This window comes from Perca flavescens, chromosome 8 (genome assembly GCF_004354835.1).
Source record: "Perca flavescens isolate YP-PL-M2 chromosome 8, PFLA_1.0, whole genome shotgun sequence".
Taxonomy (NCBI): domain Eukaryota; kingdom Metazoa; phylum Chordata; class Actinopteri; order Perciformes; family Percidae; genus Perca; species Perca flavescens.
This window is the reverse complement of record NC_041338.1, coordinates 6,838,794-6,910,882: the sequence shown is the minus strand read 5'-3', so window position 1 is coordinate 6,910,882 and position 72,089 is coordinate 6,838,794. Positions and strand designations below refer to the sequence as shown.

The 72,089-nt window shown below is 40.3% G+C and overlaps 3 protein-coding genes, 1 long non-coding RNA gene and 1 pseudogene across 7 annotated transcripts in view; 3 read left to right on the top strand and 2 right to left on the bottom strand.

Annotated features, from left to right (window-relative positions):
- Positions 1-28,811, top strand: part of cpne2 (copine II) — a 61,705-nt gene extending 32,894 nt beyond the window's left edge. For 3 of the 4 annotated variants that reach the window (XM_028584614.1, XM_028584613.1, XM_028584615.1), the window contains exons 11-16: positions 10,523-10,656; positions 11,617-11,671; positions 12,147-12,198; positions 15,165-15,298; positions 21,654-21,890; positions 27,432-28,811. In XM_028584614.1, coding sequence (XP_028440415.1) covers positions 10,523-10,656; positions 11,617-11,671; positions 12,147-12,198; positions 15,165-15,298; positions 21,654-21,890; positions 27,432-27,539 — 720 coding nt within the window. In that variant the 3' untranslated portion in view covers positions 27,540-28,811. Of the gene's footprint in view, positions 1-10,522; positions 10,657-11,616; positions 11,672-12,146; positions 12,199-15,164; positions 15,299-18,698; positions 18,818-21,653; positions 21,891-27,431 lie in introns of those variants that run through there. The other variant, XM_028584616.1, reaches the window with a different exon arrangement.
- A 2,313-nt stretch (positions 28,812-31,124) lies between these two features.
- psme3ip1 (proteasome activator subunit 3 interacting protein 1) lies at positions 31,125-51,755 on the bottom strand. The gene is made up of 8 exons (XM_028584617.1): positions 51,657-51,755; positions 49,289-49,425; positions 49,089-49,187; positions 42,958-43,079; positions 37,022-37,161; positions 36,176-36,255; positions 32,512-32,718; positions 31,125-31,804 (listed from the first exon to the last, which is right to left on the bottom strand). The coding sequence occupies exons 2-8, from the start codon at positions 49,413-49,415 to the stop codon at positions 31,800-31,802; spliced, it is 780 nt and encodes a 259-aa protein (XP_028440418.1). The 5' UTR covers positions 49,416-49,425; positions 51,657-51,755; the 3' UTR covers positions 31,125-31,799.
- Positions 51,756-59,897: 8,142 nt separating this feature from the next.
- Positions 59,898-64,223, top strand: LOC114559649 (lathosterol oxidase-like). The gene is made up of 7 exons (XM_028584429.1): positions 59,898-60,112; positions 60,477-60,489; positions 60,779-60,881; positions 61,706-61,735; positions 61,984-62,084; positions 63,166-63,294; positions 64,074-64,223. The coding sequence occupies exons 1-7, from the start codon at positions 59,898-59,900 to the stop codon at positions 64,221-64,223; spliced, it is 741 nt and encodes a 246-aa protein (XP_028440230.1).
- Positions 64,224-64,798: 575 nt separating this feature from the next.
- On the bottom strand, positions 64,799-66,315 carry LOC114560701 (uncharacterized). Its single transcript, XR_003693217.1, has 2 exons — positions 65,910-66,315; positions 64,799-65,105 (listed from the first exon to the last, which is right to left on the bottom strand). It is a non-coding gene; the product is annotated as an uncharacterized LOC114560701 (long non-coding RNA).
- A 5,313-nt stretch (positions 66,316-71,628) lies between these two features.
- Positions 71,629-72,089, top strand: part of LOC114559646 (protein-glutamine gamma-glutamyltransferase 2-like) — a 10,018-nt pseudogene continuing 9,557 nt past the window's right edge.

The following is a 72,089-nucleotide window of genomic DNA, read 5'->3' as shown; positions in this document are numbered from 1 at the left end:
AGTGCAGTATAAGAATAAAAGTTACAGTGCAGTATAAGAAATTAAAGTTAATAAAAAAGATTATTTAAAGAAAAGCAACATCAAAAAGATAGGTCTTTAGCTTAGATTTAAAAGAACTGAGAGTTGCAGCGGACCTACAGATTTTTTAATTATGTTAATGTGGCTTTTAAAATTCAGGTCTGAGTCCATGACTACACCAAGATTTCTGGCTTTGTCTGTTGTTTTTAACATTGTTGTTTGAAGCTGAGCGCTGACTTTCAATCGTTCCTCTTTTGCTCCAAAAACAACCACCTCCGTTTTTTCTTCATTTAATTTAAGAAAGTTCTGGCACATCCAATCATTAATCTGTTCAATGCACATATTTAATTGTTGTATTGGGCTATAGTTCCCTGGCGATAAGGTTATGTAAATTTGTGTGTCATCCGCATAACTATGGTAACTTATTTTGTTGTTTTCCATAATCTGAGCCAGTGGAAGCATGTAGATGTTGAACAGAAGAGGCCCCAGAACTGAGCGTTGGGGAACTCCGCACGTCTTTGTATGCTCAGATGTATAATTACCTATAGACACAAAGTAGTCCCTATTCTTTAAATAGGATTCAAACCACTTTAGTACTGAGCCAGAAAGACCAACCCAGTTTTCCAATCGGTCAAGCAATATGTCATGGTCTACCGTATCAAATAAATTACCATTTAAAGCAATGGAAATCAGAAACATAGGGTATTGGAAGTTTAATTCCAGAATGCTACAAAATAAAGAATATTGCATGAAGGATAATAAATAATTATGATGCAATTGAAAGTGATATTAGTAAATGGGAATTTACTAAATTTAAGATAAGATAATTCACCATACATTTTTGCCATGAAATTAACAGGAAAAAATGGATTGAGGCAGGAGAAAATAACCCTTTGTATTTTAGTTGTTTAGAAAAACATAGACATCAATGAAACTCAATCACAAGCCAATGATAAATGGTCTAGAAAGCAAAAAAGGTATAAAAAAGGAAGTGTTTTCATTTTACTTTAAATTGTACGTAAATCAGATCTTAGAATTGAGGTGTTGGATTCAGTTATTCTGAAGGTAATGTTTTTAACAAATCTCCAGGGTCAGATGGGCTTACGACCAATTTCTATGAGTTCTTTTGGAAAGATGTAAGAAATATGTTATTCAAAGTTTTAAAGTAATTTGCATAACATTAGTATTTTTGTGATTTGTAATATGTGCATTTCACTTATACACCACTGAATTATACATCACTACACTTTGCTAACACAGCCAAACATCAAGCATGTGCAACAACACAAGACATAGCAAGCCAGCTAATATTACTTAGTAGTCCAACAGCACAATGGCCAGCTCGTCATCTTGCAGCCTTTTATTTCGCAAAGCTCGCGCCAACGACCAATCAGTGATTTACTCTTGTCCGATGGCCTCTTGCTCGGCCACTCTCTCCTTTACTCTTCTTAGCTTTCTCCGTCAACATCGTCTTCGTTGTCTTGGACTCTGCCATGATGTCCGTATAGGCTGCTGAACCCCATTCTGTTGCCGGTTCTGGCACGACAACGGCACTGCTTCCTGCCACCATTCCCCAATTTTTGGGGCTAAAGTCAAGTACAAGAGAGTTTTTGCGTGGAGGTGAATTTACTTGTGTTGTTGTGCAGACATGCTGTCAGTGTCAGAGGATTTGTTCTGTTACTCCTGGGGGCATAAAGCTGCTAGATCTTCTCTTAAATGTAGGGCATTGTTAAGGAGCACACCTTAGTTATTTTCACCTTATCTTATTGTTGTAAATGACGCTATAAAGCAAAGAGCACAGGATATTGCCATAGTGACACGTTGAGCTGTTGATGACAATGTTTGCACCATTATGAATGTGATTGAGGTAAATATGTAGTGTGAGCATGAAAAAAGAGCATTTCTCTGAATGTCGCGTTTTTTGTAGAGATGTTCCGATACCGATAACAGTATCGGTATCGGCTCCGATACTGCCTAAAACGCTGGTATCGGTATCGGGAAGTACTGGAGTTTATGCAGCGATCTGATACCACGTAATAAAGCCCTAAAGAAAATCTACATTAAAGTAGTTTATTTATGTTCTTTTTCCGTTATAACTGACTGTCAAACTGGAGAATAAAAGAAAGTTCTGGGGCATTCATTGTTTGTGGTTGTTCATGTTTCTGAGCCAGACAGACAACAAAGATAGAATTTATATCACATCCATACAGGGATAGTAGTATACAGCTGTTAAAACATAATAAAAGATATGACACACTGGTATCGGATCGGTACTCGGTATCGGCGGATACGCAAGTTCAGGTATCGGAATCGGTATCGGGAAGCAAAAAAGTGGTATCGGGCCATCTCTAGTTTTTTGTCTGTGAAGACAACCGACTATATAGTGACTATTATGCAACGTTATTTTTGGATATTCAAATTTGTAATGCAAACAAAAAAATAATTGACCAGTTAAATAGTCAATGTGGATTTACAGCTTAGCAACTGGCAGGCCAGTCAAGCTTTGGATTTCTCCCAATGTTGAAGCAGTGTACATGGTGGTGTAGTAAGAGCGATAGACAACATTTAAAGAGGAGGTGGGTGTCTCTATGTGTTCAAAAACCTGAAAAGCACCATTGTTACTCTCTGCTCCTCACCATGGGGCTTCTCAGGTGCTGCGAGCAAATCACTCCGCCCAATAGGGGTGGGCGATATATATCGTTTACGATAATATCGTCATTGTTGTGTTAACGATGTGCAAATTGACATTATCGAGTATTTAAATTACTTAGAAAAAAACACTTCAAAACTTGTTATTTGTACTCGCTGTGACTATGCAAATCACAACATGTAAATAGGAACATGTTGGCGTTATTTTGTCACTTATTGGGAGCAGTAGGCTAGATGGAGCCGGTTACCTCCAGGATCTGTGCTAAGCTAGGCTAGCGGTGGGTGGGTCAGACAGAGTTATGACACGCACGGAGATGAGAAGGGTATGTATGGACTTATCTAACTCTGGGGGATATGGTGAATAAGACAAAGTCCCAATAAATCAGCATGTTCCTTTAAAGAAACAACTTGTTCACGACTAACACATCCACTGTGTAGTATCCCCACTGTATCGAAGCCGGTTCTGGCTGCTCTGAGTTCAGAGTAACATTTACGCTCTAGTAACCCAAGACAATGTTACCTGGTTAGCATTACATTCACCAAACTCATCAGATAGTCCTCATCCTTAAAGCTTTTTCTCCTTTACCGTTAAAGCGGCTGAACATTAAAATATGACCTGAAGACAGTATTTTTAACAATCAAATATTCATCAAGTATTGGAGCTAACGTTAGCTTTATTAGCTAGTTAGTTAGTTAGCTGATTAAGTTATTTTAGCCAGGAAAATAGTTGGTTGCAAGCGAGTTCGCTTCTAGTCTACCTCATTTTGAAATCATTGACCCACAGAATTTTAAATGGTAAATCTGCCCCGTAAATTTTTGTAAACTGCCTATCTGCCAATTGCATCCAAATTTTAGCTGGACATGATTTAGTATCCCACCAAATTGCTGAATATCTGATGTAGATATGCTCTAATCAGCTCTTGATGGTCAGTTAAAAACCAGAGTGGGAAGTTTTGACTTGTCCAGATGTGCTTTGAATTTTATGGGCATTAGGACTCAGACTATATCCAGCCTGCTCTCTTTTGGATGACTGAGGTGAATGAGAAACACTACCTTCGAGTGCCTCAGTAAAAGGTTGTACAGTGTTGCACAGCTCTCAGCCATGGACATAGTTCAGTGCTCTGTGTGTATCAGTGCTCTGTGTGTATCAGGATGTTGCTAAATAGGCAAACATGCAACATACTGTGGTAAAATAGAAATATTAAACATTTTGATTTTGCAAATGGGTGCTGGTAGTTATTGACTGATGTAAGTGTTTTAATAATTTCCTCACTCAGGCCCTTGCTAGTTTGTAATGAGCATAATTTAACTGCAATGGGAACATTTGCCTTATCTAGTGGTGGTTAGATGAGCAAATTTAAGGTGGAATGGGAACTCTTAAATCCTCCCTGCTCCCTCCTAATCTTTTGCCTTTTGTCACAGACCTGCAGCACTTTCACTGATGCACACACACACACACACACACACACACCTAATTCTGTCTTAACACAGATACTTCCTCTCTCCTGCTTACAAACTCATTTACATACATACATGTGAGCACAAATATATAATATCCTCCTCACACTCCTGCTTTCATACTTACACACTATGACCAATTTACATGTAAACTCCCAAACCATGACACACACACACACACACACACACACACACACACACACACACACACACACACACTCTTCAAACGTGCACTGTCCCTGCTTATGCACACTGACTGATTTAGACATGCACAAGCACACATAATCTCACGTAGACGCTCACATTTTACATACACACACATACAGTGAGTAGCAGCCGTTTGCAAACACACACACGCAAGCAGGCAAGAGCTGTTTTGCAGTGTTCAATCAGACTTAGTATGGCTCTAATCCTAATCTCTAGGAAGGGAAAGTCTCTCCTCACGGCTGTGGGAGCAGGAGGAGAGAGCAACTTTCTCTGTTACACACTTCAACACAAAGAGAGCCTGCTACTGCTGATGGGCTGTTTGTGTAAAGTCTAATTTCAACTGAATTACGCTATTATTCATTTCTTTTGTTTGATATCATTCAGGGCCGTGTAGTGCCCCTTTCCGAGGGGATTCATGTAGAAAACAAACTTTTCATGAATGAGAGCACAGACAAGCATCTTCACAGCTCAAGATGTTGACAGATGATATCAGTTCAGACCGGTACGTAAGAAGTAATTCCACTACTTTTGGCAGTAACTAATAATGTAACTAATTACTTTCTTAAATTAAATAAATGGGCTCAGTATTTGTTACTTTTGTTGTGATCATGAAGCAGACGAACAAAGCCTATTCCCCAAATTGTTTCCAGGTTATGAGCTAACGTCACATGACCTTACGACAAAGTAATGACATGAATCAATCAGCATTAGACTGTCACTGCACACAATGGCCGACTGTGAGAAATTGTGATATGTTTTTAAAATTACAAAATTGCATTATAAAGATATGGGCATTTAGAGGGTCTAATGAAAGATGGTATTGAGTTGCATTATGGGAAATGTAGGATCCATTTCTTTTTTTTACTTGACCCATATCAGAAAATAAAAGTCTGGATATTTCAGCCTCAGATGAATGATTGATTCTTTTTTAATCTGTCTGTTGTGAGTAGCTGGTTTTCACTTATTATTTGATTGCAGTCACTTCTACTTTATTTTTTTGATCAGTGTTAAGCTACTGTCAATCTACTAATTTCTAGCAAATGTTTCACATTAAAAGCCTACCACATAAGGGAGAGATTATGCCTTTTGAGCTACTGTAAGACTGTTAATGTAACCTGTGTATGTAACCATGTAATCTGTTCAGGAAGTGTTGAGTTTCATTAACAGTAAAACACCAATGAAAAACAGAAAGTAGAATTGACTCCAACTAACTAGTGAGTGAGTGAAAAGAACTATGTAAGTATTTCTATTATGGAATGACTATGTTGTTGTACTGACGGAAGTAGTGCTGTGGAAATGTACAATAAATAGCTCGTACCATACTGTTTTTTGAGATAGATACAGACGTCGACAGCAGTGGCTGTTATGTGTTTTCCTTAGAACTTGTCATGAAGGACACAATACACAATTAGGGCTATGTCGTTTTGTTTTAATTGTCATCGCAACATCAAATTGCGCAATAGAGATATCCCATAAGACACTGAGAGATTTTTTTGTGTTAGTTTCAAGAAAATAATAAAATATCAGCAGAATACTGCACTTTAAAATGTAACGGTCATTCTTTATTTTTTAGTGGTGCCTTTTTTTTTTTTCAATTCAATGTTCAGTTTGTTGAATAAAAGAATGTTAGAGATGATTTCCTTTCATTTATTTTAAATTCATGTTGCATTTTAGCAGAATACTAAAAGCAGCAGAACTGAGTACATTTTAATATCTGTTTATTTATCACAAGGAATATCATTATCGCAATATTCAACAACACTATCGCATATTTTCCTCATCGTGCAGCCCTACTATAAATAGACTTTCCTACAGTTAAAGTATGGCAGTGGACAGCAGGTCCTAGTTGTCAGTGGGCAGAGTGAGACATAGTAACTCCAATAGATGCTCACACAGGCTCTCACGCACTCATCCATCCACACTCCCCTCCATCCATCACTCTCTCTCTTAACTGCAAATAAGTCTGTGAGGTCCTGGTGGGAGAATTGGCTGAGAAAACTCCAATGTAAATGTCACTATGTCAATTATTTGACAATAAGTTGCCAGTAGTGGAATCCCATTAATTTTCACAGACGTTTTCTGCCACATTGCTACATGCTGCTCTGTTGCCCCCCTGTTCATCTTAAATCTGTGCTCTTGCTTGTTAAAACTGTGTGTTTGTCATGTTGAGTTTAGTCTACTTGTGTGTTAGCAATTACTAATAGCTTGGGGCAAGGCATAAGTTAGAAACAGAATGGTGTCATCTCCCACTGTCATCAAATTCACAGCCATCAAACTAATAGTGTGTGTCACCTGGAAAGGGCACTGGAGGAAAAATGCTTTAATAGTTTGGGTGCCATCGACTGTCAGTTTGGGCATATATATTTATAGGTTCATAATAAGACAAAATGAATGGATACCAGGGCTGGAAAATGAACATTACTGATATAAACAACCTCCTCTTTAGCAGTGTACAGATTCATGGATTGTATACTATAGGGCTGCAGCTATCGATTATATAGTAATCGAGTAGGCTATTCTACCGATTATTCCACCGATTAATCGAGTAATCGGATAAGAAATACTTTTGTTTTATTGAAGAGCAATAATATGCAATAGTTTGGTTTAATTTTTGGAAAAAGCTAATTTTTTATTGCCTACATGCTTACAATATCATCTCTCAAAAAACTAAACATATTAAGTGCATTTAAGTGCCATATTACATTGTTTTTAAAGAAAACATTTTCTGAAATGCAACAACCTCAAACTAAGTCAAACATTAGATATACCAATTAGAGCCACGATTTACTTAAAATTGTAATGGGTTATAATTACATTTTATTCCCGAAAAGTCGAATTCAGCATGCATGCCCGGTACATTTACAAAGGCAGGCCGTGACATGTGATCCCTGGCTCCTCCTGTCCGCATGTCAAAGTGTCCTTGAGCAAGACACTGAAGCCCAAGTTGCTCCTGATGGGCAGGCCAGCGCCTTGCATGGCAGCTCCGCCATCATCGGTGAATGAATGTATGTGTGAACGGGTGAAAGGAACGGCAAAATTGTAAAGCATTTTGTCCGGTAAGGTAGAAAGGCGCTTTATAAATGTAGTCCATTTACCAATTACACAAAATACACAAAAACTCCTGATTCTGTCACCCTGCATTTCTCTGTGTCCCTCACTCCTGCTGCTCTTTATGCTCGGTCCTCTCTCTACTCACATTCTTTACCTCATTCGCCCAATTTCATTTGCTTTTGCTCGCTCTTCCTGCTTCTCCACTGTCTCTTTCCTCGGTCACTGTCCCCATTGAACCAGAACAATGTTGTTTTATAACACTCCAAACAAAGAGAGAAAGAAGTAGATGCATTAGACTATCTTTAAGCCGATAGGAGGGAGGCGGAGTTTCTGGGTCGGGTTCTTGTCAGCACACAACTGTTATTCACTGCCTGAGGAAAAGCTTGTCACTATTAATTAAAGTGTGTGTGTATGTGTGTGTGTGTGTGTGTGTGTGTGTGTGTGTGTGTGTGTGTGTGTGTGTGTGTGTGTGTGTGTGTAGTTTGGGTACATGTGTTTAAAGCATCTGTGTGTTCATATTTGTATATACTGTATGACAGCGCAGTGTCACTCTGTGGTCTTCTGTGTTAAAAATATGCCTCTGTGTTTTCAGGGACACTCTCATTTAATACACTGATGCATGATGGAGTATATTTCTTAATCTGTCCTCAGATGACAATAATTCCTTGCTTGGTGACCTTAACGTTTTGAAATTACAATGGTTTTAATATGTTGGAAGGTATAAACCCTGTAAATACATTTGTAGAGTAAAGGTCTAAGCTTGTATCACAGAAACATACTGAAGGCCACTAATAATTCATATTTATATGGCATTTGTAAGATTCTTTTCTCTCAACAATTTAAAATGTGATGAAAATAACTGTAGGGCAAAAATACATTATGTTAGATTATTTGTGTCCTGCCCTTCAGGGGGAAAAAAAGATGCATCTTCTTTTAGTGAGAGGCCATTTTTTAGTAGGCCTATCGCTTTATTTTTCTGTTCATATCATGGCACAATATTTTGTGATACAAAAAAACCAACAACATGCATTGTGGAGTTGAAAAGTGAATCACAATATCAACTAAATCATAGCAATTGGCTCTTGAACAAGGTATATGAGAGGTGCATATTTCTCACCTATGTCAATGTTCTCTTACTCTAAGATAACATGTTCCAGCTCAGACACAGGTTTTAAAGTGTAAAGTGCAGGTTAACCACCACAACCAATTAATATGCAAATAAAGTGCTCAATATGTATATATTTAAACATTTCTGTCTTAAAATGCTTTAAAATAACATTTATTGGGGTTAGCATAAGCATTAGCAAAGGTAGCATGTTTTTTACAGTAACTGGGTGATGACGTCATAAGAGGGAGTAGCAACTCATAGCAGGTACATAGACAGGCCAACAACGGGACAATTTTATCAATTTTCGCCATCTTATTCATCACTAAATTCACTTCTGACAACGTTTTAGGCGAGAAATTAACTGTTTAGATTTCGGATATAGGTAGTCTTGCGAAAATCGTTGCTAAATTGACAATTTGCAAGTTTTCGGAGTTGAGAAGCTCTGTAAAGTAACGCGACAACCAGCAGTGCCTGCCCCGGCCGCTGGCTCGTCGCTCGGACAGTCTCGCTCGGACACAACGCTGTAAACCGGAGGTCTCTCAGACCGCTCTCGTAAATAAGATGCTTTTATTTCGCCGTTGATGGATCGTTTGTTTAAATATCACAACGCATGTCCATCATAAGATTAACGGTCAAACCTGTGGTCTTTTCGGAGTTAAACTCAACAAGCACCTGACAATCTCGCTGGCCAGCCGTCTCTCACACACACACACGGCCACACACTCACACACACCGAGCCACAGCCGCAGCAGGCAGAGGAGAGAGTGGGTCACAGAGGCAGCAGTAAAATCAGCCCACTTCGTAGCCACAAACCTCACCCAGGCACGAATCAGCCGTTTGTCCTGGTGGACCCTCTGCCCTGTTTCTGATGTACTCGTACATCCCGCACAAACACAATAGTTTACCATTTTTGTTAGCTAGCTAGGTCTTCAATATAACTGCTAGCATACTAGCCGTTAGACTCTTGGAGTCCCTCTTATGACGTCACACCCCGCCTAGTGGACGGGAGGGGGAGTGCTTAAAACCACTGTAAAAAGTACCAACTTTTCATATTATATTCAGCATTTTGTTATAAAAAAAAATGGTGGGCGGCTCTAATCTTTATATTTAATAAACACATTGCTTAAATTCATGAAAAATTTAACCTGCAATTTACACTTTAACACTTACAGTACCAGCAACTCCAGTTTCTCTTTGTTTCCTTCAGACCTTCACTTAACGTATAATGCCACTAAAAGGCAGAAATAAATACTGTCATTGTTTGCTTTCAGTCAGATTGTTACAAATAGTAAGTGTAAACATTGTATTGTGTTTTATTATGGACCCTCAACAGACATTTGATGTTTTCAGCGACATCTGAGTTATCAAGGTGTTGTTTTTCAAAACTTTGAACATATATCATGTAACCACTTCAACATTCTAAAACCAGAGTTTAGTAAGGCAAAGAGGGCAAATCTGCAGTTTGTGATTGCGAAGGGTTAAAACAGTTAGTTGTAGTTATGTAGTTTAACATAATCATGGTAAGTGACCTTTTAGTAGAGAAACAAAGCTAAACCACCAATGGCTCCAGCCAAGTAATTTTGAGCACCAATGAGAGCGGCATGTGTCACATGAAGAGCTAACATTAAATTCCAAATTCCACATTAAGCGGATGCACAGTAGAGTTAAATAGAATAACATATCAAAAACTCACAGCTTGTGTAGTTGCCAGATGAATCATTTTGCCTTTTAGATTTCTATCCGAGTAACCCGCACCGAAGAAAAACAATAAAACGGGGCTCCTCCTGGGATATTTTTTATTTAATGTCAAAAGAGAGTCAACCATTCCTGTTTGTTCGACTGCTGCTGCTGTCTATATTCACTTTTTTTTTTATTGTAGGTGATTCTGCTGTGTTATACTCAGTGGAGAAGGAATGAAAGGAAACAGCTAACGACCCACAGCAATTACAGTATCTCAGAATATCACTAATGTAAAAGCGCTGCAGGTTTCTAAGATGGCCTCTAATCTGTCACTTCTCTTTATTTCCATAGGTTGGTATAGACTTCACAGCATCTAATGGGAACCCTCGAGAGCCGTCCTCCCTCCACTACATTAACCCACTGGGCAGCAACGAGTATCTCGCTGCCATTTTAGCTGTGGGACAAATCATACAGGACTATGATACGTGAGTATCCTCATGGCTGTTGCACTTGTTTTTAATCAATTAGGACTACAGTTATCTTTAAATAGTTGACTTCACTTTAACGGTCCAATGGTTTTAAACTGCATTTCCTGGGGAAGGGGCAGATTAAATACAAGCATTAGACCACTTATACCCCGTTTACACGTACATGGTTATTTTGAAAAACTGAGACATTTCCCTTCGTTTGTGCCCTTCGTTTACACGCAATCGGAGAATTTGCCTCTGAAAACGATTCTTTCTAAAAACTCCGGCCAGAGTGGAGATTTTGGAAAACTTAATTTGCATGTTTGCATGTAAACTGAGGTTTAGGCAGCCGAGTAAATGAGAAAGAGAAGAGAGCGGAAGTGATTTGTTGCTGTTGTTGCTATTTTCGGGATTCTGATTGGCTAACGTGGGCTTGAGCTTCGCGTTACACTGCCACCTACAGGTTTGGTATGCTCTTGATGGCATATATACACAGGTACGTGTAAACGAACACTTTTCTGAAAACTGACAGCTGTGCACAATGTTATTTTTGAAAACGGATAGGTTGAAATGTCGGTTTATGAAAACAGCCGGCCACGTATAAACGTAGGATTAAAGACTGATAGCATAGGGTGAGCTGGACTTGAAACCATATGAGAAACAGTGTGGATGCAGAGTTTCTCTACAAACAGTTACTATAACGTGTGATGAAAATCACTGTAGGTCAAAAAGACTACGTCAGATTGTTTGTGTATCCTGGTGCTTCTTCTCTTAGTGAGAAGGCATTTTACAATATTGCTTACGTCATTTTTCTGCCAGCTCTCTGCTAGTATCTCTACAAGTCTTTGAATGTGTTTCTTTGTTAAAAGGTAACAGGATTTCCTCTGCTGTCTAAATCCAGCTTGTTGAATTTGATTGAAAAAAAATTGAAAAAGGCTTAACTAACGTTCCAATGTGTTGTCATGGTTTCCTCCTCAGCGACAAAATGTTTCCTGCTCTGGGATTTGGAGCCCAACTCCCACCAGACTGGAAGGTATGTGTTTGTTGGTGGTGGTGTTGTTGTTGTCGTTGTTTTTGTTGTTGTTTGTTTTTGTGTGTGTATGTACGTGTGTGTGTGTGTGTGTGTGTGTGTGTGTGTGTGTGTGTGTGTGTGTGTGTGTGTGTGTGTGTGTGTGACAGAAGGAGGAGGGCGGGTTCTCATATGCAAACTTACAGTTAAAGCGAGCCTATATCAGACACACACACACACACACACACAGATTAAACTGTAAGCATTATACATGCATATTCACATGATTACGCAACTGTCAACCCGTCTGTGTTGCCATGGCACTGAGCTGATGAAAAGGACAGAGGAGAGAGAGCGGTACACAGAGGGAGAGAGAGAGAGAGAGGGTGGGAGGGAGGGAGAAAGTGTGGGAGAAATGGACAGTATTTTTTCAACAATATTTTACAGTGTAGTGAACGAAGAATATTAAGTTTATTGTCTTTGTTTCTTATCTGCTCAGGTGTCACACGAATTTGCAATCAACTTTAACCCCACCAACCCATTCTGTTCAGGTGAGTTACTGTGCAGCAGTCCCAGATGCCATCGGTGACCCTGCTTGTACCTTTAATAAATATTCATGATATATTCACATTTTTAAATCATGCCTCAAATTAGTTTTTATTTTATGGGACTAATCTGTGTAGCCCGACCGATACTGTATATTTGAGGCAAATACAAAAAACAATCTGATCGGGATCTCCGTCATATTTGACCAACAAATGGGACATTTTACATTTGAAACAAACTGTAGTTTATATTAGTGCTGTGCAATTAATCAAATTTAATCGTGATTATAATGTCAGCTACTAACGATCACAAAAACAGAGTAATTCCAGATTTTTTTTATTATTTGCACATTATGTTAAGTAAACATTTTTTTTTGTCTTGTGTTCTGAATGAAAAAAAAAGTTCCAACAGGAAAAGTATTAAGGGGAATTCAACAGTTCAAGCTGCTTTGTTTAACTGTTAAATTCAATAATTGCAACATCTTTCCAAAAGTCTTAGTCTAAGTATTTGTGTTAAATAGTAGATGGATAGATTTTTAACCTGACAAGCCAGACCCACATTAAGATGTTGGGTCTGGGAACTCACCATTGGCAGGGCTCAATCCGAGGGGCGGGATAAACGGTTGTCTTTCAAATTCCTTCTGCACTCATAGCCAACCAGAGCAACGCTCGTTGATAGATTAAACTTTTGCCGTATCCGGTCGGCAAAACTCCAAACACATCTTCCTTTTTAAGAATGACTTCAGTGCTTAACTCCAAGTCTTCCAGAGAAAGCTGAGTCCAAAGACTGCTTTTCGCCAGCAGCAGCAGCCATCTTCTTTGTTTTCAAGTAGCAGGGAATTCACGCGGAACCATCGCAACTCTGCCGTCCTTATGTTAAGCCCACCCACCGACTCTATACACAATGTGATTGGCCTGACCAGAATTTGGTTTTTCCAGCTCGCAAGCCAACAGAGAGTTGCTAGACTGACCCTGGCTGCAAATTACATTTGCTGCCACTAGGGTGCGTCTAGATCTCTAGGCTACGGGATTTTAATATTGACCAAAATAAATAAAGTGATGATAGATTTTTCCGAGCAGCTCTAGTTTGTAGTGTACATAAACGTAGAGTATGTAGTGGTCTCACTGATCTTAAAATACCTAAAAAATAATCTTTGGCATTTCTGAACTGCAATATCATTATAATTATTGGCTAATATGCGGATCCGAAAAAGGTATTATTGTACAATATATCTGTCTTGATAGAAACTTGGGCTGGGGCAGTGAAGCCCATTGCAACACTGTATGGGATATTGTTACAAACAAACTTTACTTAACTATTAACAAGAACCATCTGAACCTTTGCCTGGTCTTGATGCCTCATCAACATACAGACTTGTTTTCTGTTTACAACACTATTCCATTTATAATAACATCAGCTGAAAACACTGTTGCTTATTTATATTTATGTTTTTGGCTATTTTGTGGCCTGGGCCCACATCCTCTGCCAACAAGCAGTATTAACAGATAGGAATTACTAAGCATTTTCTTTCCGTATGAAGATGAGAAATATTGTCTTATTTGTTTATAGATATCTTGTCAGGCCCCTATTAAATATGACTACACTAGTGTTGCAACAGCAAAAAGGTTGCCACCACTGTGTGAGAAACTGAAACAGAATTAAAGTTCAATTAAAAGGATAGAAGAATATAGTCCCATTTTCTCTACAATGCCATTGTGACTTTGTGGAAATACATTTAACACTACAGAGAAAGAGCTAAAACACCAGTGCAATAGAAACTGGAGTATTCTTTATTTTTAACAAGAATGCAGGACACCCTGAAAAAAAAGACATGTCATCTCCAGATCATGTGACAGCAGCAGGTTCTGTACTCCTCTATAAGTGTCTGAGTAAATAACACCTTCACACTTCACCTACACTTTTTACGATGTTTGTGTAAATTGGTCGTATAAATAGCAGTGCACACTATGATACCAAACAGTTGCTCCTGACAATTCAGACCAGTGAAAGATCCAGAAAAGTTATTTATTGATTGTGTGTAATAATTAATTAATAAGTATAACTCTTAAGAGGTTAAATTATGGAGATAGATAAATCTCAATATAATTTGTGTGAGCAGATAGACAATCCCTATGTAAATGTGTAATCTGTGGATATCAAAAACCTTCCACAAATACAAAAAAGATTTCAAAACTCCTAAAAATATTTTTGCAAATATGAAATGGATCTGCAGGGGGTAATATTTTGAGATTAAAGTCTTAAATTTACCACATAAACACTTACATATTTTCTGAGATTAAAGTCATAAATTTACAAGAAATAAACTCACAAATTTACGACTAAAGTCGGAAACGGAACCACATTGCTTCAGAATCACCACAGACCGTATACCGTATATTAATAGTATATTGCAATCGGATTTAGCAATAACGAAATACTTGTGATTTTAGCCCCAAATCACTATATTATCATAAGCATCCGGACTTTAAAGAGACATTGTCATGAATTGTGCTCCAACCAAGTTTGGGCGGTTTTTGGTAATTTTTGCTATAATAGTTTGCAGGTGCTGGAAAGGTTTCTTTTCAACATGTAAATTGGAGGGGGGGGGGGCAAAACTAACTATTTTAAAAGAGAAGACATTTTGGGGACTGAGCCAAGCGTTCAGCAAATAAACTCATTCACACATTTAATTGTCTGGTTGTATTTAGCTGATTGGAGTCTGAAATAGCACTGCTGATGAGAAACAATAGTTTTCATGAGCTTCTGGCCCTGAGTTGAAAATGTGTCACTTCAGCTGGGAGATATGCGTAAAAGACACATCATATACGTGGCCCATCGTTATTTTCCCCCTATTATAAACCTCTTTTCCTCCTCTTTTCGCTGTCTCTCTCCTGCTCTCACCACCTCTTACCCATCTTTCAATTTAAGGTTTGTTGGAATTTGAATTCTTTCTTTCTCTCTCTCTGTCTAGGTGTGGAGGGTATTGCCCAGGCCTACTCTGCCTGTCTCCCTCACATTCGTTTCTACGGCCCAACTAACTTTGCTCCAATCATCAGCCATGTAGCACGTTTTGCTGCCCAGGCGCTTCAACAAGAGAATGCAGCGGTAGGTGGCAACATCTTACTTATCTGACTTTCCATGTTTTAATTATTCTTCAGTTGAATCTGTACATTGCAGACAAGAATGATGAGAAACAGGGGATAATACAGTATGTAATACATTTGCAAATATGCAGACTGTATTGCAGTTTCCATTACAAACAGTAACCACTACAACTCCCATGCCTCAACCCAGCCAGCCATCAATTGAAATCCGTCAGAACACACCTGCCCGTAACGGCCCACATGTCCATCTTTCAGACATAGACTGTAAACTTATATACATGTAGCATCTGCGATAGATTTCTTAAAGAGACCCTATTGTGCTCTTTGGAGTTTCCCCCTTTCTTTAGTGTGTTGTATAGTAAAACACTAGTATGTGTTTCAAGAGATAATATAATCCATACCTTTTTTCAGCCAGGAGGTGATTATAAAATGCAGCTACATTTTAGCAAAATGGTTACAGTAAACATGGCAGCTAAGAATGTAGTAGTACTTTTTATGAATTTGTTTCTGTATAATAAAAAAAATCTGTACTCCATCAATCTGCTGTGGTAAAATTATGTAAATATTTATCAAAACCCATTTGGTTTTTCACAGGAAACATGTTAGTAGATACATTTATAATTAGATTAACTTTAGTATTATTTTGCAACACAAGCAATGTTAGTCTAATTCTTAGATACTTAGATAAAAACAAAGAGTGAGGTGAATGCTACTTTCCATGTAGTGAGTTACATAATTTAATAATTGATTATACTGATAGCAATCTTTTGGATTGGATTGGCCAGCTGACCAATCATAGCAGACTGGGCTTTTCAGACAGAGGCGTTGTAGCAATGGTCAGTATGAGAAATATAATGTGTTTTTTGAACATCAAAGCATGTAAACCTATTGTAGAAGATCCCAAAAATGCAAATATGATGCTGAAACGGAGCATGATAGGACCTCTTTGAGGGAATTAAGTCAAATTAAAGTATTGTCTATTCGACAATGAAGTTGGCTTCATTGTCTGGGGAAATTGATTTTTGACTACACGTCATGCCAATCCTGCCATGTATGCACAGGTCATGATCGCAATGCAGACAAGTCCTGTCGAGAGAAGGGCTTTGAAACTGAACTTGCCATTAAAAAGACCCTTTCCTTTATCCAATTCTGCTCAAGGAAGTTTGTTTAACCACCAAAGCTGTACAGGGTGCGGCACATTACATTACATGTCATTTAGTTGACACTTTTATCCAAAGCAAATTACAATAATGTATATGTCAGAGGCCGCACGACTCTGAAAAAAATAGGGGTTAAGTGTCTTGCTCAGGGACACATTGGTTGATGTATCGCAGTGGGAATTGAACCCAGATCTCCCACACCAAAGGAATGTGTCATATCCACTGCGCCATCACCACCCACACATCCTCTTGGCATGTTCGGTGTTAGGTACATACCTGCAAACTAGTCGCTTTTCGGCGAAAATCGCGTTTTAAATGGGAAAATGTTATCCACGTGAATCGTGTCGATCCAAAGAGTTTTAATTTTTTTTGGGGGGGGGGGGGTCGTCCGAGACCCGGTGCTAATACAGCACCAGTGCCTTAACGACCGTTATCTACCAGACCAAATAGCAACGCAGATTTCGGTGCCTTATTTAGGTGCCACTTAAATGCCTGCACTTCTCTCTGATGCTCCGAAAACGGACGTTAGAGGCAACTGTAAAATCGCCGCACGGGACGCTAGTTAACACTACACTGGACAGCAGGTAACGTTAGCCTACTGTTAGCTAGCAGCTGGGGTAAATACGGTTAAAAGGCTGACAGCTAAACGGTGTAAAAGTGTGTCTGTATTTCACTGTAGAGGATTTCAACAGTCTGCTGCTGCTGTTGTCTGAAAAACAACACAGATGTTGCGTTCACTTGAAATTCGGCTCCCCAGCCTCGTGCTGCATTCAAAGTTGTTGTAAAATACCCTTTTCCCATCCAGTGGTTGTTTTTGTCGTTTAACAGGAATTTACTGGTGAAACAAGTTACTGTTATAAGTTATTGTTATTACATTTTAATAAATCATTTCATTTTGACCCTGTGGCCTTAGCAATAAACAAGCCGTTCTTTAATTTCGGCGACTGTCGTTTTGGGCTTTTTTTTTTTTTTTTTAAGATCAACTTTTTATTGTTTTATATTTTGAACATAATGGCATCCCAGATCACGTTCCTCAGAACACCTTCAGCACACCGCGGGTCACCTCGTAGAACATACCGGAGATGCGCTTCACTCTGCCGCGGCGAGCCAGACGGATGGCGGGTTTGGTCATCTCCTGGATGTTCTTACGGAGCACTTTGGTTTCTGCTAGCCATCCACAACGTTACTGCCATCGATGTATTATAAGGTTACTGCTGCATCGCTTCCTGTTTTTCCCAACTACGTAGCACCGGAGGCCTGAATCATACAATGTGCGTGCGTCGATCACCCGTCAAAATAAATTATGCCGTTAAAAGGAATTTGCGTAAACTTGTTATTATCACATTTATTTTGACAGCCCTACTGATAACCCTACTTTGTTATCAGAGCCCTCTGCACAGCACTACTGTTCCTATGTAGTGCTCTCGTTGAAATGAAGTCTCAAATGAGCAGTATTTCTCTTGGCTGCCTAGAGACTATTCAAACCACTGATGCTGCTCTAGCACAGCTTCTAAATCTGTCACTTGGGGACCCAAATAAGGATTAAGTAATAAGTTATACTTATACATAAGTATTTGCATTTGAGCCACAGACTTGTTTAGTGGGTCCTGGGTTTTAACTCCAGTAAGGCCCACAGGTGCAGCAGCAGAATCATGTCAAGCCAGTTAATCTATTTTAATTTCCAATTGCATGTTTCTAATTCAGAGCTAGCGAGGCAAAAAGTAATTTTCTAACAAAAACAAACAATCCTTTAAAAAAAAAAAAAAAAAAAACAGGCTGTGCAGATGGAAGACGTTTATCCCCGTCCATGGTTCAGTCTGTTTCAATGTATTTTTTCATGTTGGACTGCGTGACTACACTGCATTTTCAACTAGATGAGTTTGAAGCACAAAATCAGAGGTCTCGCACATGTCGGGTTACATTACCCGTGAAAAAAATTACATGTGTGACACCTCACAGGAGTTTCAGATTTACAAACGTTCAACAAATGGTAGGTAGATGTCCCTGTCTTTTATGTATCCAGTGGCATGTTGCCTGCCTAAATCTGGAGAGAGTGCAGTAGCTGGGTATCATTATGCTCCCATGGTGCTTTTTGTCCCTAATTGTATCTTGTCACCCTCTGGAGAACAAATACACGAGCAAAATACACAAAGGATTGTACTCGTCTGTGTGTTGTGTGCCAGAATCCTTTTGTTTCTGTAAGGATGTGGTTGCAGGCCATTTTCTTGTTTTATATTACAGGGAGTTCAAACAGGGGTGGAACATAGGAAGGAGTGACAGACAATGAGATGTGACAGCTGCAGCAGAAGTGTGGACCACATACTGGGGTAGTAGACTGGTGTGTGGTATGTGTATGTGTGCGTGTGTGTGTGCGTGTGCGTGTGTGTAGGTTGTAGGTGCACAGATCGGCTGTTGCTCTGCCTCAGTGTTCCTGTTCCTTTAGATAATAAGAGAACCTGCAGTCTGCAGACTGTGTAAGAACACACTCCTGTTATACTTACACACACACACACACACACACACACACGCACACACAGGCTGCAGGCCAGTGCAGTTTGTGTGTGTCCCAGGGTGTAAGCGACCCTGTCTGTATGTGTGATAATGATTCTCTAATGAGCGCTGCTGTTAGCACATTAAAGAGATAGGCTTCAGAGCCCTCCCTGTGTGTGTGTGTGTGTGTGTGTGTGTGTGTGTGTGGGGGGGTTTGTAGGCTGTACAGATCGGCTGTTGCTCTGCCTCAGTGTTCCTGTTCCTTTAGATATCAAGAGAACCTGCAACTGCAGACTGTGTAAGAACACACTCCTGTTACCGACATACTTACACACACACACACGCACAGGCTGCAGGCCAGTGCAGTTTGTGCGTGTCCCAGTGTGTAAGCGACCCTGTCTGTATGTGTGATAATGATTCTCTAATGAGCGCTGTGTGTGTGTGTGTGTGCCTCTGTGCCTTTGCTATAAATGGTCAGTTCCTTGGCATAAGTGAAGTCGCAGTTGTATTGGACGATCAATATCAATATGTTTTACAATGATTGGCTTATTTACACTTACAGACATGTGGCTAGTAACGTTCAATCATATTCATGGAGGTTTATAGCGCAGTAATTATAACCCAACACTTTCACGGTTTACTCTATAGATCCCGCTCATGCCTAGGCCGTTTGCCGCTGCAGCTCCCATCACCACCCCAATCTCCTTAAGTGGTAGTTCATGTTGTTGATTTATTGTTTTTATTTATTGTTCATGTATTGTATGCGTTGGGGGATTAGCTCTCTTTTTTGCCTTTTCCACCAAATCTAACTGTACAACCATTTTGCTATAAATGGTCAATTCCTTGGCGTAAGTGTCTGACTGAACTATGAAACCAACCAATTTTTAAGTTTTTGAGGTGATTCCCAGCTCATATCAGTCTATGAAAACTATTTTCCCCTTACACTTACTCATCATTTTTTTGCAAACTCAAGATTGTTGTATGTCAGAATCCATTGTGTGATGTGATTGGTCTGTAGGCAGGTTTTTGACATGTTTTGATCTGAACATCTGAAGTTAACTTAAGTCAGGACAGCATATATTACCATGGTGATTTCCCCAGGATAGAAGAGTATGTTTCGTGATACTGGAAAGCCCAAGCTAAGCCCAAAAAATAGCTGGCTAACCCACTAATCTCATCCCGTGGTACAGGCCTCTGGTGTTTCCCCAGTTTGTTTTGACTGTTTGCATTGAATGGAACCTGATTTGTTTCATCATTGTGTTAATGCTCAAAAAATTGGCGCAATAGTGTGTCTGTGTGTGTGTGTGTGTGTGTGTGTGCGTGCGTGTGTGTCTGTTTGTCTGTGCGTGTTTGTATTTATTTGTGTATGCGCAGTAAGATGGTAGGATGTATTTTATGCATTACGACTAGATTTCACAGCTTTGTAGAATTTTCATCTCAAATTGGTTGATGTGTTTGTCATTAAGATTGTTAGATGTTTCATATCTGATTATAATAAAAAATAAAACAAAAACAAAGTAGCTTGTCTAAACATGTACCTCACTGAAAATGTTTCATGTCTAATGATTGTCCTCCTCAGCTGCTGCAGTTTGAGGAGTTTCTTGTGTGAGTTTGGATGGTTTTGTCACCTAAATGTCTTTGGTGTGTGTATATATACACAGCAAAGACATTTAGGTGACAAAACCTAGCCTATATATATAAATAATGTACTGTATAAACAATGTACAGTTTACTCATAATTTGCTAATTTAACCTTTAGGGTGATGGTCTTTTACATATTTCTGTGGCATATATGTTGTGCTTTACATCTTCACCCTAATGCTTTGCTAATACCACTTGCAAAGCACTGGGTTTACAGTTTTACAGTATTTGTCTCTTTTCTATCACCATAGCTTATTTGCTTTTTTTTTTAAACATTTGTGAATGTTTTTTTTTGTAAATAAGAATAAGAAGAGACAGGATGAGTGCCATTTGTCTGCACAGTCCATCTCCAGACCTGGCCGTTAAACGTATTTTCCACTTTATACAGACACATTTCTGTGTGCCCTTTATGCATTCAATATGGTTACATTTGCAGAAAAAAAATCCAACAAGAAACTTCAACACGTATGGATTCCAACTGCTACAGGACCTGATGCTTTTCTTTCTGATTCTCTACAAATTATTCACCATTTGTTCTTCCTTTCGTTTTTCATCTATTCCCCTTGTTCATCTGTGGATTCTTTTTATTCTTCTTGTTTTCTTCCACCATTTTTTTTTTCCAGGTACAGATGGTGTGCTCCGTTATATGAATGGAGCCCAACTTGCTGCGATGCGGAAAAGTTTTCATTCTGTTTTCCGTTTTGTCGTCCAGCTCTCTGTCTCCCTCTTCTTAAATTATTTCCTGTCTTCTTTTCACTGTCACACCTAACACTCTCTGAAATGTCCTTTTTTTTTTTTTTTCATTTCTCCCTGGTCTCGGTCTTTGTTCTAGCCCTCCTTGTCCGCCTCCACAACATTATGTCACTTTGCTTAGCATTATTGACAGCATAATCATAATGATTATAACTGATTGTCTCAGTCTTCTTTCTTGATGCAGATTTCTGTTCAAGTGACTTTGGAAGAGATTCAAGATTTAGCAGTGACATCACATGAAAATGGGCTTTCTCATTTCCATCATTTCTCTCTCTATAACTTCCCTTCCACCATCCCTTTTCCCCTCTGCAGCAGTACTTCACTCTCCTCATTATAACGGACGGTGTCATCAGCGATATGGACGAGACGCGTGATGCCATCGTACAGGCGTCTAAGCTACCCATGTCTATCATCATTATTGGCGTGGGCAACGCAGACTTCGCTGCCATGGAGTTCTTAGATGGAGACGCCAGCGTTTTAAGGTCCAACACAGGAGAGGAGGCTGTTCGAGACATTGTGCAGTTCGTCCCTTTCAGGGATTTCCGAAATGTGAGTATTGGTCTCGGAAATGACACGGAACCTGCATGCACTCAAAGAAAAGAAATAGAGATCTGCTTCAAGTTGTACGTTGACTGTAACAGGACAATTAAGAATGTAGATTGGTGTCAAGTACGTTAAGTCGTTGACTTCCAAATGCTGTTTATAAAAACTAGCAGTTACAAAAATCCGATGAGTAAACTAAAGTATGAGTGTGGCAAATAAAAAAATAAAATAAAGTAGAAATGGCAACACCGCCACCTAGAGTAAAAGAGCCTAGCACTGTAAAAAGGCTGCACAGGTTCTTAAAATCAGGGGTGAGCGGAGTTATAAAACACAAACCAAGGTTAGAACTTTACAGTAAATGTATTCATATACGGTATATTTATCAGTCCTTCCAGAAAATCTGGAATCTTGTAAAGTAAGTAAGTAAAGTTTATTTCTAGAGCACATTTAAACACAGTTTAAGCTGACCAAAATGCTGTACAAACAAGCACTAAGGTGCTGTATTAACCCTTGTGTGGTCCTTTGGGTCACCAAGACCCGAAGGACCACACAAGGGTTAAAAAATGCGATGGAATATGCGGGATATTTATGCAATTTTATGCGATGAAATTGCGGGAACTTGCAAATATTGCGGGAACTTGCAAAAACTGCGGTTTTAAAGAAAAAAAAAGGGATTTTCCCCAACAACCTGCCTTTTCGATGATGTTCACGTTGCATAATTACGTCACTTCATAATGTTCCCATGGCAACAGGGGAAAGTAGCTGCTCTTGTGTGAAGTAAACGCAACATTTTTCAACTTTCTGCTAAGATATATGTGACTTTTTTGCAACGAAAATGCGGGGATTATGAAATAATGCAAGCCCCGCATATTTTGCGCAGAAATTGCCAATTTATGCGGCGAACATGCGGCGTATCTGAAAAACTGCAGCCGCCGCATAAATATGTGGACTTTGGCTGATCATGCATTGAATTATGCGATCGCATAATCGCGTTTTTCTGGAGGGACTGATTTATAGTTCTGGCGACATCCCATGTCCTGCCAGCGGCTGCAGCCTGGGATTAAGAGACAAGGACATTGCTTCAGTTATAAAATCGCTATGACACCCCTCTGCTGTTCCATGTCTCTTCCCTTACTCTTGCCTGCGGCGATCCTTCCGATGCTGCTACACTCTTCCCAGCTTGTCCGATTGTCCTCAAAGCACTCGCACAGGGAACTCCACCAGCCGGCAATCTCAGATGCTGACTGCCACGAGTCGAGGAGCTGGGGATGCAATTTAAGGAAAGTGAGATGCACCATGTGTCTCTGTGCTTTTCCTCCTACCACCGAGGTGTCACTTCTGGCTGGCCTTCCCCATAGGAATATTTCAGGTGGAAAAGCCAGCGCTGACCAAACGCACCTTAGTCTATATTAAGGAAGTTTAATTTCCGGGATTGTTCAGATGCCACCGGACATTCCGCCGGATGTCCGTCAGCTTTCTTTGTGTTTTGTCATTTGTCATTTTAAACTCCGGTGGATTTATGGTTAGCTGCTCCTCAGATCTCTGCAGGGTAAATCCAGACAGCTGCCCAATCTGAGTTTTCTTGTTGCATGACTAAAACAACCTTTGTACACGTTCCACCGAAAGAAGTTCCTTCCAGAGGCTATTTTGCAGCGGCACTGTTGCTCAGTCCTGCGCTTAGCACCGCCCATGACGATTGTGATTGGCGTAAAGAAATGCCAATAAACCAGAGCACGTTTCTCTTCCATCCCGGAATGCTGTGTAGACTCGCCAGACCCTCCTCCGCTGCGCCGTGTAGGAAGGTCTAGCAATGCGAGACTACACGCACCTGGTCCTCACCTCGGACCACGGGCAGGCGTGGTGCTGCTTCTGACGGGGTCCCCTCGTCCCCCGTCAGAGCTCCACGCCACCGAGTTCTTCTCCATCTGTTTCTCCTGTTGTCTCTCTCCTCGTGCTCTGGTTCTCTCTCGTCTCCCAGCTCCACACCTGCTACTAAATGGTCCTGTGTGTACACCTGCTGCTCGTTGGGTTAATTACTGGCTTTCACGGTGGGTGTGAAAAAGCTATACTGCTGAAAAACTACACAATAAAAACAACCAACTTAAAACATGCAAATAAAACCATGCAAAATAATATAACACACGCCATGCAATTAAAAACACTTTTGCCCTGTGAGTGAGCATTTCAAAAACGTTACTCTAGTGAAGTACTTGACTATGTTAATTTACAGCTGTGGAATGTCCTCAGTGGAACTGTGTAGAAACATGAATAGTTAGAACAAAATATGTCTCTTTACATAGATGCGAGTTTCTGGTGAGTCATCTACAAAGTTTAACAGCCAAACAGCTCCCGGTGAAGTTTGACGTCTTTCAGTCACCATTTGCCGAGATGCCACTTGAGCTGATGTTTGGACTTGCTGATGTGATCTGCAGTGGCACTTTGACTCCATCTCAGTTCCGCGGTGGAGGCTTTACCTATGACATGATGTCATTCTGTCTGAATGTGAATGTGTTATTCAGTGGCCGCCCGTTGCTACTCAGACTGTAGCTGCTCACACACAGCACACATTCAGGCTCTGCTTGATGAAGAGAGAGCTGCCTGGTTGTCTCAGACTCGACAGAGACACTGGGACCATGTGTTGATGAGCATACATACAGGTTTGACAAGTGTCCATACACACAGGACTCACTAAGTGCATTTTTTTTCATTATTATATATTTTTATATATTGTGTGTGTGTGTGTGTGTGTGTGTGTGGGCTGGAGGTGGGCGAGCTGACTTCCTCTGTGGTGGGAGGAACACAGCGTTTGCTGGCTTCGTTCCAGTTTATTGGTGGGAGGGTGAGAGACAGCAACAGACATAATAAAGAGGAAGATGGAGAAATTATTATTATTATTATTATTATTATAAACTTTATTCATTCAATTCTTTTCCAATGACACCCTGATTACAGCACCAAAAAAAATGACAGTAAAAATAAATAATCTGATCATAAAACAATACCCAAATTACAATATGTTGTGCAAATACATCTACTGATGCTACTGGACACATCTTCAGTGACGTTCCTGGAATCATCGGGTGTTTCGGGTCTTTCAACATCATACACCTTCATCCATGCGACGCAGCTGAGGCTGATCAGACCCCAGCTTGTGTCCAGTTGGCGAATCTAGCTACTTTGCCCCCCCATGGATCTCCTCTCTTGAGCCATAGCCATCTTGAGGCTTTCTCTGCCGCTTCGGTGGTATTGTGGATGGCTCCTCACTCCATTGAAGCCTAACACACTCAAGGCCCAGAACAGGGATCGGGCTGTAAAGCCCGTGCTTCTGACCTCTATTGGGAGACACCTTGCTCTCCATCCGGCTTGTTGACACTCGCCGACCAGTCCTTCGTGCTTGGCGAGCTTCCTTTCAAAGGCCTCTTCCAGGCGTTCTTCCCAAGGGACCGTTAGCTCCAACAGAACCACTTGTTTGTCGGAGTCAGATAAGAGAACAGCATCTGGTCTTAAGTTGGTGGTCACAATGTGGTTGGGGTTGCTGCTCCAGGTCCACCATCAGCTGCCAGTCCTCTCATTGGATATAAAGAAAAAACGACCACCAGTACACAACCATATGCAACCATCAGCCAGCACTGGTGCACTGGATGAGCAGATACCAGGGGTCTCATTCATAAACGTGGCGTACGCACAAAACAAGGCTGAAAATGTGCGTACGCCACTTCCCACGCAAAGGTTGTGATTTATAAAAAACAAACTTCAAGGGAGAACGTGCGTTCCTCCACACAAACTCGGACCCATGCGTACGCACATTTTGGAGACAATGGGAATTGGCGACGCGGATGGTGACGTGGTGAACTGAAGTCAGACTGCAGAAAGTAAATGTGGGAAGAATGATGACTCATAATATGTTAGTATTGATGCCTCACGCATATTTCTTGGCTCCGTTTCATCCACGTTACCATGAAGATTAAATCCAGCAGTGCTATTTGCGCTTGTACTGAGTGATACTTCCATAAACACCTTGTAAAATCCAACTCAAATCTTTAATAAAAATTCGTTGCTAATACAGCACCTTAGTGCTTGTTTGTACAGCATTTTGGTCAGCTTAAACTGTGTTTAAATGTGCTCTAGAAATAAACTTTACTTACTTACTTTACAAGAAACCGGGTTTAGAGAGCAATTCTCAACAAAGTAAACGGAAGTACATAATCCTTGTTTTGTCCTTTAACACAAGGGTTAATCGGCGCTGTCTCGCCGTCACATTGTCTGCTACGGAGCGGAGGAGGAGGAGGAGATGGCCCGACTGCATGGAATACAGGATAGCATCAAATACCCTACCATTAGATAACTGCAGAACACAGTGTAAATAACTAAATAGCTGTCCTTAATACTGTGCATATATCATCAAATGTCAAAGTCTGAAAATATAGCCGTTCAGCTCTCGTGCAATCGTTACACTTAATGTCCTCGTTATCGGTCCGAACTTTAATACTGTTTGTGACAAAACCTGCATGAAGAAAAGTGTGTTTGCCTATTAGACTTTCGTCTTCAAATTGTATCTCGTGGTGGTTGATACCACTAGTTGCTGCTGTGATTTTGGCAAAGTGTTAACAATCACAATATGTTGTAAACATATAAATTCTGCGGTGAACCCGTGCGTAATGCTGCACAATGGCACTGCTGGCCCTGCAGGAGGACTACGCCAACGGAAGAATCAGGAGAAAAAGAGACTTCAGGGACCATGACGATGACTGGCTAATATGTCGATTTAAATTCCCTAATATAGCTTTAATAGTAATATAGCTGCGCTCTTGGATCTATGTACTGAATTGAGTCCAGTAGGGCAAAGCGCCGTAAACGTGCCATCCCGGTCCAAATACAGGTTCTCGCCACTCCGGGGGCAACCGGCTGTTTCCAGAGGGAAATGTCAGACAGCTAAGTGTTTTATATAAATATTATATGTAATCTTCAACTTTATCACTAAGGCCTGTTTATAATATAGGCCTATAGTTCTGTTAAATCTTATCATATAGGTCTGGTATATCGAAGCTGTCCCTGAGTGCCGTAAAGCCTGCCGTTTTGGACGGTATTATTAATATATGGTAGTCGATGGATCAGGTTTCCCTACACTGTGCGAGAACAGGCCGAATTTATAATTCAATTTGCATCAATTCACCAGCGTCTGAGAAGTTTTTTGCTTTTTCCCTACCAGTGGTCACAATTCGGTGTAACGAAAGAACTGTCAGGGTCATTAACATACTGATCAGCATTCACGAGGTGCTTTGCATTGACCATTTATGGGCGTGTACAGGGCGAAATAAGAGGCTGATTCACATACGCACACTTGTGGGTAATCTGTGATTTATAAAGGGAGCATTGCTTACAGATCTAAGTTTTATAAATCAGAATTCTTTTTTTTGCCGTATGCCATTTTTGGCTTTTGGGCATACGTACACTTCGATCACCAGTAATCTTACCTGTTTTCATCTTTCTTTTTGTTCCGTGTTTTTGTAGAAATAAATGTGCTCTCTTGCTCCCTTTCTCTCTCAGGCACCCAAGGAGACGCTCGCCAAGTCGGTCCTGGCCGAGCTGCCTCAGCAGGTCACCCAGTACTTTAAACAGCGGAATCTACCGCCCACCAACACAACGCCGAAGTGAGACGGCCAAAGACGAGAGCCCACACGCTGTACAATAGCTCATCAAAGCCTCTCTTCCTGTTTACGGCAAACAAGACAGAAGGAAAGTGTGTATATCAGCTGTGAACAACCATGAGTTGTGGACAAAAAAAAAAAAAAAAAAAAAAATCAAACATTGAAGCTATCCCTGCCATTATATTTGCAAAACTGTTACTGGTTAGAGAATGTTTTGTCAGTATCCAGTGTGAATCCATCAGAAGTGATTTTTCCTGTTTCTTAAAGCTTGAGAACGATAATAATGATGTGTAAAGAACCTTGCTTGTCTACAGTGATGGCAGGTGTCTGAAAATGATATGGATATATATGAATATGGCCTTTTTTTTTTTTTTTTTTAAGAGAAATGAAAAATATCCAGATTTATCAGGATGTAGTTTTTTTTGTTGCTTTTTGCATGTGTGTCTTGTGATTGATACCATGTGACGGATACAACTCTTTGGTGTAAAGTCCCTTCTAAGCTGAAATACTGTATATCAGTGGATGAATCCTGTCCCGTTGTCGTATGGATCCTTTTCAGGTAGCAGATCAGATGAAGTCTGTTTGCTTTTGTGCTCGTGTGGCAGACTCAGACTGAGCCTGAACAGAGCACTATTTCTTCACAACCTGCTCCGGCGTCGGAGGGGGCGGGGGGGGGAGGCTTTTAATTTTGACATTTTTGATCACCGGCCATCTCAGAGGTGGGTTCTAATGCTCCACTATGCTGATTTGATTCAAGAGAACAGAACCAGAGGAGGGTGAGGCCTTAGTGGCAGCTGTAGCACTAACCCAAGATCGATGTGGGATACTGTGTGTGAACTGTATTAGGCTGTTAAATACGGAGCCATTTTGCTAGATTTTGCAAAATCCTTGTATTTCTTATGAATTCAGTTCATCCTGCATGTTGCCAATATCTACTCACTGTTTACAAACTGATGCTGTTGATCACAAACCGCACGTTTTTTTTTTTTAAATTATGTATCAGATTTTGTAAATATTTTAATGAAATTCTGCCGAAAGGAAAGAAAGTGTTACATGGCAAAGAAAGACGTGTCAAAGAAGGCTGTTACTGTCAGAGTTTGAATGATTGGAAGCAGAAGAGGAGTTTCTCATATGCATATATATCGAATGTATATTTATATGGCGCCGTTCATGTTCTGATAAGCCAATGTTTCTGACATGTTTCTAATGTACTTTTTATGCAGTGCTGATTTGCGTAATTATCCTACTATGTGTATTGCTGTGAATCTTTGTACTAAATGTGTTGCTATTCATTTTATAAAGTTGTGTCTATGTCCACACTCAGGTTAATAAACTGAAGGAAATGTCACATGTCCTGTGTCTCTGTGGATATAAGAGCAGCACGCCACAACGACCATCCCAAATTGCCTGGTATCGTGACATCCCTACAAGGGACCATAAGTTGTGAACTCTGAAGGGAATAGGTACCTACCTGGGATTCCCCGTACCGATCCCAAATCTCCTGCACTACCAGAGGGCCCTGAATCCTCTCGACCCGCTCCACAGTCGGGTGCGCCGCATTGAGACGGAATCCAGAGACGTGCCGCTGAAGGTGGTCTGCTGTGTTAGATGAGGAGGCGCAGACAAGCCAGTCGTTGAGGAAGGGGTACATCTTTACTCCCCTCAGACCTGGTGATGTTGAGGCTGCCGTCATGCATCTTGTGAAAATGCAAGAAGCAAGGGACAGGCCTAACAGTAGGATAGCAACTACCTGATATGCTCGACCTTAAAAGGCAAAGCGGAGAGACTTTGTGTTCTGGGTGAATACGAAATTAGAAGTAGGCGTCCCTGAGGTCTATAGATGTGAACCACTCTCCTGGAGTGATAGGCAGAAGGATGTTGACTGTACAAAGAATCTGAAATGCAGACTGATCTCATGAAATGGCGCATGTATGACACGCCAATTCGTATGCCATTGTTGGCGTGTTATAAAGACACATACTCGCTTTTTAGCGTGTTTATCAACGCCGTTTCGCCTCCATTGACTTGCATTACCTTGCGATTGAGTGAATTTACGCCGTAGCGAGTAGTATGAAACGGCGAAAATCCGCGTAGGGACGTTGGTCGAGGTGTTGGATCGGTAAAACTCAGGACTTTCACCCAGGAGACCGTTGTTTACGTCCGCTGTATAGAGCGTAGAAAGCACGCGGATGGCTCAAAATGCGTACATATAAAACGCCACTTGGCTTAAGAAAGAGGACGTGTATGTTTATGACGCCATGTTGCGAAATGGGAGGACCTTCAGATACACATCCTTAGGTCTAGTATATTTTGGTATCAGGAAACATGTAGGAGCAAAGCCCAGTGTATGTATGTATGTGGGTCTACTAGTGTAACGTAGCCACGGCGTTATGGGTGGGCCCGACGGGCCTAGGACCACCCACTTTTCAACAGGTCCACCCAAAACTTTTCTTCAAAAAACATTAATTAATATATTATAATTTGGTGAAGAATTATTAAAAATCGGCAAATAATCTCATAATTTGTGCTAAAATTGTCTAAATGTTTAGTTTTTCAAAAACAATTTAAAATAGCTGGTCATGTCAGTGATTTGATAACGTTTTTAATTTAAGGCCCACCCACAATTGGTCTGGCCCGTCCAAAACTGGAATTCTGGCGCCGTGCCTGCTGTAACGGCCAAAACCAAAACGGAGCCCTCGCTGGGTCTGGGACCCAGGACACCTATTATATGACTTATTGTCATAGCAACATCTTTTCACAGCTTCACCATGATACTGAGCTTCATCGGTCGGTTAAACCAAGAAACCCACGGCTTTCTTAATGACGTCAGTGAACTGTCCTCAGACAAACAAATGCTTGCTACTGGCCATGAACAAAAGCTAACATTATCTCCCACTCGCATTATCACTCTGTCTACCAAGGCTTTGAGGCACTTTGGGCTACCTTGAGCAACACACTCCTACACGATCGTGTTTCCTACCGAAGAAAATTGCAAACATTGCACTGCTTATGGTTGTTTAAAGACGCCGACAGGAGTTCAGTATATTTTGATATCATCTCACCTCGACTGTCACGCTGGTTTTCTATCGGCTTACTAAGCTCTGCTTCTGATGCAAAGTTCTCCTGCCAAGCTGTTAATGAGGACGGAATACATCTCAGAATCCAATTACCCAAATTAGTTTTGATCTAGTCCAATTTTACACATTTCATTTTATGGCCCATCTAGGTCTGGCTCTAAACCACATCTTCAGATCTTTTAACCCCCAGCAACCTGGCAGAGCCTTCCCGGTCTTTATTACGAGTGAAAGCAGAAGCAGCTTTTTACGATTTCATCTTTCATACCTGTATTTTTTTGTACGGAGTCTTCATTTTTCTCAAATTTTCTCTATGCACATGTAATGAAAACACACACATCCACAAAATTGCGGTGATCCATAAAAGCTTTATATTTTGGTCGGAACTGTAGGCTTTATTATAGTCCATCATGAGTCTGACAATGTTACAGGAGTGTAATGCTAAATCAGTCAAGTATTCCTTTTAGTCTATTCTAAAAACCAAAAGTTTCACCACGTGCATGCAGAACCACTCGTGGTTATACCAAGTATTATTATTTATTTATTACAATATTTTAAATCTGAAGGATAGGGATAAGGATTTCTGACAATTTTACAAGTTTAGCATTTGTCTTGTGAAATACTGGATATGTTTACCTTTTATTCATAATCTATATCCACACACCATACATGTGATGGGTGGTGAAATACAGACATTAACACAAGAGAACCTTTGACCTAAGGAAGGGAGACAAAAACAGGCTGATTTAATGCAAAATCATATTTCAAATCCATAAAAAGTCCCCGATGTTAACAAAAAAGTTCCCCACACACACACACACAGTACAAGGGAGGCTCTTTATTTCTCTCTGCTCAGACTTTGACCAAAACCTTAAAACAAACTGATGACAAAACACATTACATCACACTGATAAAAACATTTTTTAAACCAACTCACGCTTTGCATTTAAACTAAACGGAGAGCGAAGTGTGTCCTGCCCCGGCTCTCTGTCCTCTGCTGCTGCTAGCTAAAAGGTGCAAATCATTTCACACAGTCTAAAGCAGTCTCTTCCTTGCTCCACAGCTGTCAACCACTGTTCCCTCAGCCAACAGCACAGCTTGCAGTCACTGTGCCTTGGGTGGGAGTAGGGTTGGGTGTAGGGGGGGGGGGAAGGATGTCATCGGGGTAGGCAGTGCGGGATTGGTTGCTCGGCTTAAACTGCATGAGATGTGATTGAGGGAAGGAAGGGTGCCACAATAGCAAAAATCACAAATAGATACACAGATTTAGTTCAGAGCAAAGTTTAAATTGGTCTCAATGTTACTGGTTTTTAAGATTATATATTACTCGGCTGAACTTTGTCTGATGACAAAGAGCAACAGGCTGTGAAAACAACAGGAATACTGAAAATGTTTGCTAGGTGTGTAGGTGTGTAGGTGTGTGTGTGTGTGTTGCCAGTGTTATGCTTTATGATGATAGCAACTACTAAACTTGTGTGCTTTTTAGGTACACTCCTGTTGGCTCCATCTTGTGTGTGTACATCTATATCAGAGTGTGTGTGTGTGTGTGTGTGTGTGTGTGTGTTTAAATCTGTGTGTGTATCCTGTGTGAGGATACCTTTTCTGTTTGCTAGCCATTTGAAGGCATGCTAACTTCACTTAATCACGTAATCTCAGACTCAGAGAGTGCGCTTGTCTACGCACATGTAAAAAGGTTTAATGTGAATGTCCGTACACGTGTGCAAGGACTCACTTAGTGCATTTTTGTATATTGTGTGTGTGTGTGTGTGTGTGTGTGTGTGTGTGTGTGTGTGTGTGTGTGTGTGTGTGTGTGTGTGTGTGTGCGTGCGTGCGTGTGTGTACGCGATGTCTATCTGTAGGCCCTACTGTGCCGGGGGTACGGCAACATGATTGCGTCCACGCTACCTTCGCTGTCCGAACTGCTGTCAGAGTCGCTGCTGCCGGAATAAACCCAGAGTCCTGGTAAAACGCCGACGCACACGGCCGCTGACGGCAGATGTAACACGCCTTGACCGGAGCCCAGGGCAGCCGAGGGGGCCTTGGCCGTAAGGCCGGGGACCGTTTGTTGATCTTCAGCTCCCACTGCTTCTCCTCCTGCTCCATGCTCCTGTTCTGAAGAGCACAACACACTGTGAGATTCAGAGCGTGTACATGCAGACATCCCTGTATAAGACTATTTCAGATTGGAGAGTAGGAAACTCTGAATTATGTAACCAAGAAAAATTAAATATATGGTATACATGTTTTTTACTGCGCACGCACACACACACACACACATTTCCCCACTCATCCTGTCTCTTCCTATATCGAAGAGAGAGAGAGAGCCGAGAGGAGAAGGATCGCTTTGTGACCGGCACGTAGAAATACGCGTCCGGTATGAATGACCAGGTGCACGATCAGGCAGGTATCGATATCAGTGTGTTCCAGCTCTATGTCGGTCTAAATTTGTTATGTTGAATTCCACATTTTTTGTTTGGGGGACACATTTTAAGAAGGCTAATACTGAGTGAGGAGAAAGAATAGACGGGTTTCCTGTTTACAAACATTACAGGGTGCGTGCGCATACCAGGGGCAGAAAGCCAGATTGGTGAGCTGGTCCGATAATGCAAACGCATTTTTGTCTCAGTGCACATTGTCTTAGTCCCTTCATTTCGTCATGGCATTTATATAACACATACTCTATGGTCTTACAAAGCTAACGTTTTTGACCGATTACAATTTAATAATTTTTTGTGAGCTGGTGAGCTCTCGTTATGAGAAGCTAGCTATAGCTCTGTTGCCATTCATTCCAATGGGGAAACATCGCTGCTAGAATTTCGACATGCATTCCGGTGACGTATTCCTTTAAGCTTTCCTTATTGTTTGTATATAACTGCTGACTCAATAAAACATGATTTTAGTTGGATCTGTTTGTTGGTCTTTAATTTTGCAGTGTTACTGTGATATATATGTATGGCTATAATTATCATTTTAGGCTAATGTAATAGCCCGTGTTAGCAGCAGGGTTACTCCTGAGTGTACCTTTATGATATGGTTTCTGGGAAAAGGTACGATATGTTAGTTTCAAAACATCACTGCAGGTTGATTGTTTTTCGCAGCAGAGGTTGATTGTGGGCGAGAGGGCGATAACACTGTCTTGGTTAGCTCGCCGAAGCTCTACTGCCACTGTCTCGGCAACGTTAGCTAATGTCCGCTAGCTAATGTAGGTTAACTATAGCCAGTTAGCTTTGTATGTAACGTAACAAAAACCCACCCATCTCAGAGGAGCAAAGCTTAATATTTCATTAAATAAAGTTATGTACAAAAGGAGCACTAACGCCACACGTTCTATGTTGGCAACGTGGACGCAGATATAGTAAACTCCGAAGGCAGTCGTAATATTTACCTAATAGGCTAGGCTAACACTGTTGCGCTAACGTTGGCAAAACATCGGCGTAGCTTTAGCTAGCTGTCTAAACTTGTCTCGAGTCCGGACCTTTAATTGTCTACGGTCCGGACTCAAGTACCACAGCCCTCCTTCATTTTGTTATCTGCGCCGTCAGTCCCACCCTTCAATAGCATTTATTGGCCAGGCGTCCATGCTTACGCAAGGTAACGTAACCCCATTGGTACAGGTCCTATCCCCTGACCAATCGGCTTAACAACTCGATGTCAATGCCTAACTGCTAATTTCCACCGGTTGCGGAACCGCTGCGGAACGGACGGCGGGGTCAATAGGTGTATTTCCACTGACTGCGTTCCGACCGCATCCCAGCTCCGGCGGTCCGCAGCCCTCCGCTGGAGAGCTCTGCAGCAATTCAGATTGTGCGGGACAGGAAGTCGAACACAGAAACAAAATAAAACATCCGGTTCATTTTCAAAATAAAATACGCCGTGCTCACGGCGGATCATATTTCCCTGCACTACACCTTGAAAACACAGCACAGAGCTGTTGACCCTCTACACCTCTGGATGGAAACAAACTGTTGTTTGTTTTTGTGGTTCTATTCTACGTGAATTCGCGAGATCTCGTGGGTCCTCGTGACTTCAGCGGTCAGTCATGGCCGCAGCCGTTCCGCAACAAATCCGGACCTGGTGGGTATTGACCAAGGGGGTAAGCTTCGCTTCAGAACGCGAACCTCCGATGGCGCCATTTTGTTGCTACAAAGCGATCACCTCTTGATAGCATTCCACTGACCGCCATTTTTTTTTTTACGTCACTTGACTGTGAATAACTTTAGATCTGAAGCGTTTAAAGACTCTATTTGTCCGTTGTTTATTTCTAAAGAAACACGACAATGTATAAAAGGCTCCATTAGTTTTTGTAAAAATAGGCTAACGATTGTGTCATAACCAAGTGACTTACTGTCGCACAGTAGAGGAATTACCGCATAGTATAGGAGAAGCTCGCAGGCAGTTCAGACTTACATTAGCTGTTTAGGTTTAATTACTAATGTTAACTAGCATGTTAGTTAGCAATAATTAGCCTGTGCTTAGGTTATCTCCTTACATATACCTACACTCTCGGTCTCTATAAGATTGGGAATGATTGAGATTTCCCTTGGCACAGCTACCAGAAGACTTACAACTTTCAGACACGTTGCTCACGTCACATTTACGTTGTCTCTGTCAGTTGGAGGCTGCGCAGTAAAGCAAGAGATCACCGGAAAAGTGTTTCTAATAGCCTTCACTGGTCTCCGTCCAGAGCAACGGGGTCTGTTGGTCCAGAGGACGGCGGAGCACTGAGCTGTTCCGCAACCCCAACCAATCGGGCTACTTCGTAGGGCGGGGCTTCGGGTGGCCATAGTGGGATTCGTAAATTTGCATAAGCCGATGGATATAATATCACACCAACCAATGCGTAACCGAGCTAAGTCCCTTCTGAAATATTTTAAACCATTTTTGAACTGATGTAGTGTAAGCTTTTTCAAATCACAACTTGTACAAAGACTATTTTTAGAAACTAGAAGAATTTAGGTTTGCAAATGCAGCCTCATGCATGCAAAATGTAATTAGCTACAAATAGTCTTGCTTTGCTTATTGGCAAACAGACACCACACCTTGGCTAATATATAGCTTAACCAGGTAACAACTACCCTGTAGAGTGAACAGTTAAGACCACAATCAGGATTGAACTAAAGCAAGAGACACTCAGTGATGTAAAGAAGTCAACCATGGGCTCGGTTTGACCATGAACCCTTTAATGTAACATGTAATTAACACAAGCTCAAGCTAGCCCTGAGCTTTTCTGTAGACTCAGGTTTAGGGTGGCCTTGGTGCGACTATCTTAGGTTTCCATTATGAGGCGGACCGCTTCCGCTTTGCAAAGGTCAGTCATCCTGTCCAATTATAAAAGTAATTCCAGCTCTGCATGTAGAAGAAAAACGCACACTCCTTGTATGCAATCTATGTGTCATTCCTTCACAAGCATCAGCATTGCATGAGCTGTGTACGTGTTTTTTTTTTTTTTTGGTCGGATAGGTCTATCATTTAGCAATTCCAGGAATTGTCAAGGAGGTACAGTACTCAATTTCTGTCCGTCTTCACACAGACATTCCTCCTGATATATCGGCCCCAGGTTGCAGCCCACCTGTGTGTCTGTCTCCGTTTCCTGTCGTTGCTGTTGTTGTTAACCTCTGCTTCTTACTGCTGTCTGATGACTGGGAGGAACTGGGTAAGAGAACAAAGATATTTTGAAGATTCAAAGTGGCTCTAATCAAGATTTTCATGCCAACAATGGGTCAAATGACTGAGTGCAATGTGAACGGGGTCAGCAGCAGTGACAAACCCACAGAGTTTACTCACCCGACTCTGCAGTTCCGTTCAGCTCTACGGAGCATTTTAGCGTCTTTCAGCTCATTGGTTTTGGTTTTGTGACACACAACTTAACTTGTAGGTTCAGTCTTGACACACATACAGTATTGTGAGAAGATTGTAAACTCAAGGTTCATTTACTTAGCAATTCCTCAAGCTTTCAGCAGGTGGACTTGGGGATAGAGCTGAAAGCTTCGTAAATACTTTTTGGGTTAACAATTTTTACGACTCAATTCACTCTCATGCGCAACATTTCCTTAACAGGTAGTAGTTTCCTGCGAAAGAGCTCTGATAAAGCAACGCTTCTGGTACAACCCCGACTAGCTGGTGAACATAGTGAAGCATTTAGCAGCTAAAGAGAAATATATTTCCCTCAGGAGTTGGCGAAGATTAAAACAACTAAAAGAAGAGTACATATTTGACCTTAACTCGTAAGACGGACACAAACAACTTCAAATGAATGATAATGTTGTTCTGTGTCTACTATATGAGGAAATAGGCAAGCGCTTTCTAACAAGTTTCATATTAACTTTAAAAAGGTCAGCGATGTATTCATAGCATGTCCTGAGCCAAAACAAAATCAGGTGATGCAGCTTTAAAGGATGTGTATCTGTGTGCCTACCTGCGTCTCTTGACTGCTCCAGCCAATAGATGGGCCTGAGACAGGTGGCTGGTCCTTTGCTCCGCCCCCGGTTGTTTAGCAGCCACCTTCTTTTCCGGCTCTTTGCGGCTTTCCGTGGACACTTGCTTCACTAGAGCGCTGTGACAGTACCGAGTTAAGGTGAATAAACCATATTGGAGCCTTGGAGAGGGAACAAACAGTGGGGCTCATGGGCAAGTAGAAATGCACGACCTAGTCAGCAGCAGTCCAATCAACAAGGTACGTTCTGTCCTCCCATTACAAACTCCATTACATCTCTCCATCAGTGTGCTAGAAAAAGTGACACAGTTCTGAGAGGCTAAAAACGCACTAATGCAGCGAAGCAGAGAGAGTTGACACAGATATAAAGCCTAAAAGAAGTCCAAGAGACGGACAGAGCTCAGGAGACATGGAATCGGGGTCAACAAGCAGAGACGGAGAAAACTGGACTGAGAAACACACAAAGATAAAGCACAAGACAAAAAGGGACAGATGGACGGGAAACCACGGATACAAAGAGGAGCATTAAGTATACTGTGCGTGAGGTTCATACGAGCAGTCATGAGTTTTCACTGGGTTAACTAAGGTCTGCACCTGTGTGCGTGCGTGTACTTTTTGTTCACAGCAATTGCTTTAAAACGGTCACTGTAGTTACCAGCCTATGATACAGTTTCCACGACAACCCATTCTCTTCTTCATCTGCACACAAACCTGTCTGTCAGCAACCTGTCTGTCGGCAAAGACAAAGAGAGTGTGGCAGAGAGGAGCAGATGAAGAGCACAGAGAGCAACAACCAACAAGCAAAACTACTGGACATGTATTTAAAAGTGTATATAAAAGAGTTCCATATGGTGTAGTATTTACACTGTGATGTAAGGCAGAGGATCTATGGATTACAGGAGTTCGGTTTATGAATTAGATGGTCCGTCCTAAATACATGCATACATATATACAATGTTTTTGTGCTTCTTTCATCGGCTAAAATTTGAGGTTATGTAATGCATCGATATGATGCAGATGCTATTTGGCAAAAACAAAACAGGCTGGTTCCAGACCTCTGACCCGCTGCCCACACCTAAGATTTGTACAGCGATTGCGCCCACTAATAGCTGCTTTCTCCAGTTGGAGAAAGTCAGCCAATCAGAGCTTAGTAAGCAGGATTAAGAACGGAAAGGACATCTTCCTACAATCGCTAGCTGGAAGAGCTAGACTGAGAAATCAGCCAGGCCGATATATTGGTCGATATCAGCCTATTGCAGAAGAGCTGATTGCTGTATATGTCAGCTGACAACATTGTTTACCTTAAATTATGTCAAAATGTTATTCCTTCATTCAGCGCAGACTTCAAAAGTGGCAGAGTTTATTTCCGAGTGGCAGACGAAAATAAAAAAAAAAGTTCATTTCAGAACCTGCTACTTCCTCAGCTTGAGTATTAAAGACTTTGGATGTTTCATTAGGCAGCGAGAATTTTTTGTTTCAAAATAGCATACGGGCTGGAAGGTTTTTTGTAAACCAAAAATCTCAGCCCCTGGCAAAGTAATCGTGCCTAATTTGCATTAGGGCTGTGACGATTTGTCGATGTAAATGCGTCACACGTAGAAATCTAAAAACAACATGGCTGCCTCCAGAAACAGCGCAAGTATGGATTCCTCGCAAGTTCAACAACACGTTGAGAAAAAGGCTTGCACATGGTCTTCTAAAGCGTGGGAGCATTTTATTCATAATGCCAACAACAACGTGGTAGTCTGTAGACTTTGTAAAATGCGTTTCACACTAGCACGACGGCAATGCAAGACCTGAAGAGGAGACACCCGGGATCCCTGAGTCAGGATAACAGCAGCCAAACACCGTAAATTCTGCTCACCTTTTTGTCCCTTTCCCTCCCTAGTAGAGTTTAGATTCTCTGGCCGAGCCCAAACTTGACCCATGGGCCGGGTCAGGCCGATATTTCCCCCTACTATCCTCGGGCCGGGCCCTTGATCAAGCATTTGTGTTTTTTTTAAATCATTACTTTATTAGCCTAATTGGGTGGGGAGAAAACTATGCCTCTCCAGCTTCTCCCGTAGCTCTGGGTATATGTCCTGCACTGACTTGATTGTGAGGTAAACTGTGCTAAAATTGTGTCTCCCCCATCTGTCTTCAATAATTGCGCAACCAGGCCAGATTGTTTCAGATATCTCACAAGTCCTTTATAACGGCCCACGTATTAAAAAAGTGTCTGTTTTAAAATCGGGCTTGGGCTCATAATTCCAGTTAATATGTCGGGCACAACGTACCTATGATAAAAATTACAGACTTCTACATGCTTTGTAAGTGGGAAAACCAGCAAAATAGGCAGTGTGTCAAATACTTGTTATATACTTGATGGAAAAGAAATATGTGGCTATCATGGAGAAAGTGAAAACTGAACTAAAAAATTTAAAAACAAAACTCACACTCACTACAGATGCATGCCACTTCATCAATAATAGTTGGGAGCTGACCTCATACAGCCTAACTACAATGCCATTTGAGGAGCGCCACATAGCAGAAAATATTGCTTCCTGGATGGAAATGGTGGCAGAGAAGTTCGATTTCTTATTCAGTGACAAATGTGCTGGCTATCGTCCATGACAACGCTGCCAATGTTGTGACAGCTCTAAGGATCCTGGAGGAGAGGCATGGAGTTGCCTCCCATCAGTGTGCTGGCCATACTATCCAGTTGGTGGTGAACCACGCACTGAAGAGTGATGCCATGATTAACAGGACCTTTGGGGCTGCAAGGTGCCTTGTACAGCATTTCAAGAAGAGTGAGCTGGCAAGCAGCAAGCTGAAGCAAAAGCAGAAACAGTGGGGCACACCTGAGCACAAACTCATTCAAGATGTAGCAGTAAGATGGAACAGCTCTTACTATATGGTGAGTTGCCTGTTAGAGCAGTGATGGCCAGTGGCCGCAGCCCTGTCAGATCCAGTAAACACTACCTTGACCTCAGAAGTGACCAATGGACTCTGTTGGAGGAACTGGAGCAAGTGCTCAAGCCTTTTGAGCAGGCCACTGTGTTCCTGAGTGGCCAGGCTTATGTTACTATCCCTGTTCTACCTCCACTGCTAAAGGGCAAAATGTCTGTATAATTGCTGCTGCTTTTATTCATAAAAAAAGCAAAGCTTTTCGCAAACTGAAGTTCCTGTCAGCAGATGATATCCTAAAAGTGCAAGTCCGAATTCAGACTCTTGCACTCAGCCAGGTCCCAACCAAAGGAGAGCTCCAGGTCTGTGCTGGACACTTTGTTAGGGTCAGATTCCGAGGAGCACAGCAATGAGGAAGATGTTGGCCAGGAAGAAGAAAGAGACCGTGAAGTAGTGAGCAATGAGGTGCTCTTATATTTTGGAGAAAACTCCATTTTAAGAGAGAATAGCCCCCTTCAATGGTGGAAGGGAAATGCAGTACGGTTCCCCAACCTGGCTGCTCTGGCCAAAGCCTACTTGTCTGTGCCTGCGACGTCCACTCCATCCGAACGGCTCTTTTCAGCTGCTGGGAACATTGTGTCAAATAAAATAGCAAGCCCAACTGCAGGGCATTGTAGACATGATCACATTTCTCCACAGCAATGCCTAACCGTCGCTTCAACATACACACATGGAAACACACTGCCTAAGAGAGATAGAGGGAGGTAGAAAGGAGAGAGATAAATTGCACTTTTATTTTCAAGTTTTTTATTTTTGTATTCCTCCTGAAAGTGGAAAGTTTTTAATGTAAGATTAAAGGGAGAAGAGCTTGGATGTTAAACTAGAGCTTATTCATAAAAAAAGCAAATACAGGTTACTCTTTTTGCACTTGCTCTGTTTACTATATTCTTTTGTGTATTCCTCCTGAAAGTGACTTGAAATGTTAATTTGTTTTATTGTTGGATTTATTTGATACATCTGATTTCATATGTTGCTAAAATTGCACTTTTTTACTGTAAGATTAAATGGAGAAGAGCTTGGATGTTAAAGGTCCCATGGCATGAAAATTTCACTTTGAGGTTTTTTAACATTAATATGCGTTCCCCCAGCCTGCCTATGGTCCCCCAGTGGCTAGAAATGGTGATTGGTGTAAACCGAGCCCTGGGTATCCTGCTCTGTCTTTGAGAAAATGAAAGCTCAGATGGGCCGATCTGGAAACCCCTTTCTCTACTTTGCCCGTCCAGAGAATTTGGCCCACCCGTGAGAGAGACATCATGGCTTTCAAATGAGCAAAGTGGCAGTTGGTCAAGGCCCCCCCCCCCCCCTCCTCCTCAATAGCTACAGACACAGAAATGGCATATACTAAGGAAAGCTCATTGTGGGACTGGCTCTAGTGGCTGTTATTCTGCACCAAGGCTGAATTTCGGGAAAGAGATTTCAGATACAGTATTAGGGGATCACTAAGGTCTATATAAAAGCATCAAAAGAGCATCATGTCATCGGACCTTTAAACAAGAGTGTATTCATTATTTTACCTACTATTGTTAAAAAAGCAAATACAGGCTTTTTTTTTTTTTGCACTTGCTCTGTTTACTAAGTTAAGTAAGTAAGTTAGGTTTTTTATTTTTGTATTCCTCCTGAAAGTGACTTTATTTTTTTGTTGGATTGATAGCCTACATCTGGCTTCAGGTTGCACTATAAATTAATTTTACTTGAACAGTGCAGTGTTAAACAATTTTAATAAATAGAGATTTGAACCTTATTGAAATTTGTTTTGTGTAAATTGTTAATAATTGAGCAATAGGAAAATAAATCGCTAACTGAAAAATGTATTGTTAGATTAATCGAAAAATGAATCATAATTAGTCAACTAATCGAAAAAAGAATCGCTGGATTAATCGTTTAAAAAATAATCGTTTGGGACAGCCCTAATTAGCATTCATGTTTTTTCGTTACTAGGAGTGTCACAATTTGTGGCTAAACATGGGCTTTTCAGCAGTGACACAATGCCACAATAAGAGCCACTGGATGGCAGAAGGGTAATTTACAACAACAGTCTGAGTTTTTTTTTATTATTGAAGTGCAATTGAATGCACCATTAGTTTAAATTATTGAAGTCCAAGTGAATGCACCATTCGTTTATAGAGGTGCACACACGCACCATCGTATGCCACATGCTTTACCCTCATTTCTTTACATAACTTACTCAGGGAGAAGGCAAAAAAGCAGGAGGATTTTTCAGTTCTGTTGTTTCTCCGTTATCTGCGATTCCGGCTACGGGTAAGCTAATGTTACCCGTGTATTTAGCTGCCATGTAGCTACCAGCCGGTAAGCTACGTCTGTTTCTTTTTTTTTTTGTACGGACGTGGGCAAGGAGGCGGGGTAAAGAGAGGCAATAATACTGGGGGGGCTCACCGATCCTGCTTCCGATTTCAATTGTTAAAAAACAAAGCTTATTTTGATCTTTTTTTTTTTTTAATTTAAAATCAAAACCATGACGACCCTATTCGTTCCTAAGCATTACGAATGACACATTTAGCCTTAAGCTTTTAATTTTAGCATTAGATATAAAATTTGTATTAGGTTTAAGAAAGCTTTGAAGGCATGCCTCTTCTTAGAAAGAAACTTGACTGTCTTGCTCTGGAGGCAGTTTGAATGTTTCATTTGAATTAAAATCGTCTGAATTGATACTCGTTTTGATATAATGCAAACATTCAAAAAACATACACATTGTGAGTAAGTGTCAGCATGCATCTTATTAAAGTATTTGATACTAGTCTCCAATTCTCATTTCATAAACAACAAAATAAACTAGACGCACAAAGTGCAACTGCAGTGACTTCAACTACATCTCAGTGCTTATTTTAAACCTGAAAAACTGCTCACTAAAATGGGGGATAACCGATTAGTATATTTAGGCACATAAACACAGAGCGATACTGGCTAATTCAAATGTTCAGTTTTATATAAACCAACATGTGATAAAAGGATATTCTGTATTCCAACAGTTCCTGTTTCTCCTCATCCCTGCGTTGTTTCTCCACCAGGCACTGTTGCCTGGAGACCTCGTCCAGGAAGCTGCTCTCATCCTCGTCCAATCCCCTTACCATGTTCCCTGTCACCATGGAAACAAACATGCTCTCAACACATGGCAGTCGAGTGATGGCAATTTTCAGAAGAAAAAAACAACAACCCATGAGAGACTGTTATAAAGCCACACTAATAGACCTTCATGGTTAAAGACAATAAGGCATGTTTACTTTTAACAGATGTAACACATTTACTGTTGATATGAATAATAGTAGTACATAAAGGAATGACAGGATATGCAAATCTGCCATCTGATACATTCATTATTAAAATACCAGTAAGACAATATATAAATACTCCATTACTATCCTATTTAAGTGAAAGCACAGAAGTATTGTCTGCAAAAAATGGTAGGTTGTGAGAAAATGAATGAGGTGGGACATTTTTTGAAACATTTTGCTTTTTTGTATTGTAATGGCTAATCTCTAATTAAATAATGATTTCAATGAAACCATCTCAGAAGTTTAGAAGGGAAATATCTTTTTTGGTGAAAATGCTACAACTCATAGCCCTCTAAAATGTGAGAAGGGGTCCCAACCAGACACTGTTTTTTTCTGATGAGGTCACAAGCAGAAAAGGTTGGGAACCACTGGTTTAACGGGGTTGTACTTGACATTTAGAACATTAATATTGCAGTAACAAAAAATATTTGCTATTTAAAATAAATAGTGGAGTAATGACATACTGAACAGAGAATGGAGTCACACTCCCTCTGTGTGTGTTGTAATCTGACTTTCTCCGTTCTTTGTTTTGATAGTTGGTGCGGTGCCTTGTGCATCAGTATCTGATGCCGAGGGCTGTGACAAAGCAGTGGTATCTAACGAGCTGGGAAACGGTCTGTGAGAGCCGTGTGGAGGTAATCCCTTTAAAGATATAGTACGTAGTTTCTGTCGCCCCCATGAGGAATTCGAAGTAATGACAACAAAACTTTCGGCGCAGCCACATGATACAAGCCTTCCGTGATTGCGCACCGCCCCCACCCCTCCTTCACGTAGTTATGGTGCATTCTTTTTGTCCACCGAAGTCGATTTACGAGTCATTTTGCGGAGTTACGAACCGGAAGTTGCAAAAAGAACGCCCCCGAGGTCGTATATACGATTCGTCAAGTCGTCTGAACTCAGAGGACCCTGAGTTCACTTTCAAAGATGGCTACGTTGTAAAGCACACGTAGTAAACATTGTGGTTTTCTACAATTTTAAGCACTTTTGTCTTTGTTGTAACCAAATGAAGAAGTCGTACACATAGCACTGTATACTGCTACCTATAGGCATGTCGCTACAGTCTTATTAGGAGTTAAATACTGCCTAATTAGTTATTTTGTAGCTTGTGCAGCTGAAATTGTTGCTATATGACAACAATGGCTTTAAGCAGAGTCTTGAGCAGAAAGCAGAGCAGTAGCCTAACGTTAAGCAAAACGTAATTTTCATGTATCAAACTGTGAAATATATTTGTGTAATATGTCAATAACTGGGTGAATAGAATCCTAAATGTTACTAAAAATGTTACAAAAATCCATCTTTTCTCCGACTCGTAGTATTGTGTGACAAAAAGAACGCAACAACCCGCGGTTATTCGTTTTTCGACATGGATGTGACGTCACACTCAAGCTACTAGTTGCGATTACAAGACAAAAAGAACACACCATTACTTGTAACCCAGGAGGACATGGAGGATTAAAAAAAAACATGGTGGACTCTTCAGAAGATGTAATTATCTTCACTTGAGTTTTGCGGGCGAAAGTCGCCGGACAACACAATCTTCTGAACATAGCCATACTGAAAAATACAGAGAGAGTTGTGTGAAGCTGATATTGTTAATTAGCTTTGAAGCAACTCAATTGGCAATGGCTTGAATGTAACGGACGTTCATTAATATCAAAAAGCAGTGTTTCCCACAGATTAGAAAGCAATTTTATTCAACAACGGTATGGCATATTTTCCTTATATCATGCAGCCCTACATTTTACAGCTATTTTTTGCAGTTTAATTGCTACTAACCGCCAGACTAATTTGAAAATGCGTAGTAATCTAGAAACATTCAGTTCATCTTTGATTTCCAAGGGGCGCAGACCAAAATGTCTCGACGCAATCAGAGAGACCTACAACCATTCATTGCAACGAGACGTGTTTCTGAAAACAGTTGAGGTGGGAAATAGGCAATACAGTAACAAAATCTTGAGTCATATTTGATCAGCACCGCCTAAATGATCTGAGTTTCGGGGGTCTGGTGGGTTGCGCTGGACAGATCTAAAGGACGGGGATGCTCCTCTGTCAGTCATCGTCTTAAACCCACTCCATGTTAGATATACGGTTGTGATTGGCCTGCTTGGGGCCAGGTCGGCCGGAAATCTGTCTGAACGGGAGGGGGGCCAGACGTATCTGCCAGATCAAATGAAACATGAACTTGGCAGATTCGTCTGGTTCCCAGGCTAGTACTAAGCATGCAGCTATTACATTTTTTACAAGTTAGACAGTGTGCGGCAGTCCCGGCGTTATGGGCGGGCTTTAGGGGGCCGGGCCCGCCCCCAGAGTCAGCTGTGCCCGCCCTGGACGGACGAGCCCTTTTTTAACTGACGAGCCTGTCACCAATCACACCTTTTGTTTTGTACAACATTTTTTAAACATATATATACCATAATAAATAAAAATATATTGTGTTGTATATACATGAATCATGATAAAAATAAAAGGGTGTTTGTTCTTAATTTAATTAAAATAATTGTAAATGGATTTGATTGGTTTGTCAAAACTGATGCAGTTAAAACGGAAATTGACATGCAGCCTGCATGTCAGGAAGCTATCAGGAATTTGTATTAGAGAATAGGTAACTTAATGTAAACTAAAGAGATAATTTAGGTTATGGATATACTGGGCGTTTCCTTAATGTTAAACAACGAGCTCCAAGGTTGGTGGAAGAAAGTGACAAAGCTGGCGAAAGTACAGGGAGTAACGTTAGTTCTGAAGTTGTCACTGCCGGAGCTAGCATTAGCCACGGTGCTGCTGGCCGACACTGTAACCCAAAGCAAGGGTCTTCATCACAAGCGGCAGAACCAGGGGATCTTGGCGTTGAGAAACCAAATCAAATTGTCTTGAAAACTTTTCCTGCACGCTTGTTCTCAGGCAAAAAAAGAACTTTCAACAGCAGCTGGTATGGTAGCAGAGGCTGGCTGGAATACTCCATCCAGGCAGACGCTGCATTTTGCTACCCATGCAGAAAGTTCCGAGCACCCTCCTCTGCTGTAGACTCGACTTTTACGCTGAGTGGATTTTGCGATTGGAAGCATGCAGTCGAGACTGGGAAAGGACTTAACAAACATGCATCATCAAAAGAACACCAGCTCTGTGAAGCTATGTGGAAAGATAAGGAGAGACGTGTTCAGACGGGTACAGAAATTGCTACGTTGGTAAATACAGAACAGTTGCAACGTAATAGATACTACCTGTCAGCCATCATTGATGCCATTGAGTTCCTTACAGTAAACCAGCTACCTTTTAGAGGGGACAATGATGGTTTTGATAGTATGTCTGGAGATGGCTGTGGCCTATTTTTGTCCTTGTTTGAATACACTTTAAGGAAAGATCCTGTCTTGGCCAGAATAGCACAGTCTATTCCACACAACGCTAGATACACTAGCCATGATATTCAGAACAACATCATAGACATTATGAGTACTATGGTCACAGAGCAGATTGTGAAAGAGGTTGGCGAGTCATTTTACACTATAAAAGTGGATGGAACTAGAGACTCTACAGGAACAGAAAATATTTCCATAATTGTGCGTTTTGTCAATGACCTGTACGAGCCAACTGAGCGCCTTCTGACCATTTCCACGACTGACGAGGGGGATGCAGCTACATTAACTGACACAATTATTGAGGAATTAACACAAGCAGGACTGAGTCCCCAAAAAATCATCAGTCAGGTGTATGACGGGCGCCCCCTGATGTCGGGCAACACGGAGGAGTGCAGAAACTTCTGCAACAGAAACTGCACAGAGACATACCATATGTCCACTGTTTCAATCATCAACTTCATTTGGTGGTCATTCATGCTTTGGCAACTGAGCAAGCCTTTTTGGATTTTTTCACAATGTGCAACATGCTCTACAAGTTCTGCAGAAAACCCACAGTCTCCCTTCTCTATAAGGGACAGACCCTGAAGAGACTCTTAGATCAACGCTGGACTGGTCATCTTGGCACGGTCTCTGTTATTTTAAGATCATTTGATGACCTTGCCACCCTTTTGCGCGAAGTCAACAGCACCACAGCCTATCCCAAAGACGTGCGAGTTGAAGCAACAGGTTTACTGCAGGCCATGTCTGAACCAAGTTTCAGATTCATCGCTGAGATGGCGCACAAAATCTTGTCATATCTCGCCCCCCCTAACACAATGCTACAGGCAGAGGACATGGATCTGTTTACAGGTTTGCAACTTGTAAATTCAGCATGTACATGTGTTGAAAATCTGCGCTCTGAGACAGAATTCATGGCACTCTTTCAGTGTTGCAAGGATGCAACAGAGGAGCCCGCACCAAAGAGACAGCGCACACCAAACACATCCTTTGCTATGTATGTAGTTGAGGAAAGAATTACACGTGAAGATCCCAACAACGAAACCGAGCTGCGCAGGCTGTATTTTAGTTGTATTGATGCAGTTTGTGGGGAAATGAAGGAGCGTTTTGGGGAGCGCAACTGTGTGCTAATGGATGCGCTCAAATCTCTCGACCCGGAGGATTCTACTTTTTTGGATGTGTCCAAGGTGAAACCTTTACTGGACCTTTCTAATACAGCCATTGTCGAGTCGGAATATACAGTGGCTCGCCGGTTCCTAACTGAGCAAATGAAGGTCTCATCCCCACCTGACGGGGGTATATGGACAATGAAAAAAGTTCTAAAACACTTCCACAAACCTCTCGAAGCAATGCCGAGCGTGATGACAGCGCTGAAACACGCTTTGACTTTTGGTGCAAGCACTGCACTCTGTGAGAACTCTTTTTCCACACTAAAGAACATTCTTACAGAACATCGTCTCAGCATGCTTCATCGAAGAAAGGCCAATTTAATTAAGTTGGCATTTGAAAAGGACTTAACAAAGAAATTCAGGGAGGAGTGGAAGGACAGCCTTTTGAGAAGATTTCACTCTGCAGCAAAGCGTCGCCTGCCACTCTACTAACGGTGAGCTTGTATTTTATGCTGGCTCCCTGTAGTCCATGTTAGAGGCTGAGAGACAGTAAAACAAACAGCCTAAAAAACACCCAAAATGTAATAAAAATGTAACGTTAATACTTGTGATTAAGATGCTTAATGATTGCCAAGGTCTACATTATTCTCCCTGTTTTTATTTGTATTGCCATGTTGTCCATGATTTAGGCTAACGCAATTAACCCTATTTGTATATGCTGTATAAGCCTATGGTGGTTGTGCGCAATAATTGTATGTTCAGTGTACATACTGCGCAGTGAAAATGAAGTCACTCTGCTGTAATGCCATGTTGTCCATGATTTAGGCTAACGCAATTAACCCTATTTGTATATGTTGTATAGGCCTATGGTGGTTGTGCGCAATAGTTGAATGTTCAGTGTACATACTGCGCAGTGAAAATTAAGTCTAAATTAATGCTGTTTCAATACCAAATAAAATTTGTTAAACATGTAGACCTGTATGCATTCATTCAATACTCATTTGCAAGATAATTAAGATAATGTTACATGATGAGATTTATTTAATTTGTGCCCCCCCAAAAATAATGGCAAGCCCATCCGTGAATTTGTGTCTGGAGCCGGGTCTGGTGTGCGGCAGTTTTATTGTAAAACTGAGCAGACGAAAATTTGAAATGAAGTGCTGAAGTGGACTATTTACCATTTGATAGCACTAAAAGGTACTGCTAAAAAAAAAAATCCTTGGCATGACTGTTTATCTTTATAACACATTGCCACTGGCTATATATAAAGTGTTAATTCAAACCCATATAACAAATGGAGGTAAAAGTCCTAATAACAGATATAACAAGGGGAAACTGAGAGACAAAGACTCACTGAATTTGAATTGCTCCTCATACTCCTCTTGTTTCTTGTCTTTCTGCTCTTGCAATCGCTCAAAGAGGGAACGTGGGTCATACACCTCCTCCGGCGCATCTGAGCAGTACACAAACAAACGTGGGTGTATGCACAGCTGTATGCATTTCAGAAGTTGGGCACGTTTCGGTTATGTGAGTAAGTGAATGTGTTCTTCTTACCCTCTGGGTCGTCAGGTTTCCTCACTTTCTCCCATTCCTCCTGTCTCTTCTTCCTCATCTCATCAAGCTCAGCTTCCGACACAAACTTCCTGCTGAGGTCAACGCCCGGTGGCCCTGCCCCTTCCATTGCTACTGACCTACACACAGCACAATTGTGAAATAGAGAATTTTAAGCTAAATGCAGATTCCATTGGGCCCTAAATTAAGTCAGTGCTAAAAGCTAACTGGAGATTTGAAAATATGACTACACCTAGTACTGTGAAGTACTAGTGAAGTTTCCAACAGAGCCACCCACTGAAACTGTTGTTTAAAAATACATCTTAAAGATACATTAAAAAAAAATATTCCCAGTGGCTTAGGCCTGGTGGGGGGGGCAATTTAACACTGGGGGAAACCCTGCAGTGTATCACTCCAAAAAAGTAAGCCTATGTTTTTTACTTAAGACTGGACTAGACTACTAGAAGTCACTAGTAGTTGTTTTCAATGGTTTTCTCAGGGGACCCACGCTGACAATCTTTTAATTAAATTGATTTATTATTTTTCTATGTAGTCCAGCAAAGGAATAAATCAATCTAAACCATTAATGCTCAGTTTCGGTCTTGTGAGCAAAACCCTTCACAACCACTGCTGTTGAGTACAGCACATACTTCTGCGAGTATTACCCGATCAAAACCACCTGAGGTTGCAATTCAGTGATGCATCTGTTGAATAAATGTAGCAAATAAAGTTTCAACATGCATGTGCAAAGCCCCTATGAAAAGGGAAATGACATACTACCATATTCACTGCTCCAATATTAATTTGCCCAATGGTACAGAAGCCCCAGTGATGAATTAATCTGTTGTAATGAGCGTGATCAAAACACAATAGCACCACTAAAGCACTAAACTATTTCCTTTTACTTAAAGTGCTCATATTATGCTCATTTTCAGGTTCATGATTGCATTTAGAGGTTATATCAAAATAGGTTTACGTGGATTAATTTTCAAAAAACACTACATTTTTGTTGTACTACACATTTCTGCAGCTCCTCTTTTCACCCTGTGTGTTGAGCTCTCCGTTTTAGCTACAGAGTGAGGCATCACACTTCTGTTCCATCTTTGTTGGGAGTCGCACATGCGCAGTAGCTAGGTAAGGACTACTAGCCAGTCAGAAGCAGAGTATGAGGGCGTGCCACGCTAGCAGCTAGGCGAGCATTATAACGTGTGTTACAAAGTGAGGAATGTTTGTCAAGGAAGTAAAGGCTGGACTACAATAGAGCTGTTTGAAGCTGTGTTTTCTCTGGAAGATGGTAAGTCCCTTTGGGGTGGACTTTGATCTTTTTCATTTTGTAAACCTATTACATATAAATAAGATATATAACACAATAAAGGAAAGGGAATTAAGCCAAAAAAGCATAATATGAGCACTTTAGCATCTGGATATTTGCCACCAGGCCTATATTCTTCACATTTTTTATTCATTTGTGTAAGAGTGTAATTACATAAGTTGAACCATGCTGGTCACATGTACCAAGTCATATGAGATAAACAATCAAAAATATCTATAGGTCACGAGGTTTTGATTTGTAGGCCAACTTGTGGTGATCATTTTGACACTACATGGAAACAGACGTTATTTTCTTTTTTGTTTTACGAGGCGGAAACACACTTACGTTGCTGTAGTTACATGACCAAAAGACCACAAATGTAAACCGCAACAACTACTGGATAACCACAGCATGTGTAAGATTTTTGAAATTGATGTTTTTAATACCTGTATTAAAAGAGAGGAACTAATCTGAACTCAACCTGTAAGGTTTTGGCTCTACCTTGTGGTCATCTTTAATCATCACAAGTAATTAAAATTATAGCAATTTAAAGAACTTCTCGTGCACGAAGACAGCTCAAGAAAACCATAAGACAGCACAGCCGATTTGCAATGAGGCGAGGTTTATCGTCTGTATCCCTGTTGATTTACTCACGGCGACGATAACAACATTAACGTTAGCCGCTAAAGGTAGCTAAGCCTTTTAAGCCAGAGGACACATTCGGCTAATGATACAATTTATATTTTACAATGTATAAACAAAACAGCAATCAATCTGCAGTACAGCAGTCAGACTCATTGACTTCCTATTGCTGTAGTTTAGATGCTCGAGGGGTAAAAGCAGTGGACACGCAGATAAGAGTAACGTTATGTGGCTGCAACCCATGGCTAGCGTTAGCTTCATTAGCATTCAAGCAAGCTGTTGTTACCGCTGTCAGTAGCCGAACATCGTGTCATGTTGGAAAAGCAATACTTTCAGCTGCAAAACCAAGCACAATTGAGTTTCAGCTTATGACCGTTCCACATCATGTTGAATAATTTCTGTGTCACTTAAACTTACCAAGCTCGGCTAGTCGATATAATACAACTGCTCCAAATCAATGACGTTTTGTGTCACGGTAAAAATATCCCGTCGCTATTTTCAACGTGCGCCTTTAGTTCCGACCTGCTTTTCTGCAAAGGAGCCGATAGACTTTTCTTCATGAACTTTATTGCTGAAATTAAGTGCAATATACAAACAAGGCAACCGTGCCATCGAGTGATGACACTATAAAACAGATATAACCTAAAAATAAATAAATAAATAAAATTTATTTCACGGTTCTGGTGTAGGCTACTTGTAGAATCAAAATTCAAAACCCAATACATCTATGTTCAAAACAAGGAGAAAATAACAAAACAATATAATAGTTGTATGAGTTTATGAATAAATCAGCAGATCCCGAATAGTGAGATACGGTTTCAGGTTGCAATTCACAGAACAGATCGTTTTTGAACTTCCAAAGTGACAATTTCACAGGATAAAACTTATGAATCAACTTTAAAAAAAACAAGCATCTTTTTCACCTTTTCTCCATATCTGTTACGTAACAATTCCAATATAATATTGCGCAGGGGACAGCAACAATGTTGTTCTTTTTGGTAGTTATTTAACTTGGTGCCAGAAAAACAAATCTTAATAGTCCCTAAGAAGAGATGCTACTCCACTCCTAAATATCAACGTCCACATGGGACAGCAAACAATACACGAAAACAAGAAAAGATTCTCCAGGGGACAGATAGACCAGGCCATTACAACAAAATAACCGAGACACTAATATTATACCCCTTTGGAACAAAGTTCTCAATGAATTTGTTGTATATAAAATATTGCAATTGTTCCAAATGTTGAAATTGGGAGATAAGAATATCCCAGTAAGCACAGATACGTCGCGGCGACGTATTGGCGATGTAATCAAAATGCATCGGGGATACGCATAGATACGTAGTATTTTGGGTTTTTTTTTTTGCTTTCAAAAAACTTCATTATTCCAATACAGAAACATACAAACATTGAGAACATTAACTGCATACATACATACAAACATGGAAAAGGGGGCGCATGGAGTTTACATCAAAGAGGTTGAAAGGCATTGTAGATGTTGTAGATGTAGAGTCCGGATTGCTTTCTTATACGTCAGTCCTTTTAAAGTTTCAAAATATAATTTCATGTCATTTTTAAATTGGTGAATATTTGGTTTGCTTTTAGACCATTTACATTTATGGATATACAATTTCCCAAATAAAATTAAAAGATTTAAAATGAAAATATAGCATTTATTCAAATCATTTCCTTCATAGTAAAAAATAATGTCACTACTTTGTAATTTTATCTTAGAGCCACACAATACATAAAATACATCCTCCACATCAATCCAGAACAATCTGACATAAAAACATTCACAGAACAAATGTGCAATCGTCTCTGTGAAAACCCCACAAAATGTGCAGGATTCAGAAAGTTCAGGTTTATATTTCTTTAAAATTTGATTTGTTGGGTAGATGCAATGGACAATTTTGAAAAATACTTCCTTAACTTTATTACTAACAACATACTTATTATAATAGGTCCAAATCAAATTCCAATTGATATTCCCAAGGTGGTTATTCCAACAATGTTTGCATCGAGCAACTGTGGGGCAATGTGTCACATGTCTTTTTATCCTTTTTGTCAATGCCATTTAATAAGACATCTGTTCTAAAAGTTGACTGGTCATTTGACACATTACTACTCTGCATTTTATTTTATTTTATTTTATTTTATTGGAATATTGAACGTCATTAAGAATTCTGAATATGTAAGTTAGTGACCATTGTCATTAATCAGCTTGGAAATCAATAAAATGTTGTTTTGGACCCAATTGGGATAAAATATTGACTTGTTCTTATACTTTACATCTTTGTTATTCCATATCACATGTTTGTGGGGTGAAAAATTGTGTTTATAAATAAAAAGCCAACATAAAAAAACCTTGCTTATGAAAGTTAGATAGCTGAATAGGGATTTTATCAATATCAAAATTGCACTTTAGTAAAAATTCAATACCACCAACTTTTTGAAAAATAAAGTTTGGAATAAAATACCACATTTTATCTTTATTTTTTATATAATGTTTAATCCAGTTCAACTTGAAAACTATATTAGATGTATGGAAATCAAGAACATTCAAACCTCCTTGATTGTATGGATTACATAAAGTATTTTTATTTAAATAGTGAGGCTTATTTTTCCATATGAAATTGAATAATGCAGAATCTATTTTCTTAATAAAAGGTTTTGGAACATCTAAGACTTTGGCCGGATAAACTAATCTGGATAATCCTTCAGTTTTGGATAAAAGTACCTGACCTTTGACGCCCAATCTCTCATGAGCCATCTATCAAATTTATTTTTGATTTTTGGAATGAGAGGTTGAAAGTTGGAATTCATCCTTTCTGTCTGATTTTTACAGATATTAATTCCTAAGTATGTTACTTTAACATGAATACCCTCAAATTCTGTTGTATGTATGTTGCTCTCTTTAAGTGGAAAAAGGGTAAATGTTTTAATATTTAACACTAATCCTGAAATTTTAGAGAAAGCATTAAGACAATCAATAACTTTTTTATCCTGAAATTCATCTTTTAAGAAAATGGCTGTATCATCAGCTAGCTGGCAACATTTTATTTCTTTCCCTACAACGTTAATGCCTTGAGAGTTGTCATTGTACAGATGTAGGGCCATCACTTGCATTACTAAGAGAAACAAAAATGGGGCTGCAGGATCTCCTTGTTTTATACCACGGGATATGTTGAATCTATGAGTTGTTCCCCACGGAAGTTTAACTGAGCTATTGCAGTCACCATACAAAGTTTGTATTGCTCTTTTGAAGTATTGACCGAAACCAAAAAAATCGAATACATCAAATAAAATACTATGCTTTACAATATCAAAGGCTTTACATATGTCTATGAATAAAATGTAGCTGTTGTCTGTTATGTAATCCTTATAGTCAATAAAATCTAAAATCAGATGAATATTGTTACTGATATGCCTTCCTTGCATAAATCCAGACTGGCAGTCATCTATAATTGTGTCTAGACATTTCTTGAGTCTTTGTGCAAAAATGTGAGGGAATAATTTGTATCATTATTAATTAGGGTTATGGGTCTCCAGTTATCAAGCACAAGTTTGTCTTTATTAGGTTAAGGTATCAAGGTAATTATACCCTGACACATATTTGGTGGAAGTTTGCCAACGTCTATAGCTTCTCTGAAGACGTGAAGTAAAAATTCAGAAATATGATCTTGAAATACCTTGTAAAATTCACCAGTCATCCATCATTACCAGGAGCTTTATTATCTTTCAGTTTACTAATATTCTTTTTTAATTCATAGAGTGACAGCGCTTGATTACAGATATCTTTTTGAGTTTGATCAATACCTCGTGCCTCATTTGTTATAGAGATGAAAAAATCAGATGTGTTAAAACCGCCATTTTGCTCCGAATATAATTTTTTATAAAAGTTTTCCACAAAATTCGAAATTTCAGGGGGATGCTCTGATATCAGCTCTTTAATCTTAAGTTTATGTATATTATTAAGACTGACATTTGTTTTTTAGTGTTTCTTTCACCATGTTCCATCCATCGCCGTCTAGACCTGATAAAAGCCCCCTGTGCTAAATATTGGTACACATTTTCCAACTCAGATTGTAATTCGGTTAACTTATTGATATCTGTTTGAGACATATTGTCTTTCTCATAAATATAAATTATATTGTTAAGTATTCTGTCTTGTTCAAATCGTTTCTCTTTTCCAAATTCTTTATCCCTTTTAATTGCCATATTCCGAATTTGAAATTTTGCATATTCCCAGTGTTGACCATACATTTTTTCTTCTTGAGCTTTCCTCCAATTTTCATTAATAATTTCCTTTGCTTTTTCTTTAAAGATTTTATCACATAAAAGTGTGTTATTCAATTTCCAGAAATGTGGATTACATCTAACTAACTGGTTCTTTGTATGCAAGGTTAAAAATATAATTTTGTGATTAGCTCAATAAGCCCGGATTCCAAACTTTGTCTGTTAAGACTCAGTTTTTTGTATTTTTATTTTTTATTTTATTAGTTTATTTGTCAGGGTCAATGCACAGTTCAGGCCCTGTACAAGAGTTAGCTATACAGCTAATTTACATCTGTGGTCCCTGGGCAAGGGAGATAAAAGGACAATATAGATAATATACAGACAATACTATCAAAACAAATAAATAAACAACAGTGACAATCATTACATCACATATAAACCAAAATACAAATATACATTTCATGTTATAAATATTAAGTTTATTTGATATAGCACCTATCACAGACAAAGTCACAAAGTGCTTCACATGATAAACATTTGTACAAAATATAGTAAATTATACAACTGAAAAGACTAAAATACTAAAAACAATCATTAAACGACAAGATTTTACATACAAGAATCAAAAGTAAATAAAGTAAATCAAGTGCGTCTTCAACTGCTTTTTAAAAGCTTCAACAGAGACTGCAGAACGTAAAACAATAGGAAGAGCATTCCACAGGTTTGGAGCCACCGCTTCAAAGGAACGGTCACCTCTAGTCTTTAAACGGGTGCGTGGGACAACCAGTAATCCCTGGTTAGAAGACCTGAGGGGCCTATTCGTAGTGTATGAATGGAGCAGGTCCGAGATATACGCCGGAGCCTGACCATGCAAAGCTTTATAAGTCAGAACCAAAACTTTAAATTTGATCCTGAAGTTAATCGGAAGCCAATGTAATGAGTATAAAATCGGAGTGATGTGCGACATCCTGCTAGACCTGGTTAGCAGCCTTGCAGCAGAATTCTGGACTAGTTGTAAATGGTCCTGGGACGATTTGCTGAGACAGGTGAAAATAGAGTTGCAGTAATCAAGCCAAGATAAAAAGATCAATGATCACATAGTTGATTTACCTTCAGCCAAGTCTTTAAGGACATAAAAATGCTGAGACTTGCACAATCTCTAATGTGAAGTGGGATTAAGTTCCACTTTTCTACTACAGTAAATGAAAAAGCTGATTGAGATTGTGTTTTTTTTTTATAATCGTACAGTGATGGTAAATGTCTTGGTTTTTTTGTCAAGAACTTTCACAGCTTGTTTGTAAAGGGTACATAAAGGTAGCGTAGTCCCACCCGCCTGGGACCAGCTTGTAGAACAGTATTTGCTATTGGTAACTGGTGTCTTATATGTCTAAAATTAGCTAAACAATTGGAGATCTTTTTTTATGTGTTTTTTAAAACTTAAGTTAGAATCCATAATTATGCCCAGATACTTGAAATGATCAACAATATGTATCACCTCTCCCATAATACAGATATCGGGCTGATGTTGTGTAACATCTTAATAGAGAAATACATGCCCACTGTTTTGCTGACATAAGAGTAAGACAACTGAGAGTTAACCAGTCTGATGCTTTGATTAGGACTGCAGTAAGTTTTGCTGCAGCTTGTTCTCTAGTTTTTGCATTGATAACTGTATCGTCTACGTACATTTGGATGTGGACTTCTGGCCAAATCAATGGCAGGTCATTAATATATAAACTAAATAAAATTGGTCCTAAAATAGATCCCTGAGGTACTCCAGTAGTGCAATTAGCAAAGGAGGAGCATCTATCATTAATCCTGGTGCACTGCTTTCTAAAATCTAAATAAGACTCCATCCATGTCAGAGCATTGGGAGAGAAATTAATCTTTGACAGTTTGGATAACAAAACATTACGATTCACTGTATCAAACGCCTTCTTAAAATTGAGGAAAACAGACCCAACAACCCCTCCATTGTCAAGGCTGGATTTTATTATTATTCTATTTGGATTCTCACTTAGTTAAACATGAAGGTATTAATATGTCATTCATCCTTTGTTTATGAATCCCAAGTCACTGGTTGGTAAGACATGAGGGACTGCAAACTGCACAGAGAGGTGCTGTTTGTGTCAGAGAGCTCTAGAGGGAGACCTCTGCACATTCATAGGCTTTATATTGAGAGCGCTGTCCTTGTGGGACAGTTTTGAACTGTTTGGTTCTTGAATTACTCATCAGGTATTTCAGGTGCACATTTTGAAAAGGTAATCTACATTTTTAATTTGTCTTGCAATGCAGAAAACCATTTAATCAGCAAAGTATGAATGGAAGCAATCTGTCTGTGTATGCATAAAATACCATATCTTTGTTGTAATATTTATACATATGTACTTTGAAGGAGCCAAAACATGAGCACAGTATACATCTGTTAACAATTTAGACAAGTATACAGTACATTAGACATACATGTGTTGGTATACAAGTAATATAAGTGATAATGGATTAAAACTAATAGGAAATAGAGCGGAACAAGAAGCTTTTACATGAGAACATTCACCATCTTGTTCAGATTTTCTGTGTAGGGGTAGAGATCACATCGTCCTCTTGCTCAGTGACAGTTTGTGTGTGACAGGTCGGAAGTGTTGACACACAGATCCTCCCGCAAGACAGACCTGATGGGATGTTCTACCCTCGTGAAGTGCTAAATATTTGTTTTTACTCATGATCAAACTCATACCTTTTACTGTTGCTATGCTCATATGTATGGGCTGTATATGATGTATGTCAGTGGAATGGAATTGTGAAAAATGTAAGGTACTTTTACTTTACTTGAGTCATTTCTTCTCATGCCATTTTATAGGCTACTTCTACTCCACTACATGTCAGCATTAAAAACATACAAAGAGTTTATAAAACATGTTTTGTTCTAATTGAAGTACAGCTGAAATAATTTGGTTACGTTAGTCAATTGACAGAAATTAATTGGCATCTATTTTTAATCTGCATTCTTAATGCAAAGATGCCAAACATTTGTTAACATACCACAGTCGTAGGGGACCATTTTATTTCATCAACACTTTAATACTTTAGGTCTTTAATGCAGGACTTTGACTTGTCACAGAGTAGCTTTACAGTGTGGTGTTAGTACTGTGTGTGTGTGTGTGTGTGTGTGTGTGTGTGTGTGTGTGTGTGTGTGTGTGTGTGTGTGTGTGTGTGTGTGTGTGTGTGTGTGTGTGTGTGTGTGTGTGTGTGTGTGTGTGTGTGTGTGTGTGTGTGTGTGTAAAGGGCACAGTTCAGTGGGAATTTGATCCTCAAGCCCAGCATGGGACAGGGCACATGCACTGCAAAAAATTACAAGCCTACCCTTGCATAGGATAAAAACAGATTTAGGCAATGCAAGGTTTGATCACTGTAACGCAATTTCTAAATATAAATGCTATATAAAGACCTCATGATCACAATCACTGGGCAAATTACGTGTTTGACCATAAGTTGACTTGTCCACTTTCCTATAAATATGCTATTATGATAAAGCACATTCCATTACTTGGAATCACATAATTGTAATTGTAATTTATTTATTTGAATGGGGACAGTGCACAAAAAAAACATTAATAGATGTCTTGTGCCAGGTTGTAGCAAATTGTTAGTTTCCGCCCGTAGTCCCTGGGCAGGTAGATGGCACAATAAAATACAGATAAAGTATTTACAGTGATGGCGCAATAAAATACAGACAATACAGGCAAAGTATTCATAGTATACAATACAGATACATAAAATCATAAAATTCTACAGACATTAGTTTCCCACCCCATTCAAGATTTAGCATGTCATATTTGGTGAGAATAGGACAGTGATGGTAATGACGTGGCTTTTTATCATGGATCATCTTGAGGGGACTTTTATATATATAGTTTAATAAATCTGTCAACAAGGTGAAATTGTTTTTAGAGTGTGTGATATATTTTGTTTTGAGTAAAGGCGACTGTCTTACAGAATCATTGTTCTGCTGCTATATGTGTTTCCAATTTATCAAACATCTTTTTATTAAAGCATACGATTTAACATACATTCCACTTATACATTCTGAGAATATTGTTTTATAACTGTTTCCAATTTATACCAGTAACATCTGGCTGCCATGTATCACAGTGCATGGCTGGTGATTCTGGAGTCAAACATTTGGGTTAAACAAAATTAAGTCATCCTGTATTTAAAGCATAGGCCAACATATGAGGTGAAGAGTCCGGCATAAAAAGGTTGCAATAAAATCAGAAATAAGCCATTTGTGGTGGAAGAGCTATTCAGATATTTGACTAAAGTAAAAGTAGCAATACCTACATTGTAAAAATACTCCGTTACAGGTAAAAGTCATGCATTCAAAATCAAACAGTACATGTCACTCTCTTCACAGACTGTTCCATGGATCACGTGCTGAACATTGCTGACAATTACATCTGCACTCCGTATGTTTACCTGGCCTCTTGGCCCGAGGACTGGACTCCGCGTCAGATAATCAGCCTGTGGGTGCTGACCAACCTGGGAGCATTGCTGATTTACCTGGGCTTCTGTGCTCTTAGCTTCTACTACGTGTTTGACCATAAGCTCATGAAACATCCACAGTTTATTGAGTATGGGTAGACCATTTTAAAATGTTAAAGAAATGAATTGGCGGTTTTAACTATTAGTGACTGTTTGTTTTTTTTATTTAAAAGGTCCAATGTGTAGGAATTTCTCCCATCTAGCGTTGACATCGTATATCGCAATCAACTCTCTAGCGCCACGCAGTTCAAAGTATGTATTACAGCTACGGTAGCCTTCACGCTTCAAAAAGCCGGACTCTTGCTCTTTTCAATATCCTTTTTCTTTTTCTGGGCGAAGAAGACTCCTGTTCCTGAAATTACTATTTAATTAATCGATAAATATGGTCTTCCATTTTTCCTTCTTCAAACTTGCCGGGAAGCTACGATACCCATTAGCATCAAAAAACGCAAAAGGCAGAGCAGTATCTCCTGTATGTCCCTTACCAGCTAATGTATATCAAGATGGCGCATGAATATGGAGCGTCTACCCCAGTCCATGCGAATGCAAATGTAAAATTTCAAGCCAAAAGGAATACTTGGAATTGATGGTGGTGGTAAATATTCATGAAAAAGGACAAATTTGTGAACGGGCAACACCGATTTTGATAATGAACAACTAAACACGTTACACACTGGACCTTTAAGATAACAAGACGTAAATAACAATACCAATGCAACCTTCTCCCAAATCCTAACTTTGTGTCTTTGTCCCAACGACAGAACCAGGTAAGAAAAGAGATTCAACTAGGAATAGCCTCCATCTTCTGGATGACCTTCCCCACTGTCACCCTTTTCTTCATGGAGATCAAGGGACACAGCCAACTTTATCTTTTTACACCTGGTGTGAGTCTAACTTTATGAAACTGAACGTAGGAAAGACCAAAGAACTTGTTATTGATTTTAGGAAGAAAAAAGAGAAGGTCCTTCCAGTTACAATTAATGGGCAGTTGATTGAAATTGTGCAGTCATATAAATTCTTAGGTATATACCTGGACGAAAAATTAAACTGGAAGGAGAATACGAATGTCCTAATGAAGAAGGCTCAGTCGAGATTGTTCTTTTTGAGAAAACTTAGATCATTCAACATCAGCACAAAGCTCTTAAATGTTTTTTATCAAGGGATTTTGGCTAGCGTTTTTTTATGCTGTACTGTGCTGGGGAGGCAGTATATCTGTTGAGGACAAAAATAGGATAAACAAGTTAATCAAGAGAGCTGGTTCAGTTATTGGTCTTAACCAGGATGTACTGGAGGTTACTGTAGAGAAGAGGATTAGTTCAAAACTAAAAATTGTCCTGCTTTTTGAAGGGCATCCATTACACCCTCTGTTCAAAGGACTCCGAAGCTCTTTCAGTGAGCGATTGGTAATGCCTCGGTGCTCTAGTGAGCGCATGAGAAGGTCTTTTGTTCCCGCTCTTGATTTAGATTTTATAACCTACACTGTTAACCGTTGGATATTATTTTTGTCTTTTATAATTTATTTATTTATTTATTGTCTCCTTATCACGGTCTATTGGTCTACTAGTCCAGAATTATTTGTTTGTTTATTTGTTTTTTAGTTGTGTATTGTGTTCGATTGCTGTATGGTTGGTGGCAAACCAGTTTCCCTATCGGGATTAATAAAGTTTTTTCAATTCAATTCAATTCAATTTATGACAACATCAGCGAATCTTCTCTGGGTGGGACAACGGTTACCTGAAACATTAAAACCCAGGCCGGGGTTCCACTCAAGATTGAAATGAAAGTTATTTGATTAGCCATTTTTTTGGGGGCATTTCTGTGCCTTTAATGGATAGGATAGCTGAGATATAAAAAGGGGAGAGAGAGGGGGGAGAGACATGAAGGAAACCGTCACAGGTTTAAAACATATTATTAAACATTAAGTCCTAATGAGACCCATTAGCCTATTTGGTTGTTTCTGTTTCAGGCTGGCCTGGGGTGTACCTGAGCATTGCTGGTTTCTTGTTCTTTACGGACATGTGTATCTACTGGATACACCGTTCCATGCACCATAGGAGCATTTACAAGGTGAGCTTAAACTTGTTTATGGCTAGTTTAAAGTGCTCATCTTATGCTTTTTTGGCTTTTCCCCTTTCCTTTATTGTGTTACATATCTTTTTTTTTTGTGCATGTAATAGGTTTACAAAGTGAAAAAGCCCAAAGTCCACCCCAAAGGGACTTACCATCTCCAACAGAAAACACTTCACAAACTGCTCCAAACAGCTCTATTGTAGTCCAGCCTTTACTTCAGATACAAACGTGGTCACTTTGTAACACACGTTATAATGCTCACCTAGCTGCTAGAGTGGCACTCCCTCATACTCTGCTTCTGACTGGCTAGTAGTCCTTACATAGGTACTGCGCATGTGCGACTCCCAACAAAGATGGGACAGAAGTGAGATGCCTCACTCTGTAGCTAAAACAGAGAGCTCAACACACAGGGTGAAAAGAGGAGCTGCAGCAATGTGCAGTACAACAATAATATGGTGTTTTTTGAAAATTAAACAATGTAAATCTATTCTGATACAACCTCTAAATACAATTATGAACCTGAAAATGAGCATATGAGTACTTTAAAGCTGCTCTAAGCAATATTATTTCCATAAATGAATATTACATTCATCAGGTGGACACCAACATGACACACAAGCAACTGATCTACAACTCAATATATGAAATCAGTAACTGTACATTTTGAATCACACCTGTTTTTTGGATGGCTGACTACGACTACCATTTGAAGTCACTGTTCCATTATTAATTTGACTATTATCGCCACTGTTCATCATATCCCCAACCGGCCCTTCAGACACCGCCTACCAAGACCCTGGGTCTGTCCGAGGTTTCTTTCCAAGAGGGAGTTTTTCCTCGCCACTGTCGCACTGCTTGCTCTTGAGGGAATTACTGGAATTGTTGGAATTGTTGGGGCTTTGTAAATTATAGAGTGTGGTCTAGACCTACTCTATCTGTAAAGTGTCTCGAGATAACTCTTGTTATGATTTGATACTATAAATAAAATTTAATTGAATTGACTTGTTTGGAATTAAAAATAGGTTTTCTATCTGAAGACAGTCTTAATATATAGACAACTTCTGTTTCTCCCCCTCAGCACTTCCATAAGCAGCACCATATATTCAAGATCCCTTCGCCTTTTGCCAGCCATGCCTTCCACCCACTCGACGGCTTCCTGCAGAGCTTACCCTATCACGTCTACCCATTCATCTTCCCCCTCCACAAGGTAGTGGTCTACTTGTCACTCTTTAATAAACATTTTGACGTTAGGTCTGAGGAGTAACAGTATTGTAAATGTAAATTTGTAAATTATATTGTAAAGGACTACACAAGCTCTACTGCTTTTTTTCACAATGATGTTGTTGAAACTAAAAAATTATTTCAGGTCCAGCTGCATGTGGCCAAATTTTTGATGTTTACTTAAAGTGCTCATATTATGCTTTTTGGCTTTTCCCCTTTCATTTATTGTGTTGATATTGACATTTTTGTGCACATTATAGGTTTACAAAGGGAAAAAGCCCAAAGTCCACCCCAAAGGGACTTACCATCTCCAGCAGAAAACACTGTTCACAAACTGCTCCAAACAGCTCTATTGTAGTCCAGCCTTTACTTCAGAGACAAACGTGTGTTACAGAGTGACGCACATTATAATGCTTGCCTAGCTGCTAGCGTGGCACGCTGTCATACTCTGCAACTAACTAGCTGCGCATGTGCGACTCCCAACAAAGATGGAACAGAAGTGAGATGCCTCACTCTGTAGCTAAAACAGAGAGCTCAACACACAGGGTGAAAAGAGGAGCTGCAGCAATGTGCAGTACAACAAATATATGGTGTTTTCTTAAAATTATACAACATAAACCTATTCTGGTACAACCTCTAAATACAATTATGAACCTGAAAATGAGCATAATATGAGCACTTTAAAAAGTAGTGGAAAAAAAGTACATTATTAACTTGATGCAAACTCTACTTAACTGTGAAATGTTTTGGATATGTACATTACAGGTGGTCTACCTCTCACTATTTGTCTTTGTCAACATCTGGACCATTTCCATACATGATGGGGACTACCGCATCCCGGGCCCCCTGATATGTCTGATCAATGGTGCTGCTCACCACGTAGACCATCATCTCTTCTTCAACTACAACTACTAATACTTTACACTCTGGGACTGTCTAGGGGGATCCTACCGACACCCCTCAGCCCTGCTGGGTAGGGGGCCACATGACCACATTCGCAAGCTCATGGCAGAGGTTGCACGCACACAGTGATGATGGAGCTACAGCCAGGACTTTTCTGGTTTAAACCTCTCAGGGAGGTTCCTACAGAGGTGCTCAGCCTGGGTCACGACGGAAGAGACAATCGCATCAGATGTATAACCAGCCATCAAAAGCAGAAATGAGAAGAAAAAAAAGAGACTTGGATAGTTTTTCCACACAGAGTTGTGAAAATGTTAAATACAAAAAAATGAAAGCACATTTGGAGGAAATTACATTTTTGTCAAAGGTTTCTGGATAAAATGGTGAAATGTGCTGCCTAGATAACCAAGCTGGAAAGAAGACTGTACCAAAGTGTACTGAAGTGCCAACGTGTACACATTTTTAGTAAGCAAAGAAAAAAAAGAATATACTTTTATACAGAGCACACAGACAGTATCTGTGTGAATGTCCACTGTCCTCCTCACTTTCTGGATTCAACACAAAAAAAAAAAACACAGGACAATTGGAAGTGACTCTTTTCCATTGATTGTTATTACAAAGTTGTTATTTAATATTCATACAGACTACAATATAAACCCAATACCAATGTGAAATACATGTATGCACAATTTCTGCTTAGCTGAAAGTGGAACATCCTGCAAATCCTTCAAAAGACACAATACAATGTGTCTGAATCCGGTGTCCTCATGCATGTTGTCTTACAGTCCGATTCCAGATTAGTCTTTCAGCTGCCGGTGCTCGGTGTGTTTTCATGCAGGCTCTGCAGGGCGAGGTCTATCCACTTCATCTCTTGTTCTTTCACAGACTCTGGGGAGCCTGTCAGAGGTTAAGGCAGGAGCTAATGGTTGCTCTGCTCATTATTGACACAACTACTAAGCACGTAGACAACTAATCTATTAGTAAGTGTCCGATATCGTCAATTATGTTGTTAGCCTATAAGAGGACTACTGTTAGTCTGCCACTAGATTTGAACAAGAAAATAGAGCTTCCTTTTCTCACCATCGCTGCATGCTCTCTGTTTTGGAGATTTGTGAGCCTGGCATACCAACTGACAACAGATCAAATTGCAATGGATTTCGCCTAGGAAAAATGTCACCAAGGGTTCAAAATTAACTTTTTCGTCCACCAGCCAAATGGCAAGTGAATGTTCCAATTTTACCAGACACTTAATAGAGTAGGATACAATTGTTTTTTTTGGCTAGTGAGTGAAGCAAATCTACTGGCATATTTTACCAGGATTTGGCTGGTGGATGGTGGTAATTTTGAACCCTGGTGACCCAATTTCAACATGCATTAACTTGAGGCTGCTTCCTAGCGTGCTTTATCAGGTTATCGTTTGCCTGAAATACTATGACCTGTTAAAGACTAAATCTCAGGGGAGTGACCTCCACTCCTCAGCAACTGTCACACCCGCTGGAAAACAATATATGTATTCTTATACTCAAAACGCGTTCTTCACAAGCAGATAACGGATTGGGTTTGTTAAACTCATCCTCCTGCATGAAAAACCAAATCTTTTGTTCAAAATGTCGAGGAGAAATTTCGGCCCCCGGACTGTAAACAAACTCTATAAAATGCCTGTTGCTAATGCTAACAATAATCTGTTTGTACAGCATTTACCAGAGGGATGGTGACGTCTTCATACGGCAGTCTGTCTTCCCTCCAGGCGTCATCAGTGAGGTCCAGGACTCTCCCATCTCGTTGGATTTCACTGTCCATTCTCTGAGCAAGCTGCTAAGATCTTCTCCTCTGGCCAAGTTAGCCTCAAGCTAAATGCAACACATAACACACTGTGGCAGAAGGTGGAGATAGCCAGACAAAGTCCACTGCTACCCTTACAAATATACCAGTTAGCCTACCAGACAATAAACAAGTGACACACGGTTTGCCGAAGTCTGTGAACAACAGGCTTTGAGTATGGGTCTGTTTCTACTTTTTAAGCCTTTAGAGCAAAGCAGATGCGGTAAACACATTGACATATAGGGTACACACACATAGACAGTACACAGCAGGCGCTTGGTGATGATGTAAACCAATGATGCCTTCACGTACTTTGGAAAATACTGTGTTAAATCCATAAACAGTATGGTTAAATCGCGGATTCCGTCACAGACAACGAATCGCAACAAATAGGCTAGTAATAAAATAATAATAATCAAATAATAAAACAATAAGAAGAAGAAGAATAATAAGAAGAAGAATAATTGTCAGCTTTATGCCAGTTAAAATCAGTGTACAAAAGCTTAATTCATGTTAAACGTATTCTGTATTTTATGTTTTAAGTTGATAGATGAAAGATCAGGGAATAACCATTGACATATATAAAAGGGAATAACCAGTAAGTTTCCATGAATGAAATACAACCATACAACCGGTCGTCCCGGATAGCAAAATTACGAATCCCACGCCAAGACCCGCCCTACAAAGCAGCTCGATTGGTTGGGGTTAGGCATTTCACCTCAATGACGCCTGGCCAATAAATGCGGGTCTTGGCGTGGATATCCCGCCTACAACACATACCTAATGTTTTGTGGTTTCCATGGTACCAGGCGGTGCGCTGTGCGCTCGGGTTACGCACATTGACATATATATATAAGGGTTACGCAGCTAAAGACATCGCAAATTTGTGTTGGTTTACTGCATTGAAGGTAACTAATATTAAATTGATAGACAATTAGCTAACATAGCTAGTTACTTTAGCATCTAGCTAAGCTTGCCATCATTTCACTCAAGTTATCTAGCTAGACAAATCTCCCTGTAGCGTTAGGTTAGACAAGGTTTTCTTTTAAAGTATAGCTATACTTTTAAAATAGCTAAATACTCAAGAAAAATCAGCTTTATATTGCGATTCCATTTAGAACTTTATCCAATGGTGTTTTTCTTAACATCAAAGATAGCTGAGAATCTCTGTGCTTGTAAAATGTATTTAAATTAGAATGTTAAGACTCATCAAATTATTCTACAACTAAATATGTTCATTCTTGTGTATTCACATGTATTTCATACATTTGGCCTATATGATTTTAATGTTGCTAACGGGTACACAAACTGATAGAGAACCTTGCATCAGTCAGTTTTACCGACCTTTCTATCCAAATGAAGGCCTACTAAAGTTGAGGTTTGTGAATTCTGATATCAGTTTCTTTTCATAAGCACTGCAATGATGTCAGCCTCTCAAGAACAGCAGGAAAAAAATACCAAAATGTGTGCCAACCCAGGAAACCCAGTTTTCTCCTGCATGATGACTGCAGCAGTTAAAGATGTGCTGCCAGCGCTGGGGGCAAAGCCCCAGAATCTGTTGTACAGGACCACTTCCAGTGACTATGGTCTTCTCCCTTCAACCTTTGAAAGCTCACCGTGTACTTTCCACCCTAAATCACAAAGATTCTCTGAAGACCTGGGCAAGAGTGGGATGTATCGTGACAACTCCTTCAATACTGCCCTAGACCAAAGCAGGGTGTATGACTGTCCCAATTTACAGCACACCATCTAAATGTATGATTGACTTAATGTAACACTTAGACAGTTCATTCTGTAGTATTTTTAATTCATGAGAAGACTTAGTTTAGAATAGACCACTCTATTTGAATAGAAAAAGAATGCCTATGCAATGTATGCACACCCATCATCTTTGATAATGAGATAAGACTGTTTATTACAGCATTATGTTTGAGGCTATTAGCCACTTCTTAACGGATAATATTAGTAAATTCAGTGTTTATCTCCTGTAAGAAAAGAACCAAACCAGATTGTATTTTGTACTCGTCTGTCAAATTTATTACACTGCATATTGTGGATTCTATGGGGTGCCAAATGTAAAAATTCTGATACAATTTAACTTTTTATTTAACTTTTTTTAAACATGTCGTTGACAATTGCATATAACATCTTGTTTTACATGACTGTCTGAAATGTGAGGGAAACAATCTAAATGTGAAGAAAGTGAGCTAAATAATCAAACTATATCAGCTATAAAATTGTATCTGATTTTTTACATTTGGTGTCCCATATTAATTGATCCCGTTTCGTCTTTAAATAATACTTTAACTATATATTAGTGAGAGTTCACATGCCCCAATTCTGAGACATCAAACTGGTCCAGAGATGTCAAACCATATTTTTTTTTATGATTACATGAGAAGGACTTTTAGACTCACTAAAATGGACTGCAGCCTGGAATATAAACCTGGACCATGCTACGTGGAGTCCCCCGGCCCACCTACAGTTCCTCTCCCATATTCTCCTTATTCCCTGACCTAAAAGACCTTGATTAAGTGTTAATAAATGTGACCATTTTGCGTGACATTATAATTCTCCAATCAAATTTCCTCTGAAGTAGCTGTAAAGTTAGAAAAAACAATCTCCACTGTATCATTCATTCTGTAATGCATTGTTCTAGCGAAACAGTGGAGTTATATGATTCTAGTGAACCATTACTACAAAGCCAACAATTGTAAGGGAATAGGATGAAAGTAATATTTAATATTATACAAAGAAAAATAGAGATGATGGTCTCATTATAAAGTGCAATACATTTTATTTTATTCCTTATGTCTTTGTGTTTTTTATATTTTTATATTTTTTATTTATTCTCTTATTTCATTTTACAGAATTTTTGCACAGAAAATACATTTTGATATTGTTGAACATCATTGTGTTGTTATAAAGATGTTAACTGTTTAACATTGTGAAACAACACTTATTGTGTTTACACTACATTGGAAATAGTGATATTTACAAAAATACACTGAAATATACAAGGCTGTATAGAGAACAGTGCACTATTGCAGACTTATATACTAAGGTTTTAACTACATTATTTTTTAATATAGTCAGTCGTGAAGTGGGGCGGTCTAAGGCATGAAACTCCGGGGCTGAAAATGAGTCCCACTCCGGCCCTGCTGCCTGAAAACAGATGATCTACATGCTGTGCGTCAAAGAGAGGCATCACAAACCAAAGACAAACGAACCAACCACTGCTGCAACACTGTTCAATGTTGTAGCAACAACACAAAACTAAAACGAATGAAGGCACATTATGGCTTGTATTGTGCACTCACAAATAAATCATCTGCAGAGAAGTCCATTTAGTTTTGCTGGTAAATTGGGAACGTCTGGAGGAGGCCCCTGTCCGACAGACTTTCAACTCACACCTCCGGCGGAGCTTTTCGTGCATCCCTGTGGAGGCTGGGGGCATTGAACCCGAGTGGACAATGTTCAAAGTTTCCATTGTTGAAGCTGCGGCGAGTAGCTGTGGTCTTAGTGTATTAGGTGCCTCAAGGGGCGGTAACCCACAAACACCGTGGTGGACACTGGTGGTCAGGGAAGCCGCCCGACTGAAGAAGGAGTCTTTCCGGGATATGTTATCCCAGAGGACTCCGGAGGCAGTTGCAGGTTACCGAAGGGCCCGAAGGGCTGCAGACTCTGCCGTGAAAGGCGCAAAGCAGCGGGTGTGGGAGAAGTTTGGAGAAGACATGGAGAAGGACATTCAGCCGGCACCAAGGTGCTTCTGGAAAATCGTTCTCCACCTCAGAAGGGGGAAGCGGGGAACCATCCAAACTGTGTACAGTAAGGATGGGACACTGTTGACCTCAACTGAGGAGGTAATAGGGCGGTGGAAGGAGCACTTTGACAGTGGCAAAGCCCCTGGGATTGATGAGATCCGTCCAGAAATGGCTCTGGGTGTGGAGGGGCTGTCCTGGTTGACACGACTCTTCAACATTGCGTGGAAGTCTGGGACAGTGCCAAAGGAGTGGCAGACCGGGGTGGTGGTTCCCCTTTTTAAAAAGAGGAACCAGAGGGTTTCAATTAAAGGGGTACCACACTTCTCAGCCTCCCTAGTAAAGTCTACACCAAGGTGCTTTCACCGTAGCCTACGTGAGTGGTCTGATGTTTATACTAGCGTCGTTATGTGCTGCTGGTGTGTGCGTCGAGCCGGTGTGTGTGTGTGTGGGCAGTGTTGCCAACTTTGCAACTTTTCAGACCCCCTTAGCAACTTTTTTTTCCCAAAAGCAACTGCCGACAAATCTGGCGACTTTCTGTAAAAAAATAAATAAAAAAAATCGCCAGTATTGTCCAGCGAGCACGCAAGGTATTTCTCTCCTGTAGCCCCAAAACCGTCAGCTCTCTCTTCTGTTCTGTGACTGAGGAGCAGCCCCGCCCGCCTCTGTGCTCTCTCATGTGCAGCAGCACTGTGAGCAGGTAGAAAGGGGAGAAGGGACAGGGTGCGGGGCTGGTGTAGGTAGGAGAAACAGCGGCACGCAACGGGAGAAAGACGCCGCGGAGCTGACCTGGCCCTGGGCGAGCCAGCCTTCTTTGAGAATTAGGGGGGATGCAACGCTACCAAGCCACGGCCGAGCCATGTAGTTACATTTAGAAATGCGTGAAAAAGCCTCGGAATCTGAATTGAAAAGAACGTTTACAAGCAAACACATTTACAAAAAATAATGCCCATAACAGGTTCGAACATTAAGGGCTGCCTAATATTCGTTCGAATATCATTATTTTTAAATCTGAGGCCATGGTTCTCAGCAGGAAACCGATGGAGTGCCTACTCCAGGTAGGGAATGAGTCCTTACCCCAAGTGAAGGAGTTCAAATACCTTGGGGTCTTGTTGGCGAGTGAGGGGACAATGGAGCGGGAGATTGGTTGGAGAATCGGGGCAGCAGGTGCGGTATTACATTCAATTTATTGCACCGTTGTGACGAAAAGAGAGCTGAGCCAGAAGGCAAAGCTCTCGATCTACTGGTCAGTTTTTGTTCCTACCCTCACCTATGGTCATGAAGGCTGGGTCATGACCGAAAGAACGAGATCCAGGGTACAAGCAGCCGAAATGGGTTTCCTCACGAAAGTGGCTGGCGTCTCCCTTAGAGATAGGGTGAGAAGCTCAGTCATCCGTGAGGAGCTCGGAGCAGAGCCGCTGCTCTTTTGTGTCAAAAGGAGCCAGTTGAGGTGGTTCGGGCATCTGGTAAGGATGCCCCCTGGGCGCCTCCATAGGGAGGTACATTCATATAGAGTCTTGTTTTTGTCTCAGTAATGCTTCGTGCACATATTCCATAACACTGGAAGGTGAAAAACACACAGTTATCGATTGTCATCTCTGCGTGGCGTATTTATCCATCCATAAAGAGAAGGCATTTCCTTGGAAGCATGTGAGTATGCTTCCAAGTTAAAGTACCGGCTTCCTTGGAAGCAAGTCAGAATTTGGGCAGGTGAGGTGATGGTGATGAGGTGGAAATGGTGAGTGTTTCGGGGTGAGTGTGTCTCAGAGAAGTGGGAGGGCCATTCTTGTGTGTATAAATACCGAACTGTGGAGACACAGCATGAAAAGACATCTGAGGACACTTGGAGCAACATTTTAAAAGACCTGAATAGGAAGAGGATCTGCAATGGCCAACCACAGTGGTAGGCCTATGTGATTTTATCTATCTATCTATCTATCTATCTATCTATCTATCTATCTATCTATCTATCTATCTATCTATCTATCTATCTATCTATGTATCTGTCTATCTGTCTATCTGTCTATCTGTCTATCCGTCTGTCTGTCTGTCTGTAATGCTTATTGTCTACATCTCTTGCTCCCTTTCTCTCTGCAGTCAATATTACAAACCGTATGGGAGATTATGATACGTGTGAAAAATGTGCTGATGCAACAACTTGCAACAACTTGGCTCACCGCACCAGGGAGATTGACAGGGAGCGCCTGATTGTCCGCAGGGGTCAACCCTTCTTCATAACTTTGCAGTACTCTAAGTCTCTGCCCCCAAACACCACCTGGAACTTGTCCTGCACCTCTGT

Bases quoted from the DNA above. Each gene is read 5' to 3' on its own strand.
- psme3ip1 (XM_028584617.1), bottom strand. From the start codon at position 49,415: ATGGAAGGGGCAGGGCCACCGGGCGTTGACCTCAGCAGGAAGTTTGTG. The intron at 49,188-49,288 runs GTAAGAAGAACA...TGTACTGCTCAG, and splicing joins GAAACCTGACGACCCAGAGG to ATGCGCCGGAGGAGGTGTAT. The intron at 36,256-37,021 runs GTAGGCACACAG...TCTCTTACCCAG, and splicing joins GGAGCAGTCAAGAGACGCAG to TTCCTCCCAGTCATCAGACA.
- LOC114559649 (XM_028584429.1), top strand. From the start codon at position 59,898: ATGGATCACGTGCTGAACATTGCTGACAATTACATCTGCACTCCGTAT. The intron at 60,882-61,705 runs TTTATCTTTTTA...AATTCAATTCAA, and splicing joins GATCAAGGGACACAGCCAAC to TTTATGACAACATCAGCGAA. The intron at 62,085-63,165 runs GTGAGCTTAAAC...TCTCCCCCTCAG, and splicing joins ACCATAGGAGCATTTACAAG to CACTTCCATAAGCAGCACCA.